At 43.4% G+C, this 72,089-nt stretch overlaps 2 protein-coding genes and 1 long non-coding RNA gene across 4 annotated transcripts; 1 reads left to right on the plus strand and 2 right to left on the minus strand.

The window, feature by feature from the left end:
- Positions 1-26,962: 26,962 nt before the first annotated feature.
- On the minus strand, positions 26,963-42,209 carry LOC117439369 (uncharacterized). 2 transcript variants are annotated; one of them, XM_034075281.2, is made up of 8 exons: positions 41,972-42,209; positions 41,126-41,328; positions 40,916-41,017; positions 40,712-40,807; positions 40,381-40,491; positions 40,166-40,289; positions 27,219-27,279; positions 26,963-27,094 (listed from the first exon to the last, which is right to left on the minus strand). In XM_034075281.2, the coding sequence occupies exons 1-7, from the start codon at positions 41,994-41,996 to the stop codon at positions 27,260-27,262; spliced, it is 681 nt and encodes a 226-aa protein (XP_033931172.1). In that variant the 5' UTR covers positions 41,997-42,209; the 3' UTR covers positions 26,963-27,094; positions 27,219-27,259. The 2 variants fall into 2 exon arrangements, with proteins under 2 accessions (XP_033931172.1, XP_033931171.1); XM_034075280.2 differs by lacking the exons at positions 26,963-27,094; positions 27,219-27,279 and adding an exon at positions 34,670-39,041.
- A 7,325-nt stretch (positions 42,210-49,534) lies between these two features.
- Positions 49,535-50,858, minus strand: LOC117439300 (uncharacterized). The gene is made up of 3 exons (XR_004551140.2): positions 50,809-50,858; positions 50,643-50,729; positions 49,535-50,551 (listed from the first exon to the last, which is right to left on the minus strand). It is a non-coding gene; the product is annotated as an uncharacterized lncRNA (long non-coding RNA).
- Positions 50,859-63,535: 12,677 nt separating this feature from the next.
- Positions 63,536-69,003, plus strand: LOC117439206 (ER lumen protein-retaining receptor 2). Its single transcript, XM_034075003.2, has 5 exons — positions 63,536-64,154; positions 65,986-66,086; positions 66,259-66,417; positions 67,117-67,369; positions 67,838-69,003. The coding sequence occupies exons 1-5, from the start codon at positions 64,064-64,066 to the stop codon at positions 67,870-67,872; spliced, it is 639 nt and encodes a 212-aa protein (XP_033930894.1). The 5' UTR covers positions 63,536-64,063; the 3' UTR covers positions 67,873-69,003.
- The last annotated feature ends 3,086 nt before the right edge of the window (positions 69,004-72,089 follow it).

Consider the following 72,089-nt stretch of genomic DNA (forward strand, 5'->3'; position numbering starts at 1 on the left):
TTCTCATTCTGATTGAGTTTTAAGTGGTGCCCACTGACTGTTTCGGAGTCATCTCTGGAATTCATCGATCTGATTGATTAGCGGAGCAAATTATCAAAATACTACGGAGGGAAGATATTTTCGTTTGGATTACTGGTCTGGGGGAAGCTCACAAGTGTGTGTGTGTGTGAGTGAGTGTGTGTGCGTGTATACGTGTGTGTGTGTGTGTGTGTGTGTGTGTGTGTGTGTGTGTGTATATGTGTGTGTGTTTGTGTAATTTTGCGTTTGTGTGTGTTGTGTTAGTTTCCCGGGGAAAACACTCACGAGAAACACTGGCTGTTGTTATGCCTGCTGTGACGTCAAGTTACTCCATTCTCCGCTTGTAATTATGCCGTTACAAGCTTCAAAAATGTATTTATCGTGTGATTTTGGAAATAAAAGTTTCATATTCTTTAAGCCAAGACTTTTTTTTATTTAAATGTCTTTTAAAAACATCCGAAATAAAAAACTTTAAAAAAAAAAAAATGTATTGGCTCATGATAGGCCCCTGATCTCCGTAGGCGCCTGGGCTTCAGCCCAGGTCAGCCCGTGCATTAAGGCGGCCCTGCCTGTGTGTCTCAACGCCACCGCATAAATGAAATAAAACAAATGTGTTGTGTTAAATCAGCTGTACAATTATCCAAATACTGCATATGGTGTTCTTAGTTTCAAAATGTACAAAAGTGGTGGGGCACAAAAAACGTAGATGTTTATATATAAGCTTCTGCAGTGAGGTTCATGGCTGGTGAGGCACTGGCACTGTCTCTTCAGGTTTACAAATATTATATTTTGACCTAAATCAAAATATAGTATTATTTTCAAAAGCTTTTTTTGTCTGATGCTTCAATTAATTTTAAACGGACAGTTCAACAAAAGGATACCCAAAACATGTAATTGTATCATTTAAATATTGAATTGTTCTCTCTTTGAATGATGTGAGATGACGTATGGTGGGGATGGCAGCTCTATGCCCCTCTGGTCATTATTTTTTTGCCATACACATTAAATAGGACAATACTCTGAGCATGCGCAGTGTAGTTTTTACAGTCACCATTGACTTAAACAGGGAGATGGAGGGGCAGGATCGGGTTTTGTCCCACATGGCTCTAAACAGCTCAATAGGCACACACTGTAGACACTCATTAGAAGAACACAGACTAAAACAGCAATGTGCAGACGAATCAGATGATTAAACATGATCTTAAAATGTATTTTATATATTTTTTAATACATTTTTTGCACTTTTTTGTAATCCATCCATCCATCCATCTTCTTCCGCTTATCCGTGGTCGGGTCGCGGGGGTAGCAGTTCCAGCAGAGAGCCCCAAACGTTCTTTTCCCTGGCGACATCAACCAGCTCTGACTGGGGGGTCCCAAGGCGCTCCCAGGCCAGCGAAGAGATATAATCCCTCCACCTGGTCCTAGGTCTACCCCTTGGTCTCTTCCCAGCTGGACTTGCCTGGAACACCTCCATAGGGAGGCGCCCAGGTGGCATCCTAACTAGGTGCCCGAACCACCTCAACTGGCTTCTTTCGACGCGAAGGAGGAGCGAATCAACTCCGAGTCCCTCCCTGATGACCGAACTTCTCACCTTATCTCTAAGGGAGACACCAGCCACCCGGCGGAGGAAACCCATCTCGGCCGCTTGTATCCGCGATCTCGTTCTTTCGGTCATGACCCATCCTTCATGACCATAGGTGAGGGTAGGAACGAAAATGGCCCGGTAGACAGAGAGCTTTGCCTTCTGGCTCAGCTCCCTTTTCGTCACAACGGTGCGGTAAAGCGACTGCAGTACCGCTCCCGCTGCTCTGATTCTCCGGCCCATCTCACGCTCCATTGTTCCCTCACTCGAGAACAAGCCCCCGAGATACTTGAACTCCTTCACTTGGGGTAAGGACTCATTCCCTACTTGGAGTGGACAGTCCATCGGTTTCCTGCTGAGAACCATGGCCTCAGATTTGGAGGTGCTGATCCTCATCCCAGCCGCTTCACACTCGGTTGCGAACCGATCCAGTGAGTGCTGAAGGTCGCAGACCGATGAAGCCATCAGAACCACATCATCTGCAAAAAGCAGTGGTGCAATCCTTAGTCCACCGAACTGCAGACCCCCTCCCCCACAACTACGCCTCGAAATCCGATCCATGTATATTACAAACAGGATTGGTGACAAAGCGCAGCCCTGGCGGAGGCCAACCCTCACCGGAAATGGGTCCGACTTACTGCCGAGGACCCGGACACAGCTCTCGCTTTGGGAGTACAGAGATTGGATGGCCCTGAGTAGAGACCCCCTCACCCCATACTCCCGCAGCACCTCCCACAGTAACTCCCTGGGAACTCGGTCATACGCCTTCTCCAAGTCTACAAAACACATGTAGACCGGATAAGCGTACTCCCAGGCCCCCTCCAGGATCCTTGCGAGAGTAAAAAGCTGATCCGTCGTTCCACGACCAGGACGGAATCCGCATTGTTCCTCCTCAATCTGAGGTTCGACAATCGGCCTGACCCTCCTTTCGAGTACCTTGGAGTAAACTTTCCCGGGGAGGCTGAGTAGTAGTAATCATTATTTGTAATACTTTCTGCTGACACTAGGTGGGGCTGCCCCTAATGACCAGTCGCCACTGCTCCTGTGTTTTACGAGCGACTTATCAAGTCTTGGCAAACGGCATAAAACACGATTAAACGTGATAGTATATAAAACCATGCTCGTATAGAAATGCAACACGGCGTCAGTTTAGACGTAATTCTGTCCTCCTGCTTACCGCATCATTTATGAGAAAACATTTCATAACATTAACACAACATATTCGAGGTGGTTTTAAATAACATATCCGTATTTATTCATTTCTCCAAGTGATGTTTTTGTGTGCACTGAGGAGTCTCAATCAGGCGTTTGTTAAATCATTTTAAGATTGGCTTTAATCAATGTTTGAAAATGAATACTTCATATATGATAAATGAGAGGTAACATTTTATTTATGGTATTATTTCCACATATTTCTCTCCATTCTTCCTTCTGCCAACGGTGTCGCAGTTTCTCGTCTCTCCCGTTTTTGTGCTTAGTGCGTACCATAGACTGTATGCATACGCATGGGTTAGAGTTTGCGTGGAGGACCGCACCTTTTCCCGTCAAGTTAGTATTTTATAAATCGCAAATATTGCGTAGAAACTGGCGTACGCCATTTTTTGAGCGTATATCGCTTTATAAATGAGGCCCCAGATCATGGCGTAACAACGTAAGGATCGTGGGTGGACCGGAAGAAACAACCATCACTAACACAACTGCCACTATTTCCACTCTGCTTAAAGAGGCTTTTAAGCTGGAGAAAGAGCCACTTCTGGACCGCGCCCACCGCACCCTCCAGCCGAAGCCGAGACCTGGCGAGCACCCCCGCACCATAATTGCCCGACTTCACTACCATGCAGACTGTGCTGATATGTTGCGGAGAGCCAGAGCCCAACAACGGATCAAGATCGGTGACTTTGTCGTCTCCATATTCCAGGCCCGGCTCCAGGATGAAATGACTGAGGGGGCTGTTAAAAAATCCGAGGGGGCGATTTCTTTCTCACAACAACGAAAAATACTGGCAATGTAATGAATTGACACACCAAGCTTTTTTCCTTCTCACTGCTCTACAGTCTCTTTGCTTCTTTATTTTTATTCCGGATTGTCCCCTCTCATTCTGTTCTTTTCCTCTGATCTTTATTAGTAGATAGTACATTATTTGATGGCTGCACTTTGGTTAACAGACTAACATTGATTTCCACAATTTATAAATGGACAGGCTCTGTAATTATAGCATAACCTGTTCTCCTCTATCCCTTAACTCGTCTTCCTATACAGATTTACTTACATCTAGTCAGGATTAAAGAAACATTAATCTGGTTGATTTTTTATTTTCAGGATTGAATGTTCAAATCAAGGCCTAAAACCTGGCATTTCATAAGAAAGTGACTAATATATAAACCAAATGTAATATTGGATCAAACACTACAACAAATGGACAGACACAGATTAAAAATTAAAATAAAGTCCCCTAGTTTGTCTCTAGAGTGTAACTGCCATGAAAAAAACGATTTTAATTTTCCACAATCCGTCACTAGATGTCGCTCATTGTACCAATACGGTTGATATAATACATAACATATTATTATTCTAGTATAAGGGCTCGCTTTGGCAGAAACCTGAGCCATACAGGCAGCCCTAAATAATAACAAGTAACCATCATGTGTGGTGCTATCTGTAGTTGTCTGTCTTATTTTTTGTTGATGTCATATTGTTTTCACAGTGCTGTAAAATGAATTTCCCCCTGGGGACAATAAATCTAATCTAAACTAATTTTATATTCAATCCCACAGGTGGCGATTGAGAACATAAATTCGTAATGTACCTCGTTTAAAGCCCTTTTGTTGTAATACTATGGATTTAGTTGACCCTACTAGCCGAGTTTCTTTAGTCCAATATTTCGCAGGCAGGTACATTGAAGAAGTAGAAGAAGAAGAGGTAGAAGAAGAAGTTACAAGAACTAAAGAAAGTGAAGACATTTACATTTGGGAATATGGCTGGACGAGAGAGTCACATGGAGTACTCACATTGATAAAGTAGTAGATACATGTAAAAAGGTTTTAAATGTTATGAGGTGCTTGGCAGGCACTAAGTGGGGGGCTGATAAAGCTGCTTTGAGGAACGTATACACAGCCTTAATTAGATCAGTCATAGAATACGGACTAATAGTGTATGGTTCAGCTGCATACTCTTCTCTTCACAAATTAGAGTCCAGGCACAAGCACTAAGGATATGCTGTGGGGCAGTCAGATCTACACCAGTGTCGGCACTTCAGGTAGAGGTTGGAGAAATACCGTTAATTGTTCATTACTGGGCAAATCTACAGGGCCATAAAGATACTCACCCTACTAAACAAACTGGAAAAACAAGTTGGGAAAGTAACAAAATTAAAAAAGAAAGTGTTTGTGTTTCGGAATTATGTAAGGAATTCAAAGTTAAAGAATGGAATATTAGTCCGAAGGTGTTGTTATCAGCTGTTCCACCATGGTTGCTGCCTCAACCTGTAGTAGATTTATCCTTATTGAAACGGTTACATTCAATGAAAAACAAAAGCAATGTGCAGGCTTACGTGAACACTGTTCTACGTGAACAATATGGGCAGTTTATACAAATATTTACTGATGGATCCAAAAATCCAGAAAATGGTCAAACTAGTTGTGCATTTTATGTTCCTGAGTTAAAGGTCAAAGTGGGAAAGCGAACGAGTGATCACATTGCAGTATATACAGTAGAGATGTCTATCTCACTAGCACTTCAGTGGGTAGAGGAAACACAGCCAATGTGAGTGGTCATTTGCTCTGACTCCAGCTCTGGAGAGTATAAACAACTTCTCTTCAGAATGCCGTCAGGATATTTTACATGACATTTTACACATCATGTTTAGGTTAGTTCATTTGGGAATTGTTGTTCAATTTGTGTGGGTTCCAGCGCATGTGGGTATTAGAGGGAATGAGGTAGTGGATCAACTGGCAAAATGTGGTTTGAAAGCAAAGCAGATTGATATTATGGTATCATCAGTAGAGCAGAAGTCAAATCTGTTACAAAAGTTGTTATCAAGCAACAATGTCAAAAACTATGGGACAGTAACACCAAAGGAAGACATTTAAACCAGATACAAAGGGAAGTAGGAACGGGAAGCACCTGGGGGAGTAGTAGAAGAGAACAGAGCATTAACAGCAGGATAACATTGGGACACTCTGGATTAAACTCAACAATGCATCTGATTGGAAAACATCCAAATGGCAATTGTGATGGTTGCCAACAACCAGAGACAATACATCATGTATTTTTTAGCTGCCCGGATTATAACAGACAAAGACTCATTCTGAAAACTGCACTTGAACAACATAATATCAAGGACATGGATTTCAAGTCAAGAAATGAAGTCAACAAGCTGATCTTCAAGTTCCTCAAAAACACTGGTCTGAGGACAAGGATTTAATATGAACATTTAATAAATCAACAGTAGGTGGCGATATATGCTCCAAGTGGAAGCGATTCGCCATTAAAGAAAAAAGAAGAAGAAGTAGTAGAAGAAGAAGAAATACGCTAACGCTACAAACAGGCACAACACTGTTACTGTTACATTTGATTTCACCTTGCTCTATTTTTTTTAACGCACGTTCAAAAACAGGAACATTTTCGGGAGTTTCAACCGGGTACCGGCCACCAAAAACGGGGGCTTTGCCCGGAAAACGGGGACGTTTTGGTCACCCATCCCACTGTGTTTACAGCTAAGCACACGCGCTAAGATTAAGACGACAAGCTCACTTGAGGCTTTTTTACACGTTGCTTGACTGCCGGCCCACATATCTGATCCAAACATAGTAACGTGTATTGGGGAAAATAATTATTTAAAGTTATTTAATAATTGTGACATTTATTATACTTTTTGATGGATGAATGATGCTCAAAGTGAGGGGGCAAAGAATACAACTGAGGGGGCAATGCCCCCTTTTGCCCCCTCGTGGCGCCGGGCCCGCCATATTCCCTGACCACACCTCGAGGACAGCCCGTGCCCGTGCTGCCTTCGATGACGTCCGCCGTCAGCTCCGTGAGATACCGGGGATACGTTTTGGTCTGCTTTACCCAGCGCGACTCCGCGTTACCCATGGCGGTACCGAGAGGCAGTTTAATTCACCGGATGACGCTGAGACATTCATTAAGACACTGGTCAAGTAAGGGATCTCTTAACACACCATGATGAACACCTCTGGAACAATTATTTACTCTTTATTTTACTTAAATCCATACACCAGGTTCTCTGTATGTGGAAGTTGATCTGGTTATAAGTGCCTTGCTCTATATCAATCTCAAGTTTGCAGGAGCTTAACCTAAGTTTAACTAAGTTTAGCTTTCACTATTAGGTGACGTCACAAGCTGTTAGCCATAGGAATTTGACTCCTTGTGGAGTTAGCACTGGGTTCTCCATCGTTTGGGGATGGGGTCGATGTAAGTGCTCTGGGATGGGTGGGAGGGGCTGGGATTGTTGGGCTACTGAAACCCATATGCGCTCCACAGACCAGGTCAGGCTTAAAGAGCCTGTGACACGGTTTTCCTCCATCATCCAAACCCATCAATTTGAGTAAATATTGTCCCCTTGAAAACCGTTACTGAACTGATTTTGGATATTTGTAATTTGATAACCATTAATCTGCCCTTCAATGTTGACAATTTTCTGGATCTTCTCGCGGATTCTTCAAGTCCCGCCAAATGATGGGAATTTCCCCGCAATGTTCGAAATTATTGATATTTAACGGAACGGTATCGCTTTTTCTTTTTTAAACTGACGGTTCGAGATTACTAGTAGCCCAATATTTCATTGCACAACAGTTGTTGGGATGGTGTCACAGGCTCTTTAAGTGTCCATGGGTTTCTGAGGTGTTCCATTCAAACTTCAACTCTAAGTCCAGAGGGGTTGCCATTTTAATTGGGAAGTCTGTTAATTTCACATCTTCCATAGCGGAGGACAATGGCAGATATTTAATTATCTCAGGCACGCTGTTTCATGTTCCTGTATTGTTAGCAGTGTTGTGCTAGTTACTGAAAACCAGTAACTAGTTACCATTACTAGTTACTTCATTTCAAAAGTAACTCAGTTACTTTACTGATTACTTACACCAAAAAGTAATGCGTTACTGTGAAAAGTAACGTTTTTGTCACGGTTGAGTGAAGGAAGCAGGACCCAAATGCAGATAACTCTGATAAACCTTTATTTCAAGGATAATGAAACTAACATAGACAAAACAGAACACTCACCGGTGAACTCAGTCACCAACAAAAGACGAACCGACAAAGACAGACAGAAAAACCAGAACTTAAATACACACAAGACTAATCATACAAACAAGACACAGGTGAGGAGGGAGGAGAAAACACGGGGACACCAGGTGAACACAATCGGGTAAATTAGACACACCAGGGAAACTAACGACAGGGAACCACAGACAGATTTAAACAAGACAAAACGCAGACAGAAAACCAAAAATAGATCTAGACAAGACACCATAGAGACAGTTCGTGACAGTTTTAGTTACTTAAAAAAAGGGCTCCCATTATATTAATGCCCTAGCCTTCATTTCAGTACTGTTATTGCATTGGAGAATAATACAATCTGTTGATCAACTTGACATGCATTATATGCAATCTGGATAGCATCGATATTAGCTGGCTTTACATTTTTGTATATTCTTTCTCCAGGTAGTTGGAAAAAGTTTTCTGTTCCATATGCCGTGTGCTGCCCGGACATGCTATCATGCTAACTAGCTCCCTGAAAGCGGGTGACTCCACTGTAGAAATAGCCTACATGTGTTCTACAACATACCGTGCAATGGCTTTATCGACTTTTCCCTGGCTAGCAGTCCCTTGGTTAAAATCCAGCCGCTGTTGCTTAGGTGGAGGTGGAGTGGCGTCGGCTGAGTCTCTGTGGTCTTAGCTACTAGCTTCGTCCCAGCATGTTGTTTTTGCAGATGTTTTAAGAGATTTGAATGACTGGTTTGGGCCGTAGATAGGCTCTTTGACCCGCCAGGACACAACTTACATTTAACTAAAACGTTCTTTTCTTTGTGCTCGACAAAAGTGAAATAGTGAGAATATCTCCAGGTGGAGAAAATAAACTTGAGCTCCGCCGCCGCCATGATAGTCTTGTTAGTAAACAACACAGCCCACAGCCCGTCTCCGCATGTGACACAGGAAGTATCAAAGTACATTTACTCAAGTACTGTACTTAAGTACAGTTCTCATCTCTGTTCGCCTGGCTGTTGACTATATACAAAAACTAACGCAGTAACGGAGTAACGCACCATGTAACTGAGTTACTGAATTTAAAAAGTAATGCGTTAGAGTACTAGTTACTGCCAAAAATAACGGCGTTACAGTAACGCGTTACTTTGTATATTCCTTCTTTTCTCATATGCACAAAGCCTTTTCTCGAATTGATTATTTCTTCATTGATGCCAAACTTATTACCAAAGTGTCGTCAGTTAAATATCACCCGATTGTAATTTCCGACCACGCTCCTCTTTCTCTGGATATTTGGATTTCACCGCAACCACGATACTCAACGCCGTGGAGGTTTAATACTTTGCTGTTGTCAGATGACACATTTAATAAATGTATTGCAACTTCAATTGATGATTTTATTACAAACAATCAAAACGACAATGAACCCATCTCTTGTTCTCTGCTGTGGGAATCATTAAAAGCCTACCTACAGGGCCAAATCATCTCTTATTCTGCGCAGTTAAAGAAAACTTAAAGATATATCGTGCAAGATAAAAAAAATAGATCAGCAATTAGCCATTTGTCTCTCTCCCAATGTACACAAAGATTGAGTTGAATTACAGACAGAATTTGATCTCATAACAACTACTGATGCAGAGCGCCTTCTTTTACGCTCACGTTCAACGTATTATGAGCATGGTGATAAGGCGAGCCGCCTTTTGGCCCACCAATTGCGTCGTCAGGCAGCCTCACGTATAATCCTCCAGATAAAAGATTCATCAGGCATGGTGCATACCGATCCTAGTACCATTAACTCAGTCTTTGGCTCATTCTATTCTTCTCTATACAAGTCTGAATCGCCATCCGACACTTCTGAGATGACAATCTCAATTTCCCTACCATAGGTCCTGGTGTTTCAAAAGAACTTGATTCTCCATTAACCTCAGATGAGATCTCCCTCGCTATAAATAACATGCAAAATAAAAAAGCTCCTGGCCCTGATGGATTCCCAGTAGAATTTTTAAAAAGATTTAAATCTAAATTGGCCCCATTAATACGGTGTATAAGGAATCTCTGCGGAATGGTTCTCTTCCTCCCACTTTGAGACAAGCCTCCATAAGTCTGCTTTTAAAAAAAGACAAAGATCCGGATCTCTGCAGCTCTTATAGGCCACTTTCCTTAATAAATGTGGATGCGAAAATATTTGCTAAGGCTTTGGCACGTCGATTAAAAAATATTCTCCCAACCATAGTTTCTGAAGAACAAACAGGATTTATAAAGGGACGTCAACTATTTTACAATGTCCGCACCCTTTTAAATATTATCTACTCCAAAAACACCGCTACGACCCCTGAAGTAGTGATCTCACTTGATGCAGAAAAAGCATTCGATAGGGTTGAGTGGGACTATTTACTTACTGTACTTAGTAAATTTGGGCTGGGTGATATATTTATTTCATGGATACGCCTTCTCTATACATCCCCACAGGCTAGTATTTCCACTAATGGCGTTCAATCTCCTTATATTACTTTATCCAGAGGAACCCGTCAGGGATGTCCACTATCTCCTTTGCTTTTTGCGATAATTATCGGTCCGATATTAGGAATTATGACGTCATCCCGATAAACCCGATACCAGTATTAATAGCCCCGATAATATACAATATATTTTTTGGGTAAAAACAAAGAAAAAAAATACTGAGATGTGGGTGGATTGGGATGAGGGGCGCTTGTTTTTCACTCGGCTCCTCCCGTTTTGCCAGTACTGTGGTATTAGTGGTTTAGGAAGAGGGGAGTTCTTCACAAATCCAGCGCTCCCTAATACTTCGAACCTGATCAGTCACCTGAAACATCGGCATCGCTACGATGGTGTGTTAAAAGCGTACGAAGACAATAATACAATACAAAGTGTGTGTGTGTGTGTGCGCGTGCAAGCGCGCGTTGGAGCTATGTGCAACTCAAGGCATATGCTCGAACGGGAGCTGCCTGGACGCTGCAATCATGTTGTGCACTATCCGTGCTGAGTGTGCTGACTTCTCCTACAATGTCCCACTGTCTGCTTCCTGCATAAAGTCAAATGCTCGGCGCAGTTGTGGCGAAATGTCGCTCCTCTATTTTCATTTAAACAGCTCCTTATATCCGTTAGTGCAGCTAGCTAGCACCAGATGCTAACAACAACAATGCACGTAAGGTCTCTCTCTCGCTCGCTCGGGCCACACATACACACACCCTCCCGGTCCTCCCGAGGGCCAGTCGGTGCCTGCCGGTGAGCGTGGAAGTGTGGTCTGCCACAAGCGGGCGGCAGGAGCGGGGCTGTCAGCATCAGTTTGTAGGAAAAAAAATACACATGCGTTAATCGCGTTAAAATAATTAGTGGCGTAAATCTTTTTTTATTATCGGTATCGGTCTTGAGAAGCAGGAAGTTATCGGTATCGGTATCGGTTTCAAAAACCCAATATCGTGCATCCCTAATTCTCAGGTTACAAAGTGAATATTTCCAAAAGCGAATGTTATCCTGTTAACGCTCTGGCATCACAATTGAACCAGTCCGATGTCCCCTTCAGATGGAGCCCCTCTGGCTTTAAGTATCTAGGAATCAATGTAACAAGTTGTGCCAGGGACGGGCCCTAGTCTAGTTGGCAGGAACTGGATTAAGAAGCTAGATTTGCAGTGGAGACCGGAAAGCCAGATTCACCATGTCAGGGAAGAGACATTGGAGGAGGTACTTGGGGAATATGAGGAGGTTTTCAAAGAGGAACTAGGGAAATTTAAAGGGCCCCCAGCTAAACTATATGTGGACAAGGAAGCAACCCCCAGGTTTTTTAAAGCTAGACCGGTCCCGTATGCGATGAGAGGAAGGGTTGAGGCCGAACTGGACCGTCTCCTAGCCCAGGAGATAATTGAACCGGTAAAATATGCCGAGTGGGCAGCGCCTGTGGTACCGGTGTTAAAACCAGATGACTCAGTAAGGTTGTGCGGTGATTACAAACTGACTGTAAATCGAGTATCAAAACTGGAGCAGTATCCCATTCCCAGAATTGAGGATTTGTTTGCCAACCTGTCAGGTGGACAGAAGTTCACAAAGCTAGATCTCAGTCATGCATATCACCAAATTCCTTTGGATGAAGAAGCAAAAACATATGTGACCATAAATACACACAAGGGCTTGTTCACGTATAAAGTGTTACCTTTCGGAGTATCATCTAGCCCAGCTATTTTTCAACGGACCATGGAGGGACTGCTACAGGGCATCCCTAGAGTGGCAATATTCTTGGATGACATCCTGCTGACAGGGAAAGACGACAAAGAGCATCTGCAGACTCTTGTCCTTGTGTTGAAACGGCTACAGGAGGCCGGTCTCAGGCTCAAAAGAACCAAGTGTTCGTTCATGAGTGAGGAAGTGATGTTTCTGGGTCATAAGGTGGATGCTACAGGACTGCACCCTGTGCATGAGAAGGTGGAAGCCATCAAGGATGCACCCACACCTTCAAATGTGACAGAGCTCAAAGCATATCTAGGACTGTTAAACTATTATAACAAGTTCCTGCCCAGTCTGTCAACCATCCTTGCTCCAGTGCACAAACTGCTAAAAAAAGACACAAAGTGGCAGTGGGAAGATGCACAACAGACAGTGTTTGAAAAGTCAAAAGACATGATGCAGTCAGCTGAAGTGTTGGTGCATTATGACCCAGAGAAGGACATTGTGCTATCATGTGATGCATCACCATATGGATTAGGTGTTGTGCTCTCACATCGCATGGCAGATGGAACTGAAAGACCCATTGGATTTACATCACGGACATTAAATGCTGCAGAGAAAAACTACTCACAACTTGACAAGGAAGGACTGGCCGTGATTTTTGGAATAAAACGCTTCCACAAGTACATCTATGGACGGAAGTTTACTATAGTGACGGATCACAAGCCCCTGTTGTCACTTTTCAGTGAGATGCGAGCAGTACCCCAAATGGCATCACCGAGGATCCAACGTTGGGCCGTGAGCTTGAGAGCCTATGAATACACCATAGTGTACAAAGAAGGGAAGTACCACAACAATGCAGACGCACTGAGCCGCCTGCCCCTACCAGAGAAACCTGACCTGGGGAGGCCAGAAGAGAGGGTTCTCATGCTGGAGAGTTCTGACATCACACTTGTGACTGCTGACCAAGTGAAAGTATGGACAGACAAGGATCCAGTACTCTCACGGGTGCGGGAATTGGTCAACAGAGGCTGGTCATCAGAATTAAAAGAGATTGAGTTTGGCCCTTATGCAGTGAGGAAACATGAACTCAGTATCCAAAATGGGTGTGTGTTGTGGGGCGCAAGAGTTATTGTGCCAAAGCCAGGCCAAGAAAGTGTTTTGAGACAGCTTCATCAATGCCATCCAGGAGTGTCCAGGATGAAAGCACTGGCTAGGAGCTACGTATGGTGGCCAAAGCTCGACAAGGATGTAGAGGATACTGTCAAGTCCTGTATAACATGTCAAGAGCACCGAAATGTTCCGGCACCAGCTCCGTTACACCCCTGGGATTGACCTGATAAGCCCTGGAGTCGTATTCATGTGGATTATGCTGGGCCATTCATGGGGAAGATGTTTTTTGTGCTCATCGATGCACACTCAAAATGGATGGATGTGGTTCCAGTCAATTCTGCCACTTCAGCCACTACAATTGAGTGCCTGCGTACCAGTTTCAGTAACCATGGACTGCCCGAATTGTTGGTGTCTGATAATGGCACCTGTTTCATCAGCACAGAGTTCGAAGATTTCCTGAAAAGAAATGGTATCCGTCATGTGACCTCGGCACCCTATCACGCCTCCAGTAACGGGTTAGCAGAGAGAGGGGTACAGACATTTAAAAGGATGATGAAAAAATGTCCAGAAGGCACACTGACAGCCAAGGTAGCCAGAGTGTTATTTAGTAAATAAGAGATCATGACAAAAAGGCAAAGGGGCGCTGGTTCAAAACAGGAGACTCAGTGCTGACGAGAAACTTCAGTTTTGGACCCAAGTGGATTCCAGGAATCATAGAGTCAGTGACAGGGCCAGTGTCATATACAGTGATGCTGGGTGATGGGAGAGTAGTCAGGAGACATGTGGACCAGATTCATGCTCACCACCAAAGACCAGAAAAAGACCATGAAAGACAACAGACTGACTCGACTCAGCTAAGTCAGGCAGCCGAAAAAGGAGAGACATGGCAGGACGTTGAGAATGTGGTGCTCAGTGGGGACGAGTTGGAAGAGCCAGCATCTACAGAAGCTGCAGCAGCAGAGAAGGTCCATGGAACTGTGGAAAATACAAGTCCAGGGAAGAGACGGTCAAAAAGAGTGACTAAGTTACCCAGTTACCTTAAAGACTTCCAGCTGGGCTAAGAAGGGAATAGATACTACTGTTGTGAGTCACCAGTTAGGTTTAAAAATTATTTGTTATAATGTTCCTGTTAGATGTATATAACCTGCTTGAGGGGAAGGGGATGTTGTAAGGTCATATCATTGCATGTTAGTTCACCAGTCCACTAGGTGGCACTGTGACCATGAAGTTGTTGCCATTCCATAAGCATAAAAGAGGAACTGGGAGCTATGTTGTTATGCTAAGTATGTGATGAACCGGAGTTGCAGCTCGGCGCTACCAGAAATAAATAAACTCCACTATGCTCACCAGAAGCCTCCTGTGAGTTACTACAAACACTAAGTTCCCTTTTCGCTGCCAATATCTCCCCTTTAATGTCTAAAATCAAGTCAGACCTTCAAAGATGGAAGAGTTTACCTCTGTCGCTTATAGGTAAAATTAACACGGTTAAAATGAACATTCTTCCTACGTACCTATTTCTTTTCCAATGTCTCCCTCTATTCCTACCTAAACAATTTTTTAAGACTCTTGATCAGGTTATTTCTGGCTTTTTATGGAATGGAAAGGCACCCAGAATAAGTAAATCTATTCTTCAAAGATGTAAACTTAACGCTGGACTGTCTCTCCCGAACTTCCAATTATATTATTGGGCTTCAGATACACACGATTTCATTTTGGTCAAAATCAGTGCATCCTCCATGGTGTAGATTTGAGGCACAGTCTTGTGGCTCATCCTCCGCTATGGCACTACTTACCTCTTCCATTCCCACCAACCTCTCTGGACATACAAATAATCCTGTTGTGAGTTCTACTCTTAAAATCTGGTACCAAGTTAGGAGGCATTTTAAGTTTACTTCTGCATCCACTTTAGCTCCTTTATTGGGAAACCATTTATTCCGACCTGCCTTATCTGACCCCACTTTCTCTGTATGGCATGAGAAGGGCCTGAGGACTTTTAGAGAGCTTCATAACAGGGTGTCCGGAAACCCCCTCAAGGCGGCCCCATGCATAGCGTGCCATAAAATGCTGCTTCTTATTTGAAGTTTCGTTGCCTTGCTCCGCTCTGTGGGTGGGGGGGGGGGGGGGGGGGGGGTTTAATCTGCTGGTGGACTACCTGAGAGATATACAGCAGGAGAACACGCCGTCCACCGCGGAGAATAAACAGAAGGGCGACCATGACAACCATGCTCCGGGGTCTTCTTCGCTGCTTTTGGTGTATTTTGTGGTGGCAGCAGCGCCACTTACAGGCCTGGCATATGTACTACATACGTACTACTTTCGCATTTGCATTTTTCTGTATGAGGCCCCTCGTGGGGCCGGGGTCTAAGCCAAACTATATCCGGTCACAGAGATCTGCTATTTTATCTGTGTTGACCTAAGTAAGGTCAACACATATCTACCCTAAATATAGTCTATATTAAGAACGAGAAAAGTCTTAACATATATATTGTTTTTTGTAAACATATGACAAATGTGTGAGGGGGATGACGTCAGAGCATCGTCATATGTGCCGGGCTTGGCCCCGGACAGCCCCAGCCCAATTTAACCCCTGGGTATTTGTGAGGGAGCTCCTATATGGCATTACCCCGCTGAAGCTCATGAAGTTTAATATTTAATATTTCAAAGTTTTGTCAATTGTTTTGTTTATTGGTCAAATACTGGTTTCTAATGGTTTCTGAGGAGTTCTACTGGAATGAAAGAACACAGAAGCAACAAAGCAGCATGCTGCATTAACCCTGACCTTCACAGAGAGGTTGAAGTTCATGTGGAGAGGAGGCTTCAGTATTCTGTCTGCACTCTGTTTAGTTGTGCTATCTTACAATCAATAGTAAATGTGAGATAAAGTGTGTCGCCAAGGTAACCGGTTAGAACTCGAAGTTGCGATGAGGTCTTAAAATGTATGGAAAGGGTCTTAAAAAAGGTCTTAAAAGGTATTAAATTTGACTTCAGGATTCCTGCATATACCCTGTATAAGGATAATACCTTTCGTAGTTTTACTGATATATCAAGGGAATTTGAACTCCCAACATCTCAACTTTTTCGTTATTTCCAAATTAGACACTACCAAATCCCTGTTTCCATCCTTTCCCTCTCTACCCCCTAATCAAATATGGGATGAGTTTCTTTGTTCCGATCCCCTTCAAAAGTGTCTTATTTCAAAAATATATAACAAAGTGCTGACCGATGACAGCTCACACACCGCTAAAATCAAAGCTGCCTGGGAGGCTGAGCTAGGTGTGAGCTTGGGTGATCACTGGTGGGACACTGCTCTTAACAGGATTCATACGAGTTCATCCTGTGCTCGTCTCACTCTCATACAGTTCAAGGTGCTGTACAGGGTTCATTTCTCAAAGGCACGATTGTCACAAATATATCCCACTGTTATTGACATCTGTGACAAATGTCAAGCCTCTCCCTGCAACCTATCCCATATGTTCTTCTCTTGCCCATTAGTGTTTTCCTTTTGGCAGAAGTTTTTTGAGGATATCTCAAAAATACTCACTCACTGTGAAAGTCTGTCCCCATATTGCCATATTTGGGTGCCCAAAAGATTACAACAGATACAACTCGGGGCAATTAGATATTCTGGCATTTACTTCGTTATTGGCAAGACGACTTCTTCTTCACTGGAAATCCAAAAAAGCTCCTTCCAATGGCGCAGCGATGTCAAGTCTTTTCTAAAATTGGAGAAAATTAAGTATTCATTAAGAGGCAGAACCTCTATGTTTTACACTAAGTGGCAACCGTTCCTAACCTTCTTCCAATCTCTCGCATATTTGGCTACTGATTGATGGACACCCCCCCCCCCCTTCCTCTTTATTATGTATTTATGTTAATTTGTTGTCTTTGTATTGTTTTAGTATTGTTATTTAGATTTTATTATTATTATTGCTATTATTATCTTGTTTAGTTCTGTTAGTCGGTACACTTCTCCCTTATATTTGGCTATCTGGTCTGTTGAGTTATGAAGGTGGCTTAAATACTGTATGCCTTCAAGATAAAATTAACCATGTATGGCTTGTCAATTGATGCACACTAGTAGAGACTAAATGGTTACTAGTAACTTTGAACTGTGGTCCCTGTCAATGTACCAAATGTCTTTTTTATGTGTCTTCAATAAAAATATATATAAAAAAAAAAAGTAAGCAAAATAAAGTCTGCCAACTCGCGCGGAGTAAATTGCACAGACAGCAGTTAGTAAGATTGATTTCAGCAGTCACTTGTCTGGAAATACCAAAGACTAGAAACGGTTTTGAAGGTTTTGTCACGTAGTGATCGTCTTCTCAATAGAACATATTTGATAATAATAATAATATATCAATTTTATATAGCGCTTTTCTGAACCCAAAGACGCTTTACATTTGGGAGGGAGGGTAGACAAACAAAACAAAAACAAAGACAGAACCAAAAAGAAACAAAACACAACAGAAAAGCAGTCAGGAGGAAGTTGATTGAGAGGGGGGGGGGGCTTATGGATAGAGAGTTGAAGAGGTGGGTTTTGAGGCGGGACTGGAACAGGGTGAGGGACTCACCCTGTTCCAGTCCCGCCTGATAATGTCTTCTGGCCAATCAGAATCAAGATAACGGCGTGGTGTTGTTGCAGGAAGTCCAGACGGAGAATACTTTTGCTGTAGTACATCCTTTATATATACAGTCTATGAGTACATCTCTATATACATCGATACAACATTACGTGTTGATAGAAATAAAGAATCGATGTCGATCCCCTCAGACCCCCCTGCAGGTGTTGGGTTTTCAGCATGTCAACTCTTTCACCTGTGGAGAAATTGCAGGATTGGCTCCAGGTCGCCCTTTTTATTTACTACAAGACAAATGTGCCTTTTTATTTCATACAGTTCAATTTGGATTGAGACAGGGAAATAATCTAAACCTCACGCGTGGCGTTTCACTGTCAAGGGGAGCGTGTATGTAATTACATTGCAAATACTGACTTGAGCCCCACCATGGGTTAGCCCTACCATAGATTACCCAACAAAAACAAAACTCTGGAGCCGCCACTGATTATGTTTATTGTTGTTATTTGTAGGGCTTTGTCCTAATATTTATTTTTGTTTTAAACTATGTTGAAAGATTAGTTTAATATCATTTTTTTTATTTTGCTATGAAATTCTGAATGAAATTCTGAATGAAATTCTGAATGAAAGGCTGCTCGCGAGTCGTGTGGATTTTTGAGTGAGATGCGGCACAGCAGCCTGTTAGTTTACTCTTGCATCAGGCTCAGACAACATTCAATGTTGCCATGAATGACAGTATATTTTGGATGACGTCCAAGATCTCCTCTACGACCAGCAAGAGGATCCATGTCCTCATCGCTGAGCAGGTGCTGGTTTCAAGGTACGGTGACCCTCTCTGGCTCCTCCTGAGCATCCTCTCCTGCATCAGCTCTACCCTCTCTCTCTGGCTCCTCCTGAGCATCCTCTCCTGCATCAGCTCTACTCTCTCTCTCTGGCTCCTCCTGAGCATCCTCTCCTGCATCAGCTCTACCCTCTCTCTCTGGCTCCTCCTGAACATCCTCTCCTGCATCAGCTCTACCCTCTCTCTCTGGCTCCTCCTGAGCATCCTCTCCTGCATCAGCTCTACCCTCTCTCTCTGGCTCCTCCTGAGCATCCTCTACTCTGCATCAGCTCTACTCTCTCTCTCTGACTCCTCCTGAGCATCCTCTCCTGCATCAGCTCTACTCTCTCTCTCTGACTCCTCCTGAGCATCCTCTCCTGCATCAGCTCTACTCTCTCTCTCTCTGGCTCCTCCTGAGCAACATCTCCTGCATCAGCTCTACCCTCTCTGTCTGGCTCCTCCTGAGCATCCTCTACTCTGCATCAGCTCTACTCTCTCTCTCTCTGACTCCTCCTGAGCATCCTCTCCTGCATCAGCTCTACTCTCTCTCTCTGACTCCCCCTGAGCATCCTCTCCTGCATCAGCTCTACCCTCTCTATCTGGCTCCTCCTGAGCATCCTCTCCTGCATCAGCTCTACCCTCTCTCTCTGGCTCCTCCTGAGCATCCTCTCCTGCATCAGCTCTACTCTCTCTCTCTGGCTACTCCTGAGCAACATCTCCTGCATCAGCTCTACCCTCTCTGCCTGGCTCCTCCTGAGCATCCTCTACTCTGCATCAGCTCTACTCTCTCTCTCTCTGACTCCTCCTGAGCATCCTCTCCTGCATCAGCTCTACTCTCTCTCTCTCTGACTCCTCCTGAGCATCCTCTCCTGCATCAGCTCTACCCTCTCTCTCTGGCTCCTCCTGAGCATCCTCTCCTGCATCAGCTCTACCCTCTCTCTCTGGCTCCTCCTGAGCATCCTCTCCTGCATCAGCTCTACCCTCTCTGTCTCTGGCTCCTCCTGAGCATCCTCTACTCCGCATCAGCTCTACTCTCTCTCTCTGGCTCCTCCTGAGCATCCTCTCCTGCATCAGCTCTACTCTCTCTCTCTGGCTCCTCCTGAGCAACATCTCCTGCATCAGCTCTACCCTCTCTGTCTGGATCCTCCTGAGCATCCTCTACTCTGCATCAGCTCTACTCTCTCTCTCTGACTCCTCCTGAGCATCCTCTCCTGCATCAGCTCTACCCTCTCTGTCTGGCTCCTCCTGAGCCTCCTCTCCTGCATCAGCTCTACTCTCTCTCTCTGACTCCTCCTGAGCATCCTCTCCTGCATCAGCTCTACCCTCTCTGTTTGGCTCCTCCTGAGCCTCCTCTCCTGCATCAGCTCTACTCTCTCTCTCTCTCTTGCTCCTCCTGAGCATCCTCTCCTGCATCAGCTCTACCCTCTCTGTCTGGCTCCTCCTGAGCATCCTCTCCTGCATCAGCTCTACCCTCTCTCTCTGGCTCCTCCTGAGCATCTCCTTGTCCTCCACCAAAGAGGCTCTGCATGGCAGAAGTGGTCTGGCCCTGCCGTTCCAGGCAACCTTGGACAAAAAGTTGTATGGGACTTTGGTGTCTTTCGGTCCTCAACCCATGATTGTGCCACTGCTCCAAAAACCCCGTAGGTCATGGTTTATGCGTGGGAGATAGACATAATACAGGGCCCACATGTGCATTTCATTGTCTATGTCTATTATGCCTTCACTCTCCAGGAAGTTGAAGAGGTCGTAATAGACATTGCTCACACCTCGCCACAGGTCACCCCAGAGCCGTTCTATTCTCTGGTTGTTGGTGCTTCTTCCACGGAGAGCACTGCCTCTGTGAGAGCATCTGAAGATGCTCATCAATAGGCAGACAGAGTTGTTTTCGTCCCCATGGTCGGTTCTGACCCTCGAGGGCATGTTTATTCAATTAAATGTCAAACTGTATCACAAAATCCTCTCATAAGCTAAGGGTCTGACAGGCTTGTGGTGGGGGAGGGGTAGAACATGAACAAAATTGAAAAAAGGTGTGTGGCGCTCCGAGACTTTGAGAGTGTGTTGCTTAACTTGTGTGGAACCCGCGTGCAAAATGTGGGGACCTTGCGACCTTCGACAAGGTCAAAATCGAGGTCAGAGGTCAAATGTGCATGTCGACAGTACCCTCGACGGTGCAAAGGAATGTCCGACGGCTTTGAGCTTGGTCTTGTTGGATCCGGCTCGGAAAGTACATGCAGATTGATGCCTCTGGTCCAACTAAATGTCAAAGGTTACGCCTTAAAATGTAACAAAACCTTCCCTTAAGGCCTTTTGAGATGCAACTGCATGAGTTGCAAGGACTTTGGAAAGGGCTAAAGAGATACTTTTTCACAGGGCATTGTTTTTGCCTTAATGATGGACAAAAAACAAGAATAGACGTGAATAGGGGGACACAATCATGTTTGGACCTCATACTTGTGACGGATAGTTTAGTTAAATCGTGTGAATGGTATGTAAAAAGTGACTGTACCATAGGAAGTGATCATTACCCAGTAACATCACACTTGTAAATGGATGGAGAAGATGATAGTGTATAGACTATCACATGTATTAGAACAAAGAGGGTTACTGAGTGGAACGAGTGGTGTCATAAATGTTGTATTTAATATGTTAATATATTGTTTAATGTTACACTTCACACAAGTCACGACTGTTTGCAGTTAATGTCGTTGCCGTGTGTAACGTTAGTTTATATAATGTGCAGCGCTTCAAACAGTGTGCCGCGTTAAAGGCATTTTATAATGTTATAATTTGTTTGCAGTTCATAAAGTCACCACTAGGTATTGTTATCTTTAAGTCCGCCGTTCTTAGCCTCACTTCCGGTTTAGCGTTAGAGAAGCGGAATGGTCTGAGAGAAGAAGAAGAAGACCACAGACGACAGACACATGGCAGCAATTTTCCCTCTGCTTCATTCATTTATCCTGTTCAACAGGTTAGTAGTGTGTACACAGATTATGTCATATTTCGATCTAAGAAGTGTCTTTGAAACTGTTTTATCTGTAGTGAACTTTAATGTCATTCTGTGAGCTACGCCACTAGCGTGTGGCTAATGGATAATGGCGCCCGCTAGCTTCTTTAACACAGACTGTTGCTGGATAATGTAGCTCTACTATGTGTATGAGTCCCGTGCACTAGTCTGGTTTACATTTCAAGTTTATTCTGTTTGTATAAATATGTGAAATGCTGGTCTGAGGTCATAATTGTTCATATTATTTAAAAGCTAAAGCGCTAATGCTATGCTAATATTGTGCCTGTACAACAGCCATGTTAAAGTGAGTACAGTCGGGTTGTGTGTGTTATCTGTTATCACTGTATTATATACTGTAAATGAAAAAGGCTTTAATCCCTCATGAAAGTCATAATATGGCATGTGGATTTATGTCCATTTTTTAATAGAAAACGAAATATGTCAGACATAGTTATTTTGATTGGCTAAATGTATTTTTACATTCTCAGTTAGCTTCAGACCTCACTGAGGAGAAGTATTGAGGTAGAACGCTGGTGAAGCCATTTCCTTATATTCTGTTTGCACAGATAATAAAGCTGGTTGGCAAGAAGGAAGTCATATTCATTCGACCACACAACACAACGCAGAGATACATAAATAGAGAAAACGGATATAATTTGTAAGTGTATTTATTAATGGGTTTAATAAATTCTGGCTAGGACAACCACACAAACGGCAGCAACTTTCCCTCTGCTTCATTCTTTTCTCCTGTTCAACAGGCTTATTATCTGATTACCAGCTCTGCACAGCAGACTTGTAGCACTAGCAGCAGTGGAGATGGAGCATCAGAACCTGGAGAATACAGCAACAAGGATCCATTTGAAGATAGGTAAATGTAAATATTACAGTAATAGTGTACTTTCATTGTGTGGGTTTAGTTAAATAGTTTGTAAGAGAGAGAGAGACTCCTGTCCCACCTCCCCACCGGGGCTCAAAATTAACTATTTTCCTCAGTGTCCCACAACTGTCCCGAATTCTACTTTGTATTGTCCCGGATATAACCAGCAGTGTCCCAAAATTATATTTGTATCGTCGCCCCCCCAATTATGCAGAATACATATAATTTGATACTTTTTTGTCACTTAATCATCACACCATAGACTCTGGTCCACCATGTAAGTTTAAAATACTTATTATTTTAAACATATGAATATTAGTCTGATCTGTTGCCTCTCCTAGAGTAGAAGGGAAGAGAGTTGTTTTAAGACATGTTTTTCTATTGTTTCTCAATATCCAGACTAATTTATCATTGTCATGTCAACATTGAAGAATTCTGATTTGTATTTTTCAATTCAATATGGTATGGCTGTATGGTCTCTGTATTTTATGATCGGAACCCTCTATCTGGCAATACAAGTGGTATGAATGACAATAAAAAAACAGAAGTTCCATAATACAGTTTAATAAATGTATCTGTTTTCAGTTCTAATTACAAGTTATCCTCACAAGTCGTCAGTAGTACTATAGGAATATAAATTGATCTTCTATCTTCATTCATGAATGTCAATCATCTTGCTCTCACTCACTCACTCACTCACCCCCCCCCCCCCCCCAGGCACAAACACAACTGGAACATTACTCTCTCTAACATGACACATTATTGTCATAACAGAGTTGATTGACAAACTAAAATTACCTTGCGACCCCCTTTCTAATCGTCACCCAATCTGACTGACGTTCTTGACCAAAAAAAAGTAAAACACTAAAAAAAGATGAAAAGCTAAATGATTAGCTAAATGCCTTACGTTTTTGCAGCTAAAGATTCTAGCCTGCTCACTGACTGGCTGACAAAGAAACCTGGTGCAGACAAAAAACCAACATAATGTAATCATAGAAGAATATTTCCCAGATTTGTCAGTTTTTTGTGCCTCAGCAAGACTCCACATAAGCCGGAAAGAGCAGTCTGTCCTGGATGAGCTGGAAATATACAGACTAAAAAGAATTGTTACAAAAGTGAGGAAGCAAATGGGCAGCGTTGATTTTAAAAACCTCGATGTCTGTGTTTAAGTTATTTGTTTTTATTTTTGCTTTTAACATCTCACTCGAAATGGATACTTTTAGAGTGGGAAGTTTAAATGTAAATGGGCCAGAGAGGAAAGAAAGAGGGCTTTAATATTTCAGACTGCAAAAATAAAACATATCGATGTCCTCTTTTTACAAGAGACGCACAGCGACGTTTTTAATGAGACGGACTGGAGAAAGGAGTGGGAGGGGGAAGTCATTTTAAGCCACAACACCTCTCTCAGAAAATGCATCTTTGGATCGCAACCATGAGCCGCATCCAGCTTCCCAGCATGCTCTGAGGCAGCTGGTCCACTCCCACGGCCTGGTGGATGTATGGAGAAGGATGCACACAGACAACAGGCAGTACACCTGGTCCCACATCAGAGAGAATAGAATCTCATCAGCTAGACTAGATCGTTTTTATTGTTTTAAGCATCATTTTAATATTTTTAAAATGTGCAGCATATCACCTGCTGGTTTTACGGATCACTCTTTGCTTTTATGTAATGTTTTTATTAGAAATGTTTTACCCAGAAGTGCATATTGGCATTTTAACTCGGTTTTAACATTTGATAAACATTTTAAAGAGGCCCTTATTTATTTCTGGAGTGTTTTTAGGCAGAGGAAGGGAGATTTTAGCAGTCTTAGGCAGTGGTGGGACCATGGTAAGACTGAGATAAGATTGCTCTGCCAACAGCACACCCTCATTGTCACACAAGACATCATTAGATCTATGAAAGACCTGGAGAGTGATATCGTGGAACTAGAAACAATAAGTGAAACCACAGGAGATCGAGGATATATTGAAATCCTCAAAGAGAAAAAAATGGCTTTAGCCAACCTGCTGGACGTTAAAGTTCAGGGTGCACTAGTCAGGTCCCGGTTCCTCAACACCAATGAGATGGATGCTCCCACTAGCTTCTTCCTCGGCCTGGAGAAAAAGAATGGGCAGAGGCGAGTGATCCACTCACTGCTGTCAGACACAGGGCAGGAAATAACAGAGCCAAGCCAGATCAGGAGGCGAGCTGTGAGCTTTTATTCCACCCTCTACACAAGCGAGTATGAGGAGGGGGAAACTCTGTCCGAGGGGTTCTGCAACGAACTACCTCAGGTCTCCGAGGAGACCAACTCACAGCTCGAAGGGCCGTTAACGATCCAGGAGCTGCAGACTGCCCTGCAAGGCATGCAGGGACGGCGGGCTCCTGGTATCGATGGCCTCTCCGGAGAGTTTTATAAAGCCTACTGGGACGTCTTGTCACATGACCTTTTAGACGTTTTTAATGAAAGTCTGGCCTCTGGCTCGATGCCGATGTCCTGCAGGAGAGCGGTGATCACGCTGCTACCAAAAAAAGGAAACCTGCAGGACATCAAAAACTGGCGCCCTGTGTCTCTGCTGTGTGTGGATTACAAACTTCTGTCCAAGGCTTTGGCCACCAGGCTGGGGAGGGCTGTGGAGCAGGTCCTCTACCGGGACCAGACCTACTGTGTGCCCGGCAGGTCCATGGTGGACAATGTACACCTAATTCGAGATGTTTTGGAGGTCTCCAGCTCATTGGGCATTAATACTGGCCTGATTTCTCTAGATCAGGAAAAGGCTTTCGACCGCTTTGAGCACAGCTTCCTCTGGAAAGTAATGGAGAAGTTTGGGTTCAGCGCTGGTTTCATAGCCAAGATCAAGGTGTTGTACAATAAGATTGAGAGTGTGCTGAAGTTCAACGGTGGGCTGTGTGCTCCGTTTAGAGTGTGTAGAGGGGTGCGGCAGGGCTGTGCTCTGTCTGGCATGCTCTATGCACTCTCCCTAGAACCCCTTCTCAACAAAATACGCTCCAAACTGCAAGGGCTGTTTTTACCTGGTTTTAGTGGAAGCATGTTTTTATGCGGATGACATCATTGTTTTTATTAGAGACCAAAAAGAGACAGACATTTTAGTTAACATCGTGAGGGATTTTAGTTCAGCATCGGCAGCGAAGGTGAATTGGAAGAAAAGTGAGGCCCTCGCTGTCGGTGAGTGGAGTGGCGGTCTCCCAGTTCTTCCCCTGAACATGATATGGAAGAAAGATGGGCTAAAGTACCTGGGTGTGTTCCTGGGTAATAAAAGTATAGTCCTGAGGAACTGGGAGGACGTCATAGGAAAGATAGAGGGAAAGCTGTCCAAGTGGAAGTGGCTGCTCCCTCAGATGTCTTTTAAAGGTAGAGTGTTGGTTTTAAACAACCTTGTGGCATCCCAACTGTGGCACCGTCTTACCTGTGTGGACCCTCCCTCGGGCTTACTAGCCCAAATACAAAAGAAGTTGGTGGATTTCTTTTGGGAGGGTCTACACTGGGTGCTGTTTTTATCTAGAGAGGAGGGGGGACAGGGCCTTATCCACCTGGCCAGCACCATATAGACAGAAGAGTTACGACAACGGAAGTCCAACAACGGTTATCGTCACGTGGTTCCTGTAGACGAGGATCGTTCCCCGGAAGTTCATGGCAGGCAATGTGAATGCATTGATAACAGGAGATAGAACTACGATTTTTGGTAATTATTAGTGAATAAAGGTTTTGATTTGCAATATTTATACAACAAATCGATATGTGTATGTATTTACATCAATATGTTTTAAAAAATAAAATAGAATTTGCTAATATTAAGTGATAATATTAGGATTAGTGTGAACAACTAGTTTACATGTTAGGCTAACAGTGCCTTGGTTAAAGAGCCTGTTCTGTTTATTTATAGCTTTGAATTCTTTCAAACCAATATTATCTTCTTAAACTTGTATGGTAGTCAGGAGCATCACTTTCTAATGTTTATTGATATATTTAAAGGGGGGGATCTAAAGTAATGCTTTAAAATTCAGATTAGATTATTTTCTACCTTCTTAAATTCATGGTAGTTTCAGTAATCCCATGGTAACTGAGGACACAATGACTAATGTCATCTTTATGGCTTTCAGAAAGGACAGGAGACCGACAGGTGACTATCAAAGGACTAGCAGCAGCAGCAGCAGCATGATGATGATGATGATGATGATGATGATGATGATGTTAAATGTATTGTTTTAGGAACATCCATTGCAAATACATGGAATTCAATAAACATTGAATAGCATATCATGCAGTTTGTCTGTGCCTTTTCCTCCGTGTTGTCCTGGTTTGCTGTGCTGCCTCCTATTCGCCACCATGGTTTGCTGTGCTGCCTCCTAGTCGCCACCATGGTTTGCTGTGCTGCCTGGGGATGCTCAAATCGCTCCGAGAAAGGAGTACGAATGTACGGCTTCCCCACTGACACAGAGCGGAGGAAAAAATGGCTGGCTCAAGTCAGCAGGAGCAATTTCACGACCAACAGCAACAAAATATGTGAGGTAATTATATACAAACACTGCATTTGCACTTTTTCACAAAACGAAAACCACACCATTGGGAAAGCTTAATGTTTTGTTTAATACAAAAAAACAGGGAAAGGCTTAAAAAACACATAGTTGAGACTCAGGGTGCAGGGTGAGGGTCTCAGTGCAGGTATTCAGGCTCCATTGAATCCCCCTCTGGTTCTTGTGCTGAAAGAGGGAGTAACAGACAGGAGAAAGGGTTATACACACCTATATAGCACACCTATTGGATGGGAAATTGCCTTGGGGAGATAAGGTGTTTACTTATATAAAACAGTAGTATTAAACTTACCTTGTGTTTTCACTCTCACTTAAGTCCCTCTCCCTTTGCCATCAATCCAGAATCAGCTGAGCTGCAACATTATACAGATGGGTAATAATCAACATAATCACAAAGACACAATATGGCTCTGCTAAAAACACTCACGCTTACAAAGTTATATTTATCTAATATTTAACTCCCTCCACCCCCGAATACAATCCCGTTTAGAAGCCCCTCTTCTCTAATTCAACAACGTTGGATGAAATGACATTAAGAGAACGGAATTTACAATTAAAAGGCTGTTCAACGTGTGTTGCTAACTTGCTAGCTTAATCTGTTATCTGTAAATCTACTAATTTAGGGATAATCCACTGACATCCTTTAATACACATGTTCATTTGAATCAGATGTACTGATAATATCCGCAATATAAATCTTTAAACTTCTTCTTAGCTTTAAAAGTCCGTCACGAACGGTGTATTATGCTGCAACTCCACAGCTCTGCCAGCCTTGGCGCTAACTTCCGGGGAACGATTGAGAGGCTCCACGATCCGCCATTGCTGTAAAAAAGTGGTCCATTGGAGTGAACGGAGATGTCGTAACTCTTCTATTAAATGGCTCTGCACCTGGCCAGCCGAACAGCCACTTTTAGGATACAGTTTTTACAGAGGTATCTGACTGGCCCGGCTGATTTGGTGTGGAGAGATGTGAGCAGCTGCATTCTCCGACGCGTGAGTAACCTGGGGCTGGATGCTGCTCTGTTTTTAACTGATTTAAACATTTTAAAGTTAAGTGGGCTACCTCCTTTTTATCAGGGTGTTTTTAAATCTTGGGCCCTTTTTAACCATAAAAGGTGTTCAAACACTGACTCTCTGTACTGGTTGTTGAGGGAGCCTCTCATTCACAGAGCCAGGTTGGACGTCAGCAGCAGCGAAACACCCGGCCTGACGGTGGCGCTGTGCCGATCCAAGACCCTGTGCCTTCAGCAGCTGGTGGATGCAGTGGGGCCGGAGCTGAGCGATGCCCGGGCCTTGGGCTCTCTGCTGGGTCTGCACTCTGTCCGGGTGGCCGAGAGGATCCTGCAACTATGGAGCCAGATCCTCTCCCCTGATGACAAAAAACTTTTAAGGAGCTATGGACAGGGAAGAGCCAAGCCGGACCCAGCAGACCCTTTCCCGGAGATCTACCTGAGCCCAGGGCTCGGAGAACTGACCGGCCCCCTGCTCAAGGTTGACAAAAAAACTATATACATGAACATTGTAAAGACGACCAACAAAAATGCACTGAAGGACAGGGCCTCCACTGTGTGGAGCACCAGACTGGGTGCAGGAAGCGGACCAGGCCCACAGTGGAGGATTTTATACAAACCTCCCATAAAAAAACGTACTGCCGACCTCCAGTGGAGAATTTTACACGGTGCCATCGCCTGTAATTCTTTTATCTCCATTATTAATCCTGCTGTTTTTAACAAGTGTCCATTTTGTGGTTTTAGAGAGACTGTTTTCCATGTTTTCACAGAGTGCAAGAGACTCACGGGTTTCTTCTCTCTTTTAACATTGGTTTTTAGTCTTTTTAGTATAGCTTTTACCGAGAGTGTTTTTATCATGGGGGCTCCATATAAAAAGACGAACAAGGAAAAGTGGCAGCTCCTGAATTACCTCTCTGGCGAAGCAAAAATGGCCATTTATTTAAGTAGGAAAAACAGGGTTGAAAATAAGAAAGGGGAAGAGGCAAAAGCGATCTGGCTGTGTAACATCAGAGCCAGACTCTGGCTGGAGCATCGTTTTTATAAACATATTGGAGACTTGGATGCTTTTAAAAAACGTTGGTGTTATAATGATATTGTGTGTTCTGTGGTGAATGAGGATTTGCACTTTGCACAAGTTTTTAAGACATAGGTTTTAATGTATTATTTTAAGTGATTCGTTCATTTTATTGCACAATGAAGCACTTTATTGATCGAATGTATAATTGATCGTATGTAAATAAAGTGTTTTTGCAAAAGTCTTTTTCTTCTTCTTCTTCTTCTTCTTCTTCTTCTTCTTCTTCTTCTTCTTCTTCTTCTTCTTCTTCTTCTTCTTCTTCTTCTTCTTCTTCTTCTTCTTCTTCGGCCCATTCCCAAACCGCCCCCTACACCCTACCCCTCCGTTTGCGCGTTCACGCGGAGGGTCCGCCATATCGAGGGCTGTTCCAAAGCAACGAGTGTGGAGGGGGAGTGGGCTATCAAGCCCTCAAACAGCGAGTCTGCAGCGGTGCTGACTTGAGACCGGTCTCTCCCTGACCGGAGTCACGCTGTGTGTGTCCGTCAGGAAACACGCTGTTTACAAGTAGTTCCAGCAAACATCCACTGATAAATTGCGATGTTAACAACCTCATGATGACCTCATATGTTTTTAACTTAGGATCATACCTGTGTTTAGTCTAGAAAAAGGTAAATGTGTGCATTTTATTATACAGTTGTGTATATTTACAGACCGTTGCAAAAACTAAGAAGCTTATAAACATCAGGTTTAAAACTAAAAGAGCTTTGAAACACAATGAAAGATGTTTGGAGTTTTATTTGAGTTATTAATTTAAACTTTTTGTCTAAGAGATGCTGATTTGAAACCGTTGTTACATACAGTTACGGCATTTCCTGTTTCTGCCGGAGAGAGGGGAGGCCGTCCCAAAGCTTGCTGCTGTATTTACTCCCTCCATCTGACAGGAGGGAGCCTCGTTGAGCTGCGAGTGTGGCTCCAGACGGAGTTCACTCCATCACGGAGGGGTAGGGTCGAGGGAGTGGTTTGGGATTGGGCCTTCGTGTCCTTCAAATCCCCACAATGCTTTGCGCACGGACCAATTTCACCAAATCTGTGGCGGAAAATGTAAGGCGGGGCCTCTCATATGACGCACACCTGCACACTTGCTAGCCTGTTCCACTCTTCGTTTTCCGATTGCCAGGAAGGATTCTTGCCTAGCTTCTGAAGGAAGTGCTACCAAGCAAGCATCCTCGCGATTGAGAAGCGGCCCGTTTCTTCAACGCTAAACCGGAAGTGGCGATACCGTAAACCGGAAGTGAGGCTAAGAACGGCGAACTTAAAGATAACAATACAATGGGGGGCTGTGGCTCAGTGGATAGTGTGCTGGACTTCGAATCAGGTGATAGCAAGTTCGAATCCCACTGCAGTCAGCATGTAGTTGTGTCCCTGGGCAAGACACTTCACCCTCAAATTAAGGTGGTGGCCTGTCTCCTGCGTTAATGTTTCACGGCAAAGAAATGGGAGTGTATCAGCCTCAGATGTATTAGTGTTGCTCCAGCTGAAAACTATATCCAACCATATCAAATTAATATGTTCTGAGACTTATTCAGAAATGTATACAAAGGTTCATCACAAACACTGCAGCATTTTCTGCTTCTATTTCATTGCATGCTTCAGAATAGTATTATATATTGATATATAGTGCTTGTGAAGGAAGAGTATACACATATATAACATATATATATATATGAAAACAAGAGGGACATAATATCACAAAACAATTAATGATGATGATTATTTCAGCCATATGTATAACAGTGTTAATATATATAAAGTAGGGCTGTCAAACGATTAACATGTTTAATCAGATTAATCACAGCTTAAAAATTAATTAATCATGATTAATCACCATTCGAACTATGTCCAAAATATGCCATTTATTTATGTATATTGTTGTGGGAATGGAAAGATAAATGAAAGAAGGCGGATATATCCATTTAACATACAGTATCTATGTTTATTATAACATTTTTTCTGCGTGTCAAAATGAAAGACAACCCACACACCTATCAATCATCAAACCGTAGGGTCTTAATTCATTACGTGTTGATTTCTATCAGGGGGAGTACTTCAGGAAAGTCGACAGAGAGGGGGGGCGGCGGCGGCTAGTGGAGTACTTCGACCACAGAGTGTGAACGTTGTGATCAGCTGTTTTAGCGCAGTTCTCCAGTGAAGGGGGGATCTCCCTCCGCAGCCGGTTGGCGTAGTTTTGGCACAGTTCCGTTGTACAGACCGACGTTAACAGCAGCCCTGTCTGTGCACACGGAGACCGACTCTGTCGTCCGGTGATCTAACCGCCTTCTGGAAAAGCTTCACAAGTACCAAATGCGCTTTGTGACACAAGTGACGGTACGCATTTCAGATTACGCACATAACCTGCGTACCAGTTATGTGCACCCCTGTACCAGAGCCATATTATTACTATTATATGGCTCTGCCCTGTACTACAGTAAAAGTATTCTCCGTCGGGACTTCCTGCAACAACACCACGCCGTTATCAAAGATGTTCTATTGAGAAGACGATCACTACGTGACAAAAGTTTTCAAAACCGTGGCTACTGAAATCAATCTTACTAACTGCTGTCTGTGCAATTTACTCCGCGAGTTGGCAGACTTTATTTTGCTTACTTTAACATCATTTTTCTTGGTATGGGTGTAGCCTACCCCAGCCATACCCCAGCGCTGCCACTGGTGGCATGTATGGGGCGGGCCATTCTGCACATGCGTTAAATGCGTTAAATATTTTAACGCAATTAATTCAAAAAATTAATTACCGCCGTTAACGCGATAATTTTGACAGCACTAATATAAAGTAATAATAATAATAATTCCCTGCAAAAGCACTAATAACAATAAAATAATGGCAAAAATAGCTTACATAATAGATATATAGTAAAAATCAATCATTGTCATGTGAAGCAAGGAGTGGCTGGACCCAAATGCAGAGACTGGAGACAGCAGAAAACTTAACAAAAATGTATATTTAACAGGCAGAACAGGAACTCAAGTAACAACAATCAACACGGAAAAACAGAACTTCATGACATAGACAAACAAGGAACCGACAAGAACAGGACAGAAAACCAGGACTTGTATACAAACAGGGTGACGAGGGGATGAAGTGCAAGTGGACACACAACACAGTGTGTAGCTATGATGGAGATGTTTTCAGTTTAGCTGAATGTATGCCATGGCACACATGTATGACATACATCCCCGGTCTTAGAACACCAAATGTATAACTTTAAAATAAATAAACGAACCTGAAAATGTGATAAATTCCCAATGATGCATTATATTTTCACGAGAGTTTTACATGATCCGTTGCTAGGTTTTAGATTATCAGTAGGTAAAAGTGGTATCACAATTAGTCAGTCGGAATATTTTATTACATTATGCCCAGGTACTCACAAGAACATATCCTAGATGTCTGAGAACATCCAGAGATTACATTATAAACTTAATTTTAGCCTCTTCTCCTCATTGGAGTCAAGAATTACTGTCAAGCTCACCAAGAAACAGCATCGCGTATGAAGACTGAATGAAAATGGATAGATACATGTTGAAAAGCATTGTAATTAGTAAAAGAAACAAGAGCATTTTTTAAACTTCATGCAGATATTAATAGCATTTCAAGCTGTGCATGTTCTGAGGCAGCAATGCATATGTGCATTTATCTATAACTTTGTAATTGTTGCTTTCCTAAAGTATGTGCTTATGTACCGTGGCACTAATGAACAATGTTAAACTCAGGGATATGTTTTGTAATATATCAATGTCAACACATTATGTTTTCTTTAAAAAAACATTTAGTATCTATTATTGAATTTCCCCATGAGGTCTGGACTGTTATTTGTCGAAAACACATCCCAATGGATGACTATATAAAGCCCAGTCACCGTGGCAACGTGCAGGCCACAAGCGAGGCTAGTAACTGCACAACATCAATGACAGTGACCATTGTTTAAACAAAGTAATTTATTTAAGGAAAATTATATACACTGCACACTAGAGAAATGTGCAATGTAGTAGTTTAAAAAAAGGCAATTAGTGTGAGTTCAAAGGGCAAAGAACAGCCTGTGGAGGAGCCGCTGTGAAACATGTGTCCGTGACAAATTCAGACAACATTCAATGTTGCCATGAATGACAGTATATTTTGGATGATGTCCAAGATCTCCTCTACGACCAGCAAGAGGATCAAACTGCGGTGAGTTGCTCCATGTCCTCATCGCTTAGCAGGTGCTGGTTTCGAGGTACGGTGACTCTCTCTGGCCTGTCCAATGCAACTGTCCTGCATCAGCTCTACACTCTCTTTCTGGCTCCTGCTGAGCATCTCCTTGTCCTCCACCAAAGAGGCTCTGCATGGCAGAAGTGGTCTGGCCCTGCCGTTCCAGGCAACCTTGGACAAAAAGTTGTATGGGACTCTGGTGTCTTTCGGTCCTCAACCCATGATTGTTCCACTGCTCCAAAAACCCCGTAGGTCATGGTTTATGCGCGGGAGATAGACATAATGCAGGGCCCACATGTGCATGTCATTGTCTATGTCTATTATGCCTTGACTCTCCAGGAAGTTGAAGAGGTCGTAATAGATATTGCTCACACCTCGCCACAGGTCACCCCAGAGCCGTTCTATTCTCTGGTTGTGAGTGCTTCTTCCACGGAGAGCACTGCCTCTGTGAGAGCCTCTGAAGATGTTCATCATTAGGCAGACAGAGTTGTTTTCACCCACCCCTTGGTCGGTTCTGACCCTCGAGGGCACACCATACTTGGCCACCACGTCCATGAAGCTCGCCATCACGGTAGTGCTCATGTTGTTGTCTGAGGCCCGGAGGAAGGCGACCAGGCGGCTATACCCATCAATACCCCCATGAATGACAATCACACTTATTAATTTATTAATCTGTTTAATAAATTCTGGCTAGGACAACCACACAAACGGCAGCAACTTTCCCTCTGCTTCATTCTTTTCTCCTGTTCAACAGGATTATTATCTGATTACCAGCTCTGCACAGCAGACTTGTAGCACTAGCAGCAGTGGAGATGGAGCATCAGAACCTGGAGAATACAGCAACAACAACAAGGATCCATTTGAAGATAGGTAAATGTAAATATTACAGTGTTAGTGTACTTTCATTGTGTGGGTGTAACATAGTTAAATAGGTTGTAAGAGAGAGAGAGAGAGAGAGAGAGAGAGAGAGAGAGAGAGAGAGACTCCTGTCCCACCTCCCCATTTTATTTTGAGTTGTGCATTGTTATTTGTGCTTGAGAAACATTCCACTTGAACTTTATATTTGAATGAACTTAGTAATTATTGTCCTATATTTCTTTCCGATTTCACAGCTGCCTGGGCCTAGCAGCAAGAACCTCCATCTGTGCCTGCACCCAGGTCAAGATCTACCGTGGCTCAAGGGCCTTCACCAGAGCCATCACCACCAAGGACCAGAGGACCAGCATCACTACAGCAGCCTCCACCTCCATCTGTGCCTGCCACAAGATTAAGATACACCTCAGTACAAAGGCCTCCACCACAGCCATCACGATCAACCCAGCCAGCAAAGAAGTCTCGCCTAGCACACCTCCCTCCCTCCCGCCGACACAGCCACCAGCAGCCCATGCACCCCCAACACAGCAGCCAGACCCACTGTCTTGGAAGACAGACAAAGACCATGGCACTGCTCCCCCTGCCTTTACATTTATAATGAATAGTTGGTTGAGAAAGTTCTGATATTGTCATTAAAAACCTGGAAAAGTCATGGAATGCAATATTTTTCCCAAAGTTTTGGAAAAGTCATGGAAATATAACTAAAGTTGCATCAAATATAATTTATATGTAATCTAATCGCCGAAATAGTAATACTATAATGATACTAAATACTGTATCGTATAATGAAACGTAAAATGGCAACTGTGGCAGTATTTAGCTGGTGAGAGATGTTTACAATCACGATAAAACACGCAGCTACTATTTGATATAAAGATGCCAGGGAAGTGCAGTTTCAACAATGTATGGCTTTTAAAGGATAAGTACCAATTGTGGTTATCAAAAGACATTGACCCAAGATGTGCTAAATGCAAACTGTGTTGTAACATATTCGATATTTCGAATATGGGCGAGGCAGCGCATGCTAGCCACATGAAAGAGAGTCTTTTTTTTATCCTGGAAAAGTCATTGAAAATCATTGGTGAAAAAGTGTATGAACCCTGTATTGTACATATTGAGATTTTACAGATAGAACTATTTTACTCCAAATTCTAATTTACACATTTTCATTGTAGACATGAACAACACATGTATATAGCCCTATAGTGTAATTCATATATTTCACTACTTTTGTGAACCAAAAACGTTGGTAAAGCAAATCTGAAACACTTGTGTGTTTTCACAAGAGTTTTTATGTTTTCCAAAAATCTGATTTCTAAGCTAAGTATCTCATAAGACAGTGGCTCTAAGGTGAGTGACATTGCATTTCTAGCAAGACCAGAGACTGAACATTTGGATATGTTACATCATGCCATGTTATAAGAAGTACTTTTAAAAGGTGATTTAAGGAGACATAAATACCCTTCACTTCAGTAAGATAAGGTAAGGCGATTTTATTTTAAAAGACAATGAAGGCAGGTTATATTGGTTGATATATTTATTATATTGAAAGCCAAATTAATACATAGTCCCCTGAATCTGGAATAATGTACAATTTACAGCCTCACAATGTCAGGAACTTTTCATCGACAGATTGCTTTGCTCTTCACTGATTGGTTACTGACACTTTGAACTTAAACGGACCTCCCCATTTATTCGCGCGTAGTTTGGCGACGGGTGGGGTATATCATGTGTTTCTGCTGTATTTATTCTGAAATGTCTTTTATTTTGTAAAGCACTTTGAATTGTCGTGTGCTGAAAGGTGCTATATAAATAAACTTGCCTTGCCTTGCGTTCTATCACCATTTATATACCAGAAATGTTGGTCTGACGTTGAACAGGATTTAAAAAGGGAAAACAATATAACTTCCAAATAAATAATTTGTTTTCTTTTTTAAAGGTGATAGAATAGAAAAATGTTTTAATTGTGGACAATTCTGTAAGATTTCCTTTAACAAACATTATGAAGATGAAGAAAATAAAAAAACAAATGAGTATTTCACACATTTTATTTGAAATATTACTTTTTGTTCTTTTTTATTTTCCTTTCTTTTTGTACTTAGTCCGTTTATCATTGTATTCCTGGTATCAACGGTTGTCGTGTGTATATTGTATGATGTGACGCTCGTATTTTCTTAAATAAATAAAAAATAAATCTTATGTTGGTCTGACTTATACTACATTTGGTAGCCTTTATTGAACCAGGTGAAGCCCCTTGAGATCAAAAGATCTCTTCTTCAGGGTGCCCTGCAGGACATTAGTTACACATGTAACATAAAAACAACAGAACAACAATAAGGATGACATACAACATAATGTACAGTTTACAAACTCTATGTACAGTGACAGGTACCATGAGTATCAGACAGCAGGGCACCCAGCCGAGTTTTAAAATGATGCAGGGGAACCAAAGTGCTCAGTTTCAAACAGGTTTGCAGACTGTTCCAAGTTAGTGGAGCTGCACATCTAAAAGCTTTCTTCCCTAAGACAGTCCTAGCACTTGGCACATTTAATAAAACATCATGAGATCTCAGGCAATACGTACTTTCAATTGGTCGAGAGATCAGAGAGCAGATATAAAAAGGTAGTTTACCCAACATGGCTTTATAAATGAACAAGTACCAGTGACTGAGCCTCCGTACAGTTAGTGAAGGCAGACCTGCCTCGGCGTACAGGGTACAGTGATGAGTGAGTGCTTTACAGTTAGTAACACATCTCAGAGCGCTGTGATACGCAGCATCTAACTGTTCCAGGCATGGGCAGGTGCATTCATACAGACCAGATCCCCAGAGTCCAGCACAGGTACATGGCAGGACAGGCTGGGGCTAGTCAGGTATCATGCTCATTTCAGAAGATATCTCTGCAACATAATGTATACATGTTTTTGATGTAATGTTAACACTGTACCCATTCACATTCTGTTAATAATGTAAGGTTGTTTTAAAATGTTTGTAACTACAATTCTGCATACCCTACACATTGTACCTTTAACAAAGCTTTCCTACCATGCAGGTCAATGCGTTACAAATGTATGCACCAGCTTTTTGTGTCTCTGCATGCTGTAGTGCTTGGGGAAAGCCTTGCCACAGATATGACAAACAAATGGCTTCTCTCCCGAGTGTGTTTTAGCATGAGTATTGAGAAAGCACTTCCTTATGAAGCCCTTTCCACATGTGTCACATGTGTAAGGTCTCTCTGTGGTGTGATGAATGAGAACATGCTTCTTCACTTCAGGAGTTGACCTGAAGTACTTGTCACATTCAGGCACTGTGCATTTGAATGGTCTCTCTCCCGTATGGATTAATTTATGTCTGGCGATCGTTGAGGAGGAGACCATCTTTCCACAGTACGGGCACGGATGACGGAACAATTCATTAAAGTGTTTGGTCCTCTGGTGTTTTTTCAGGGCTCCTTTCTCTTTAAAAGATTTCTCACACTCGGGGCAAGAGTATTTCTTCTCATTTCGAGACTCGCTGTGTATCAAGTTGAGGTGACGCAGCAGGTTAGACTTCTGGGAGAAGGTCTTCCCGCACTCTGCACAAAGGTAGGGTTTCTCTCTTGTGTGCACTCTCTGATGGGAAGTGAGATCTCCGTCTGTCTTGTATCTCAAGCCGCACTGAGCGCACTGGAACGGAAGATGACCCGTATGTTTCCACTCATGTGTGATTAAGACACGCAGCTTAGATACAACCTTCGGACAATAGCTGCATTTAAAAGGCCGGCTGATTTGATGGATGTTTTCACAGTGCCTGGACAAGGGCTTAAACAGAGTGAAGGTCTGCTCACAGCGGTTACACTGGAAAGGGGTGTGAGAAGCCTTGTGCCTTGCCAATGTCGCTGCGTCTCGTAACACCTTCCGACACACACTGCAGTAGAGCTCATTGTGGGTGTGTTTGTGCCTATTCAGGGACACTTTGTACCTGAAGGCCTCTTCACATCCGTCACATTTGTAAAGATTCATGACTTCTTCTGGCTTCTGCAGATCAAACTGTTGCTGACCGTACTCAAAGCAGGTTCTATTGAAATGCTGCCTGAAGGATGAGTAGAGCTTGAACCGGCTGTCGCATTGGGGGCAGGCGTATTCCCCCAGAGGAAAGTGGCTCTTCATGTGGGCTCTCAGGCTTGTATTCACAAGATCCTGGCAGATAAAACACTGGACTTCCCGAGTCTTTTTGGTAATGCTGGCTTTGATGTCAGAGGTGCCCTGGTTTTTGCTGGTAGACAATATATTTTTAGCACCCATGAAGGAAGTGTCCTCATTTGAGCAGCTGGACAAAGAATCCCCGTCAATAGGACGACTAACAGGAGTCCCAAATGAAGACCCTTCACCAGAGTAGTTAGACCATGACCCAGTCTCACTAACACTGCTGCTAGGAGTCTTAAGGCCCAAGTCCTGATCAGAGTAGTAAGACCATGAGTCATCGTCACTGCAATGATTGATAGGAGCCATATATAACGAGTTGCTGAGAATGCCTGCCTCCATGTTGTCAGAGGGTTTTGTTTTCCTCGAAGCTGATTTGTAGGCAGGGGGTCGCTTCTCTCCGGTTCCTCTCACAGGCCGAGACTGCATAGGCATGTCCAGTCTCTTAAGCAGGACACTGCATCGTTTAAGAAGTAGAGGACCATCCTTCACTTGACTTTGAAGGAGGCCTACAGTTTCTTCATGTCTTGTAAAATGTCCCAAAAGCACCTCTGTCTCATTGTCCCCCAAAGTCCAGCTAGATTCATCAACCTGTAGCTCCCTTGTCCGGTCTTCTGTGGTTGCGTTTATTTCTCTCTGTGTGGTATGGGACACTGTTGAATCTGATAACGTCACACTATCCAAGATGTCGGCTTGTGGTTCGTCTGTCTCACTTCGTTGTGGAGCGGGAATTTCCAGAACTGAAATAACTCTGGCGTCTTCCAAGGAAATATCTGAAAAGATTGTATTTTGCAAAAAAACACTTAATTTAAACACTCACTGTTGACAATTATCATTCATGAATCAATGAGTACAGTATGCTGAATTAATTAGTTACGAGCCAATAGAGAAAGTACGTGTCGACAGGAAGTGAATCATCAGAGCAGAACGAGGACTCTGTGAAGCTGCAGCAATTCTTTTGCTTGTTGCATCTTGTTTGCTCACTGAGGGGCAGCATCACACACTGAGGGGGGGCATCACACACTGAGGGGGGGCAGCATCACACACTGAGGGGCAGCATCACACACTGAGGGGCAGCAGCACACACTGAGGGGCAGCATCACACACTGAGGGGGGGCATCACACACTGAGGGGGGGCAGCATCACACACTGAGGGGCAGCATCACTCACTGAGGGGCAGCAGCACACACTGAGGGGGGGCATCACACACTGAGGGGCAGCATCACACACTGAGGGGCAGCATCACACACTGAGGGGGGGCATCACACACTGAGGGGGGCAGCATCACACACTGAGGGGCAGCATCACACACTGAGGGGCAGCATCACTCACTGAGGGGCAGCATCACACACTGAGGGGCAGCAGCACACACTGAGGGGCAGCATCACACACTGAGGGGGGGCATCACACACTGAGGGGGGGCAGCATCACACACTGAGGGGCAGCATCACTCACTGAGGGGCAGCAGCACACACTGAGGGGGGGCATCACACACTGAGGGGCAGCATCACACACTGAGGGGCAGCATCACACACTGAGGGGGGGCATCACACACTGAGGGGGGCAGCATCACACACTGAGGGGCAGCATCACACACTGAGGGGCAGCATCACTCACTGAGGGGCAGCAGCACCGTATGCAGCGCTCAGCCCATTCACAGACGCTCACAGAACAGCACTGTGTTCATTTATATGGAATGTTTATATGAATGAATATGATTTTGTATCTTTGTTCGCTCGGGTTTGGTCGTTACGAGTTTCTGAGAGAAATACCACCTTTAGGCAAGGCAAGTATCTACTCTATACATATTGAATTCAGTTTTCCCAAAAGCACGAGGAGATCAAATTCAAAGGTCAACCAAACTAAAGCCATGTGTTATAACATAGTAAAGGCTTGCCGTTGTGATCCAGAAGGCTGAGGTCTGTGTGGTGCTGCAGCAGCGTGTGCAGCCCCTCACACTGCGACACAGAATCCATACATTCCCCCAACACCGAGGACACATCGCCAAACGTGGAGGCAACCTGAAGAAAGTGAACAAGAAGCAATGATGAAAGCATGAACATATACAACATGTGCATGTACTGTAACACTGCATGTCTATTCCTAATGTACCTGTTGGAAAGTGAGAAGAGGAAGAACCTGTTCCAGTCTGGACAGAAACGTCCACATCAGGGTTTCAAGTATGTCATCGTATGTGGGGCCAAACTGTTCAGGCAAAACTTTCTGAAATAAATGACATTATTTTATCTATTTTTTGTGGAAACTATATGAATACCACAATGACTGAGAAGCTAAACTATTTCAAGACACACAATGTAGTCTGATATCAATATAGAGAGACACAGAGTTTACAATCATTCAGTATACATGACAGAGAACACTAAGTACACTGCTATAATCCCATTGCTGCCATTCAAGCAGAGGTCATCCAACAGGCACTGACCCGGTAGAAGTGTTCTCTTTCATCAGCATTCTTCAGCAAGCTCTTAATCAGATCCACAAATGTTGCATGTGGCTCTACCGTATTGGCTGCACCAGCCTGCAAAACACAGCATTAGCAGTTTTACATTGTCGTGTATGGTTAAGGTAAAACAGTGTTATCTCATTTTTTACAAAGTAATCCAAAGTCGCAACACTTCAAACTCACATCCATTGGCCATGCGTCCATGAGCATCTGCACTCTGTCCAGGTGCGGCTGAACCAGCTCCAAGTCAGCAGTGGCTTCAAAGTGACAGAGCCCCAGGACGAGCTGGAACCACACCAGTGTTTCAGAACAGTGGAACAACAGCTGGCCAAATCTTTTAATGCATTTCTTTGTGCATAACTATTCTTATTAAAAAGAGAAACCCAGTTTCACCTGCGCTCTGAGGCCCAGCAGGAGTTGGGTTCTTTGGTGGGTGCTGAGTAGCTCCGGAATAATGTCTGTAACCATGGAAACAAACTCTTCCAGCATCCCATAATCTGCCACAGTTTTGTGCTGTAGTGTTTGCCAGATGGCCGCTGATAGCAGCCTGACTGGTGGGACGAGGAGTCGCAGGGTGGAGAGTGGCAGGGGGGGGGCTGGAGGGAACATCACACGCTGAGGTCATTGCTAAAGAACTGAGAGAACTCCGGCTCAGACTGCGCCTCGGCCATACATGTAGTCATGTTGCAGCTTCTGAACACACATGGCTGAAAGCACTTTTTGTCAGTCACTTCAGATTAAAGCATCAGCTAAATAAACAGAACTTCATGAAACCGAAAATCACATTGCCATGGATTATTTAAATATAATATTAGAAGTAAATGTTAAAAGACAGAAAGAGAGATATGCAGGCCCTCCCTCCCTGCAGCAGTCAGACATCACGGCCCCCTGTAGACCCCTGCACATTTAACAACACAGATACAAACACCTCTGTGGTGCGATATCACTTCGTTATTATTATTACTGGCTCTATCTCTTGGTTAGACTATTCAACTACTTCTGTAAATAACTATGCAATATGTAATTCCACTTTTCCTACTGTCACCTGGCTACAACCATACTCTTTTGCTGTCCCTCTGTGGGAGGAATAAAGATATGCTGATTAAGTAAATATTAAAATATAATTTAGGAAATCTGGCTGTTAATAAAACGGTACAGTGAGTGAAGCCAGGTTTAAGTCAGCGTTAGTTGAACTGTAGTGTTTGCCAAGGAAGTAACGTTACTTAAATAGTTACTCACAGCCCTCTGAGACAGGACCCTCCATCCGGGTCACACAGAGCTGAGAAACCGCTGATCGGAGTCTTCTTCTCCTCCTCCTTCTTCTTCTTCTTCTTCTTCTTCTTCTTCTTCTTCTTCTTCTTCTTCTTCTTCTTCTTCTTCTTCTTCTTCTTCTTCTTCTTCTTCTTCTTCTTCTTCTCCTCCTTCTTCTTCTTCTTCTTCTTCTTCTCCTCCTTCTTCTTCTTCTTCTTCTTCTCCTCCTTCTTCTTCTTCTTCTTCGAGGTTTAGGAATAGCGCAATACCGCCACCTTCTGGACTGGAGTTTGGATCAGTCGGTTGGCAGATTAAGAAAAAAACAGTAAATTGTCTCTAGAATTCTGGTTGTCCTTAAGAACTTTTTTGACCTAATTTCTTCTCGTATCTTTCTTGAATGAGTGTTGAAAACATCGCCCTTTTTCATTATGCCCCATAATCAGCCAATAGTGGTCATGAGATATTAGACATAATGTATCATAATGAAAAGGAGTAGGGCTGATCCCCCTCCATCATCCTCCTCATACCTAGACCATATTGCTGTTCCCATCTTAACTTGAACATATCTATCAAATAAAAGGTTAATGCTGTCTCTACCTCAGCCAACACTGCCATGCCGGAGTCTACTCCCAAACAAATGAGTGAATGACACATTGTATTGTAAATGACTTCCTGGGCAGCACGCTCACAGACCAAATGAACACACTGTTAGCAGGGCAGCCCTTTGGCATGTGATACCCTTAACCTGAGATTGCTGCAATATAATCCTATACATAGTTGTTCTCTTGGTAAAAGGCTCTGAATACTGACAGACGTGTGTGGGAAAAGAAATCTAAGTGTTAGATAACAGTGTAGCGGTGGTGAACAAATGACTTCCTAATTCCACTCTGGAGGAGAAGGTGTCATCACACACGTGTTTTAGATCTCTGACTTTAAATATGTGTTTGATAATCCGTGTTTTACATCATACATCTTGCAGAAAATGGTTTGTCCGACATGTTTTTAACTTCAAAATGTTAATTACTGACTTTCATTTTAAAAACCTAAGCAAAGGAATCAATACATGAGAAACCCAACTCATTCTGAAACAATGTCATGTATCATTCTTATTTTAATAACAGGAGTGAACATTTTCCCAATTCATCTTGATATCTCACATTTGCCCTGGCTCTTAAGCAAGCAGATTTATACACAGCAGTAAGATGCTGTTACTAACATATTAAAATGATATCCATTAAATCTGTTTTTGATTCAAATTAATAATGAAATAACATTTTCTAATGATTATTTCTGGAATATGTTCTACACATAATTATTTATTTCGTACTGCCGTACGGAGATAACGTAAAAAAATAGTGACAAATACAGAAGCCTACATGTTGCATGATCTGCAAATAAAGAGAAAGAGATTTATAAATATCAATCCCAATTGAATTGGTTTGCAGGGTTAGAGAGTAGCTCAAACTCCTTTGTTAAATGTCTGCTCATGAAAGTCAGCGTTGGTTCCGTACACCAGCGTGCGGTCGTGGCTGGGATCGGACGACAGAATGAAAGCCATGGTCAAATCAAAGACTAAACGTATTTCATTAGGAAAGAGATATAACAACTGTTGTAATCAGAACACAGGCTTAGCTTGTTTATAGATTACACATGTAGCACCGTCCTATACTCATACATAATCCAGATTCACTGTTTTAATAATGTGCATGTCAGGATGCATGTGAACACTGACCAATTGGAAAACAAAGGTGTCGTGCTGCTTTAAGATGAGAAGAAGCTCCCTGAGCTCTGCTACAGGATAGATGAGCCGCTGGGTCAGTGTATGTTTTGGTCATTGGATTTTATTTTCACAAATGGATCAAAAACATCATGGTCAAAAATGGATTTACTAAACGGGATGATTTTCATTTTCTACTTCTCAAAACAAAAAATAAAATCACTAGAAAACAGAAACAAAACAAAAAAACCCTGTTTTTTCATATTCTTTTTTTTTCTTCAGATTTTTCATTTTATTACATCACAGTACAAACAACAGACACACAGTACAAACAATATATGAACGGTTGCCACTTTGAGACACATTTTTCATTGGAGCCCCTTAAGGAATACTTAATTTTTTCAAGCTTAAGAAAGAACATCACATCTGTTAGCCAGGCAGAAATAGAGGGACTTCCAGTTGAGGAGAATCCTGCGACGGGCCAAGAGGGTTGTGAAAGAGACAATATCTGCTTCTTGAGGACACATCTGCAGGGACACCAAAGATGGCTACTAAGGGGCATGGCTTCAGGGTGGTCTCGAGAACATCTGAGAGGGTTTTGCAGATTGATTGCCAGTAAGTTTTCACTTTGGGACAGTGGGCAAACATATGACTAAGGTCACAGGGGGATAGATGGCATCCGTCACATGTGTCATTTACATTGGGGTATATTTTGTTTTGCCGGGATTTGGAAAAGTGTGATCTATGTAAAACTTTAAACTGTATGAGCCCAAGGCGAGCACATGAGGTGGAAGTTCGCACTCTGTCAATTGCCCTATCCCACCAGTCTTCGGGTAGTTCCAAGTTCAATTCCTGCCGCCAAGCCATTTTAGTTTTGCTCATAGAGTATGTATCTAGTGACATAATATGCGAGTAGATTTTGGAGATAGACCCCCTCTCTCCTGGCATTCATTTCAAGAGGTCATCCCAGGATTGTTTGGGAGGAAGAGTGGGGAAGTTAGGAAAATGGGAGGAGACAAAATGCCTGACCTGAAAATAGCGAAAAAGATGGGACGCTGGTAAAGAGAATCTAGAAGCCAGGGTCTGGAAGCTAGGGAAAGTGTCATTTACAAAAAGGTCTTGGAATGACCTTATGCCTTTCCTTTTCCAGAGAGAGGAACACCGTCCATTAAAGATGGGGGGAGAGATGGTTCATATCGACTGGACCCTGAAGGGATGCAGAGGAAAAGTTAAAGTGCTTGCGAAATTGGTACCAAATCTTCAGTGTAGAAATGACTATGGGATTACTAGTAAAGCGAGAGAGGCTTGACTGGGGAGAAGAGCAGATAAGAGCAGGTAGCGAGGTCGAGGGGAGGGAGTGAGCCTCCAGGTGGCGCCACGGCACATCTGGAGCACACAGCCAGAATGGTAGTTTTTGAACGTTTGCTGCGCAAGAAGTTAGGCAGCGCAAGACCTCCACTTAGTTTGCACTGTTGAAGTAGGGACCGACTGACCCTGGGCACCTTACCTGCCCAGATGAATGTAGTGACAGCTTGGTTAACAGATTTAAAAAAGGATTTAGGTAAATAAAGTGGGATTGTCTGAACAAATAGACATGTTGGTAAGCTATTCATTGTGACAGCATGTATCCTTCCAGCATGTATCCTTCCTCTCTTGCGAGAGAGGAAGTTAGCCCACCTCTGGAAATCTGATTTCATTTGAACGAGGAGGGGAGCCAAGTTTGCAGAGAACAAGGCGGACAATGAGCGAGTTACTTTTACTCCAAGACAGGTGAAACCAGAGGGCTTATTTTAAAGGCCAGATCGGATTGTAGGAGCTGTGTGCATTGGGAAGCATCTTTTGAAGATTGGGGTGCCCGAAAAAATAAATAAAAATGTTTTAACAACATGTTTATTTATTGACTTTTCATTCCTGTATCATTTTGCACAAAGATGTTTGTCAGAGCACTTCATCCTTCTGGGATTTCATGAAGAACAGCTCCATCACCTGTGTGTATGGGAACACCTCTGGTGCTGGTCCATTAACTGCCAGTGTTTCCCACAGATCTGAAATATACTTGGGGGGGTGGTAGCGGGGGGGGGGGGGGGGGGGTGAGGTGACGTGCAACAACATGAACCTTTCTGTTGGTCGCTTGTTAGCAGACCCTTCACGCGATGGCAGAGCGAACAGGTACAGGCAGGGCCCATAATGATAGCCCTATAGTTTAAATCTACTACCCACACATGAACATATGGAAATGGGTTACTATTTAAAAAAATAAATGTATTTATAAATGTATTTAGGAACCTATCCATGTGATTTTTAGTGGGGGTCGACCTCAAATCCTCTATGGGGGTCCAGGGGCATGCCCCCCCCCCCGGTAAGATTTTATTTTTTATTTTGGAGTTAAATGCATCAATCTGCTGCATTTTGAGGGGAAAGTAAAGAGATTAGATCTATGGAAACACCTATATTAAACAGAACTGTATACATTTCAATAATCATAAAATCATGGCCATAACCAATAACATACCATTTCCAATATGAAAAAAACACTGAAACTTGTTTATTAATTTATTTTTGGTTCATTTATAGTTGTGAGTGTGTCTGTGCTCCTGAATCAGCCTCTCCTGTCTCCCTCCTCTCCCCCTACTCCTCTTTGAGGCAGCAGCAAAGACTAGTTTTCTCTCAACAAGTTTTAAAAGTGTATCTTACCTTTTTTCACCTAGTTAACTTTTTATTTATTTATTCATGCATATTTTACTAATCACATTACATTTCATTTAGCTGACGCTTTTATCCAAAGCGACTTATAATGTCCGATTACAGGGACATTCTCCCTGGAGTAACTGAGGGCTAAGTGCCTTACTCAAGGGCACACTAGTGGTGGTGTTCCTGGCGGGATTTGAACTCACAGCCTTCCGATCTTCAGCCCACCTCAAAGACCAATCACTACCCTCTCAAATGGAAATATGTGTTTACATAAATGGTGACCACACCGTTTGAGACCCACTGAGAACTTAGACTAAGTTAACTATCTAAACACCCTTTACCTCACCTGAGCTGAGGTTATCCCGAGCTTGAATGACACAGAGACCAATCAAGGGCTTTGATTTATGATCTGTATGACAGTGGCCATGTCGGCAGGCCACATCATGTGGACAGCCAGTCACCCTGTGTGAGGCAGGCCACTTAACAGGCCAGAAGGAGGCGAGATCAGTGCAAGGGAGCGAGGGATCATTGTCCACAAGTTAATCGATTTTTTATTAAATAATAATAAAAAAAAACTAAATGGGTCGTGAAATATACTTGGGCGGCCGTTAATATACCTGGGTGGCCCGCCCAAGTATAGTCTATGTGTGGTAAACCCTGATTGGTGCACACACTAGCTTGGGGAGAAGAGTTCAAAAGGCGAATCCAAGAGCATAATGTGTTCCCAAATCCAAATGTCTTAAGGACGGAGAATACGTATCCCCATTCTACCCGATCAAATGTCTTCTCGGCATCAAGAGAGACGACCACCTCAGGAAGGGTGGAGGGTTGCTGAGAGTCAATGATGTTGAAAAATGTACGTATATTCGAAAATGAGTATCTCCCCTGTATAAAGCCCGTTTGTTCCTCAGAAATGACTTCTGGTGTGACTACCTCCAGCCGTCGTGCAAGGACCTTAGCCAGTATCTTGACATCAGCATTAAAGGAATGGTATGCTCATGACACTCATTTTTAAAAAATTATCATCCGATAAAACAGACCAGTCTCTGCCAGTCTCTCTCTTTTTTTTTTTAATCCGATGACATCAGTGATTTTAAACTGATTATATACCGAAATAACATCAACACTGTGGGCGCCGCCATTTCCCGGACGTGACGTAATCCATGCGTTTGGTTTTCGAAGACACGTTGATCTCCATGTTATTTACTGTAGTTTCTCTATTCAAATATGCCTCACTGTATCGCGAAATATTGCCATAATTCGGATAGGAACAATCCACGGAATGCTCGGTTCCATCTGTTGCCAAAAGGTAAGCATAAGAAGTACATTCGGAGGCAGTGGCTAGCGAAATGTGGCCGGCCCGAACCGAGAGATTTACAGGCTCATGTATGCAGCGAACATTTCACATTTCCGGACGACTACTCTGAGAGTATGATCAAACATAACATGGGATTTAAAGAACAACCATTACTCAATGGAGATGCAGTACCATCGGTCTTTCTGGTGTCATCACCGACCAGGACACCAGTTCGGCCAGTAGAGAAATCGCCCTCTGCAAGTGTGAAGCGACGGAGGAGCAGAAGTAGTGCTCGGAGTAAGAATAAGGTATGTTATAGCGCATTTCCATTGCAGCGGCTAGCCCCGTTTTAACGTCCAGGCCAGGACAGTTTTTGGTGGCCTTTCCATATAGCGTAGTACCGGCTAGTGTGTATTTCCCCCCAGTTTTTCCGGCTCCATAAAATCGTGATTCTATGGCCAGGGACAACGAAGCTGAGTATGCTAAACTAGAGAGGGAATCGCTAGCAAGGGTGGTACTACATGCATACATATAGTATCTTATATAATCTTCCCATTATACACACATGCATTTCCAAACATTTGGACTACCTATGTTGCAAATGTATTATCTCTTCAATTTACACACGGCATCTATTGCACGTCTGTCCGTCCTGGGAGAGGGATCCCTCCTCTGTTGCTCTCCCTGAGGTTTCTCCCATGTTCCCTTTAAACTGGGGGTTTTCTTCGGAAGTTTTTCCTTGTACGATGTGAGGGTCTTAGGATAGAGGGTGTCGTATTGTCATACTGATATGTATGGCTAAATTTCCCCATCCAATCTCTTCACATTGGTCAAAACTTGTTCCTCTGCTGACGAGTTCGAACTGAAATACTCCGTGTGTTGACAAAGTGAACGCATGGATGACGTCACGACCATCACGTGACTACTGAAAATGGCAAACATGGCAGCGGCCAGACGGAATATACAGGTCTTGATAAAAAAGAGCTATAAAATCATTATTTACCGGGGAATATCGCTGATTTCTTCAGGGTATGGTTTAAACATAACGTTTCACTAAATACTGAAGTTTTGATTAATTATCTAATGAGTGGACGATTCCTTTAAGGAGACTGAGCGGCCTATAAGAGCTACACAGAGTCGCGTCCTTATCCTTTTTTAAGAGGAGAGCTATTGAAGCCTGTGTCAAGGTGGGTGGAAGTGAGCCGTTACCAAGCGATTCATTGTACATGGCTAAAAGCAGAGGGGCCAACTTGGCATCACATGTTTTCAAGAACTCAGGAGGGAACCCGTCAGGTCCTGGGGCCTTACCGCTCTGCATTGACCTGGTGGATTGCATAACCTCATCAAGAGTGAGAGGGGACTCAAGGTCATCCGCAACCTCAGGTGGAACTGAGGGAATCATCCATTCTTATTGGTGGTGTCTGATGGCATCTCCGACGTATACAAGGTAAAGTAAAAACTTTTAAAGGCATCATTAATCTGTGCTGGGTCAGAGGTCAAGTTGTTAGAGGAGTCTAGAATTGTAGGAATTAATCGGGAGGCTGCTTTGCGTTTTAATTGGTGCACGAGCAAACGCCATGTTCATAGTATGTTCCCCTTGAGTGCAGTAACGCTCTGCGTCTTAAGTATGTGGCGGCACGTGGGGGGTGTTTGTTGGAAATCCTATTCAACTAAAAGCCAGACAACGCCACCTTGGGAATTGCACCCAAGGAAATAATTATTCCAAGTACCAACAAGGCACTCAGGTTTGTGATACTGAGGGGCAGGAGACGTGGTTCCAATTTATCAAATGTTTTATTTCTGGCATTAAAATATCATTAAAAACACCATAAGATCATTATACACACTGAAAATAAAGGGGGGGGGACTCTTAATTCAGGGATGCTGAGGCTTACCAGTGGATGGAGGTGACGATGGGTGAGAGGGATCCCAATAAAGTCAATTAAGGCACCCGTGATCACTACACACTCACACGAAGGAACACAAATCAGGGGGGAGCACAGCACGACACACAAAGGGGGAGCCACTGTTAGTCTACTACAAATAAACATGACGTTTATCTTCTGTTAACTTGATTTATTCCATCAACGTACATAACACCAATACAGAGCCATTAACGAACAGTGGACCTCATGCTCCAGGTCTCACACAGACTCACTGCGCATGCGTTACACAGCCTCAAGAGAGCAACCTAGACTACCGTATATCCTGTAGTATAGGCGCAAAGACATTACATGTTAACAGCCACCACCGGGGACACCAGCACCACACCTTTGGCTCTCAGCAACTAAGAGGGGCAAACAAGAAACAATTACTGGGATAAACAGTAAACACAAATGAATACACAGACCAACACATAAGATAAGTATAAGACAATAAAAAGTCAAGAATACTACAAAATACTGATTTCAAGTAACTGATAAACAAAACAAATGTAAAGCAACAGGGTCGAAAACTAAACCAAAGAAACAAAAATCAACCTAACAGTCTACTTAATCTTGAATTAAATAAACAAAACAAACTTAACTCAATGAAATAACTAATCACGAACAGAGATTAATCGAACAGTCCGCGATAACAATGTTTAAAATATGGCCCTGTAATGAAGAGCAAAGGCACAGTGATTCCAAGAGGCTGGTACAGACAATGTAGGCCAAGAGCAACACCCGCCAGACAGTAGTGTAGCGGTGAAGCACAGTAGGGCAGGCAAGCCGGCTGTGCAGACAGACACAGCCGTGAGGGCAGACCAGCCGTCCAGGCAACAGGCAGGCAGGCAAGACACTCGTAAACTTAGAGCAGTCGTGGATGCAACACAGACGTGGAGGCAAAACAGCAGTCCTTTATCACGCTTCCAGCGCAGAGCCTAGCAGACATTAAGTTTAAGGTGATGTTACGATAACAATACTAGGTTAAGAACATTCAGGAAGAATGATACTAGCAGAAGGTCTACCTACCGATCAGGCCAAGTTCAGACAAACACACAGCAGGAGAGCTTCATTTACAGCGGCAGCAGACATGGGCTGCAGGATCCCTGCAAGGGTCTACAACCAGCGATACATTTAGTATTTAGGCTAATTGTCATGCTAGGTGTACAACAAACGGCAGCCACTGCAAACTCACCGGTGCCAGCGGAGAAAGCACGTCAGCGGAACCCGGAAGTGGCCTTCGTGCCAAAGAGCAAGAGGGAGCAAGAGCGACACTGACCCCTCTTTATAAAGGTTGCCCCGTGTGGTGATAGGGCTGAACAATCTATCCTGCTACAAGTAGATAGAAGATTGAATCCCGAATGGAGATTCAGGCGCTGTTTATAAAGATCTGGGGACGGGGTCGAAGCATATTGGCCGTCTAACTCAAGTATCGCCTTAGAGAGCTCGTCCAGTCTAGCTCTACGGGTCCTGTTAAAATAAGAGGAATAAGAGATTATTTGCGCTCTGAGGTAGGCCTTGAGCGACTCCCATAAGAGAGAGTGGGAGGTGGAGCTTGTCTTGTTAGAAAACAGAAAGTCATCGATGGCAGTGGAGATTGTACTGCAAAACTTGGCATCAGAGAGCAGGAGTGAATTGAGGTGTACGAGGTTGAGTAGACAGAGATATGTCCAGAGTTAAAGGACCATGGTCAGAGATGATGATTGGTAAATATTCTGAAGAGATAACCTTGGGCAGCAATTTATGGTCAATGAAAAAATAGTCAATGCGAGAAAAAGAATGATGTACATGAGAGAAAAAGGAGTAATCACGAGACTGAGGATTATTATATCTCTAGGGGTCGGCAAGGCCATTCAGAGACATAAAGTCAGAAAATGACCTTGCCATAGTGGACGGAGAGAACGTGGTGGGAGAAGAGCGGTCTAAGGATGGGTCAGCACAGTTTAAGTCCCCTCCCAGTATTAAAGGGTGGGTGTTAAGACATGGGATTTTGCTCAGCAAGCCGTTAGAGAATGCAGCATTATCAAAATTGGGAGCATATACATTCACCAATACAACAGGAGTTTGCCAAACCATACCATTAATAATGAAATATCTCCCATTTCTGTCAGAAATAATGTTAGTGGTGGAAAAATGTATCCTCTTATTTATGAGGATTGAAACACCTCTGGCTTTGGGGTCAAAATCTGAGTGGAAGACCTGACTATAATGTTGATTTTTTTTTTAGCCTATGGTGGTCTTTGATGCGCAAGTGTGTCTCCTGTAAAAAAACGACATCTGCATTTAACTTTCTGAGGTGAGAAAATTCTTGACCTTTTTACAGGGCTGTTCATAGCCCTTACATTCCAGGACAAGAATTGTGTGGAGTTAGGTCTATCTGGAGTCACACCATTATCCGCCATCTATCCCATACAAACTGGAAAGTGCAGTGGCCCAGGCAATTGCAAAGTGGAGAGAAAAAAAAAAAAAAAACACAAACAAAGAAAAAAACAAAAAACAATAAATGCAAATATACAAACATACCCTCAACAGACAATACAACAACTCGCCCAGGTCCCCATCCCCAAACGATGGAGACGGCAGGCAAGAAAACCTTGCGGTTTCCGGTGCGGAGGCGAAAAGCTCCTACTATCTATAGTACTCCTAACACATAACTGCGTTTATGCTAAAACAATGTCCGACACCGTAATCTTCTCTGGTCCCCTCCCCAATCTGATCAATGATGACATGTATAGCCGCATGTCATCATTTCAGCGCTGGTTGTCTTGGTGGTGCCCAGCAAACAATGTGGGCTTCGTAAATAATTGGACAGCCTTCTGGGGAAAACCTGGTCTGATTAAGAGAGACGGCATTCAGCCTACTTTGGAAGGTGCAGATCTCATTTCGGCAAACATTTCAGGGCTTTGTGGACTTAATCCATGACAAACTGGAGTTGAGACCAGGAGGCGGAGTCGCAGTCTTACACACTTCTCTGCGCTCTCTCCTAGGCAGTCATCCAGAGGAATCCCGAACCCAATAAAATACCCAATAAAATACCCAATATTAGCGATGTGTGTGTGTCTGCCCAAGGACAATTTAAGGTAAAACCTAATAGAGGTGTCATACATAATAACCTAAATGTAACAACTACTACAGTGCAACAAAACAGGAAGATTAAATGTGGTCTCTTAAACATAAGATCTCTAGCATCTAAAGCAATATTGGTAAATGATTTAATATCAGATTATAATATTGATATATGCTGTCTCACTGAAACTTGGTTGAGACATGAAGAATATGTCAGCATAAATGAGGCCACTCCACCCAGCCATATCAACACTCATATTGCTCGAGGCACGGGCTGAGGAGGTGGAGTTGCAGCCATCTTTGACTCAAGTTTACTTATCAATACTAAACCAAAATTAAATTATACCTCCTTTGAAAGTCTCGTTTTTAGTCTTACGCATCCGACCTGGAAAACTTTGCAGCCAATCGTAATTTGTTACAGTGTACCGTGCACCAGGTCCTTATTCAGAATTCTTATCAGAATTCTCTGAGTTTTTATCAACTTTGGTTCTTAAAACAGATAAAGTAATTATCGTAGGTGACTTTAATATTCATGTTGACGATGATAAAAATAGCCTTACTGTTTTAACTCTATATTAGATTCTGTTGGTTTCTGTCAGAGTGTAAATAAACCAACCCACTGCTATAATCACTCAACCTTGTTCTGACTTATGGTATTGAAATTGAGCAACTATTAGTCGAACCGCATAATCCTGCTTTATCCGACCATTTCTTAGTAACTTTTGAAGTACTATTACGAGACTACAAAGCATTAGTCAAAAGCTCCTGCAGCAGAAACCTATCTGTTAGTGCTATAGCCACATTTAAGGAAGAGATTCCACCAATACTTAACTCGATAGCATGTCTGCATATAGGGGAAGAAACTTATACAAAATGTACACCACCCCAAATTGATCATGTTGTTGATAGTGCTACAGATGCGCTGCGAATAAAATTAGACTCTGTTGCTCCTTTGAAAAAGAAGAAAATAAAACATAGATTAGCTCCATGGCATAATGCCGAAAGCTACTGCTCGATTGAGCCTTCTATTCCCATAGCACTCAGTAGTAATGATTTTATGTGCTTTTTTAACGATAAAATTGTTACTCTTAGAAACAAAATCAATGACCTCTTGCCTTAGACCAGTATCGTGTTATCAACAGCTCCCGGAAACGTAAGTTCTAATATTAAACACTAGATAGTAAATTAGAATGCTTTTCAGCCATAAACCTTGAACAATTACATTCAATGATTCTCTCTTCTAAACCATCAACGTGCATGTTAGACCCAATTCCAACTAAGCTGTTGAAGGAAGTGTTTCCATTAATTAGCACTTCTTTATTAAATATTATGAATATGTCTTTATTATCAGGCTATGTTCCACAATCATTCAAAGTAGCAGTGATAAAACCGCTTCTTAAAAAGCACAACCTCGATCCAGAGGTTTTAGCCAACTATAGACCTATTTCTAATCTTCTAATCGTCCTCTCAAAGATTCTTGAGAAAGCGGTCGCAAAAAAGCTGTGTGATTAATTAAAAAACAATGATTTATTTGAAGATTTTCAGTCTGGCTTTAGAACACATCATAGCACAGAGACAGCTCTGGTTAAAGTCACAAATGACATTCTAATAGCCTCAGACAAGGGACTTGTCTCTATTCTTGTCTTGCTCGATCTCAGTGCTGCATTTGATACTATCGACCATGATATCCTATTGCAAAGACTAGAGCACTTAGTTGTCATACAGGGAACTGCTTTAGGCTGGTTTAGGTCCTATCTATCTGAACGCTCTCAGTTTGTACGTGTTAACGATGAATCTTCCACGCAAACCAAAGTTAGCCATGGAGTGCCACAGGGCTCAGTGCTCGGACCTATTTTGTTCACATTATACATGCTTCCGTTAGGCAATATTATAAGGAATCACTCTGTAAACTTTCATTGTTATGCGGATGATACTCAACTATATTTATCAATCAAGCCTGATGAAATTAATCATCTAAATAAAATTCAAGACTGCCTCAAGGACCTAAAAACGTGGATGACCTTAAACTTTTTGATGTTAAACACGACCAAAACTGAAGTTATTGTACTTGTACCCGATGAATCTACGAAACAAATTATCTAAAGATATACTAACTATGGAGGGCATTCATTTGGCCTCCAGTGAGACTGTAAGGAATATTGGTGTTATATTTGATCAGGATTGATCCTTTAACGCACACATAAAATCAATTTCAAGGACCGCCTACTTCCATCTACGTAACATTGCAAAAATCAGGCATATCTTGCCTCAAAACGATGCAGAGAAACTAGTCCATGCATTTGCTACAAAGCCCTTAATGGGCAGGCACCATCTTACCTTAAAGAACTCATTATACCCTACTGTCCTACTAGGGCATTGCGTTCCAAGAATGCAGGGTTGTTGGTTGTTCTTAGAGTCTCTAAAAGTACAATGGGAGCCAGAGCCTTTTCTTATCAAGCTCCACATTTGTGGAATCAGCTTCCAGTTTGTGTTCGGGCGGCAGACACCCTATCCGTTTTTAAGAGTGTGCTTAAGACTTCTTCCCTCTCTCTGTCTATACCTGTGTACTCTCATGTTCCGATTAACCCAGCTTCCCCAAATCTCTTTCTTTTTGGTGTCTATATACGCCGGGATCCGGAGTCATGGATGATCCTGCGTTCCTGTGCCCTGGATCTCGAGTCGTGGCTGTGGTCCTGGATCATCGGTCCTGGATGGATATCCTCGTGGATTCATCTTCCTATTATACACACATGCATTTCCAAACATTTGGACTACCTATGTTGCAAATGTATTATCTTTTCAATTTACACACGGCATCTATTGCACGTCTGTCCGTCCTGGGAGAGGGATCCCTCCTCTGTTGCTCTCCCTGAGGTTTCTCCAATTTTTCCCTTTAAACTGTGGGTTTTCTCCGGAAGTTTTTCCTTGTACGATGTGAGGGTCTAAGGACAGAGGGTGTCGTATTGTCATACTGATATTCTGTACAAACTGTGAAGTCCACTGAGACAAATTTAACATTTGTGATATTGGGCTATATAAATAAACATTGATTGATGATTGATAACTGGTAGCTCTGCAGCTTGTTTACATAATCTAACTAGAGTATGGAAAACACATAAGCATATAACAAAAAGTGAGCCCATTTGAAAGATGGCTAATAAGAATTGCAGTAAAACACGTCTCAATCAGACCTTTAAGCACGTGAGTATAGACCCAGTTAAACATAATATTCCAAAACATCTCCCTCAAAGTGAACTTAGAAAAAAACAGCTTAGCAAAGCAGGAGACAGCTCTGAAAAAATGCTTCAATAATACTTAAGTTAACTTAAAGAAATGAAAAATGAAATTGATTCAAATAGGCTGAGAATTAAACGTTAAACGACAAATTAAAGTTGAATTGTATATATATACATATACATATACATATGCCTACGCGGGGAAAGGATAAGTACACCAACCTATATCAACAGCCAGCCCAGGCCATGTATCTTAAATGTTTATAGATTATCCGTCGGGTGTCGCCTTCGGCCGTGCCTCGGGAGCCCCGAAGTGACGCCTGGCATAATCCAGTGCAGCTTTACGGCCCGTCCACACAGCGGCGTGCGTTGAAGCTTCCAACGCTTCTGCCCATTCACTTTGAATGGGGTGACGTCACTTTTAGCCGAACTGCATCGTGGGAAGCGACGCGGAGCGTTGCTGGCGTGGCTCGCTGCAAAAGTTGAGCAATGTTCAACTTTTGATGCCTCGGCAGAAGCGTCAGCCAATCGAATTATATGCCAGTCCAAGCTCTATCCAATCAAACCGCTGCTTGTGTGTCAGGGGCGGGAGATTCCTGTGATTGGTTGTTGGTCGAGTGTCAGACACGCCCGCCGGCAAGCGTCAACGCACGCCGCTGTGTGGACGGGCCGTTAGGGTCGGTGAAAGAGTGCTGCTGACCCCCGTGAGCGACGATGAGTCTGGCTGGATAGAGAAGCCTGTACCTGACGTCCGGTTTGTTACGCAGGATTTCCCTTGCCGGAGTAAATTCCCTCCTGCGATTTACCACAATCGGTGGATAATCAGGAAATAGCTGGATTCACTTGCCTTGGTATATCAGGTTTCCAGAATGTCCTCCACCACGGCATGATAATAGTGAAGCCTCAGGATGAATGGGCGAGGCGGTTGTCCGTCGGAGGGACGCTGTCGGAGAGATCGGTGGCAGCGGTCGATCAGCGGCTTCTGATCCAGGGATAAGAGGTCGTGAGTAGCTGCGAAATAAACTCTCTGGGACGTGTGCCTTCCTTCCCTTCAGGGACTCCAATCATGCGGATGTTGTTCCTCCTGCTACGTCCCTCCAGGTCCTCACATGTATCCGACAGTTTAGCAGTCTCGGCCGTCAAGCGAGCCACCTCGGTTTGCAGCCGGGCGATGTCATCTGAGTGTTGAGTTAAGGCACCTTCAACTTCCTTGATGGCCTCCGTGTGTGCTAGCATAGTAGCTTTGATTCCCGCCAATGCTGTCTGCGTGCCGCCTTTCATAATGGAGAATTCCTTTTTTAGGTTCTCAGTGACAGTCTCAATCCGGGAATCAATCGTGGCGCAAATTTCTTTTTTGTTTTCATTTTGCATGTTATCTTTGTCATTTCTCTGTGGGACAAATTGATTAGCCTGAGGGTCGAGTTGCCTTGTACTCTGAGCCTTGTTCCTTTCCAGATAAGAGTTCATTCCATCTCTTTTGGAGCTAGTTTCCAGAACATTGATTTTGGCATTAGTTGCAGCTAGTTCGGTCTCCAGAGCAAACTGTTCCTTTTCTTTGTTCCTCCTCCTTTGCTTCCAACTGACGTTTCATTTTTAAAGCCTTAATGCGCTCCACAATTACCGCTTCATCAGCCTCTGCTTTTAGCCTGGCAGATGCGGTGGAGGATGTTTTAGAGTGTGTTTTGTGTTGCCTTTCCTTTGGACCTGAAATGTTAGAGGCACTGTCCTCCGGATTGATATCATCAATAACAGCACTTTGTTTAGTTTTAGTCTCAACATCAGTTTCAACATCAACATTGCTAAATCCTTATTTTCCACTTCATTGTCAACATTTTCATTTGATTCCACATGAGGGTGCCCAGCAGCAGACAACCAGTCCTTTACAGACTCAGTGAAATTACAAAATGTCATCATTGTTGCATTGAAATATTTATTTTGCCTTTTGACCTCCTCCTCGGGCAAATCCATATCTATGAAAGACTCATGCATGCCCTTAGCGTCCTCATAACACTTGATGAAGTTGCACAAATGAGCTAGCACAGACTTCACATTGTCAGTAGATTTCATCCAGACACGTATTGGTTCAATGTATTTCTTGGCCTGCTTGATTTTTGCCGATCTCTTTTCTTGGCACGTTTCTATGTAAAACGCCTTTTGGGGTAAACTCGAGGCCCCGTTTTACAGAGGGCTCGGGCGGAGCAACATTCTCCACACTTGAAACATCTGAATCAACCACAGGCATTGTCTCGTTTGTCTCAACCAGCTGCTCCATATTGTCTGATTGAGTTCACACAGGCAATTATATTGACACTTCACGTCGGAGATTTATGAATAAATGTCTTTTCAAGTCCAACAACTCCCAATATTCATCAACATGTAGCGAAACAGTCATTCAGTCACTCCAAATAAGTTTGCTTTTTTCCAATAAAGCCGACAGATTAGCCTTCACATCAATGTTATGTTGTTGTGGAGTAGGTTTGTGCGGCGTCCATTTAAGCCGTGGGTGGTCCTCTGTTCTCCGATCGTGTCTTTAACAGGCAATTCAAAGTTTCACAAAGTCAATGAGCCAATGTCTCAGATCTCCAGATCAAACGCTGATGCGCCGGCGTCCATGTTCCTTTGTCCTTTGATCAGCATGATCATCTCCGTTTGAGCGTGGTGGTGATTCCAGTCCAAACGTCCATGCAGTGCAACAAATTTAGTGTCCGCTTCAATAAGGAAGGTTTTTTACTTTATGTAGTGGCTATTTGTCAACAACACCAGAGTTTCAAAAGGCCACTGAGGCACCAGGCACAGTGGACCTTACGCAGATCAGGAGCCGGTAATTAATCCATTGTCCAGACAAGGCATCGACGTTTTCGTGGTATTTATTAGTTTCAGCTTGCGGGAACAATACAGCAAATATACAGGTGTTTAAATGTTTGCTGAACTCAGCCCTGACACTGGTAAAAAAAAAACATATACCTTCCCGGTGCCCACTGACTGCTGCTGTGCCCTGATTGCCTTAAATAAACCCAGCTGTGTGCCCAAATTGACCCATCACATTCAAAATAAAAGCATTTTAGCTGGAACACAACTTAACTTAAATAATATGGCTGTAAATCAATTAATTCTACAAAACAAAAAATAACAATAAATACATTAAATAAATGTGAAAAATACTGAATAGCTTCTAAAGTGATGCTCCTGACTACCATAGTTAAGAAGTTTAAGAAGATAATATTGGTTTTAAAGAATTCAAAGCTATAAATAAACAGCAACAGGCTCTTTAACATCTGTGGTCCATTCTTCTGGATGTGTTTCATTGTGATGATAGTGAGTCAATCTGTTTGTTGGAAAGACAGTAGTTGAGTGATTACTGATAGAACATTATTAAAAGAGATAATTTAAAGTGTTGTTACTTTAAAGTGTTGTTACTGACCTTTTTCTCTTTTATTTTATTTCCCTCACCTGTAACTGCTGAGACCCTGATGAACACATTGGACTGACCTGCTCTGGCAACCTGATTTCCACTGTACGTAATAGTATTTGGTTATGGTATATTATTTATATACATCAAAGGCACAATGCACCCCCCAGAGACACACATGTATTGAGTGTGATATTTTGCATAGGTCAAGTGAAATCATCTTTACATCCTAGAAAACTGTAGGAGGGGCAACTTGTTTTGAAATTGAATTTTTAATATCCGATAATAAAGTTGATCTGTTTTCTTTATTCTTCTCTCTTCTCAGCTCCATCCATCACCGTGCTCTGTTCCTGCAGGTCCTGCTTGCTAATCAATGCTCATATGTTTTTACACAATTACAAATAAAGTCAATGTATTGTATGACATGAAGTTGTGCTTCATTCGGAGTCAATAATACATTCATTCTGCCTTCAACTGCACAATGATTGTGGACTGCACCGACATCCATGTAGCTGCCCCCCCAGTAAGATGAACCAAGCAAAGAGGGTCACCATCATGCCCAAGGACATCCAGCTGCATCCGCGAGAGAGGGCTTAGACTGACCTGAGACCAGCACACCCAAACACAACGGCTCTTTTAAGAGCCACCTACAGTTTCAAAGAGTTGCAATCCTACGTTATTATAATTATTAAACTGGTTCATGTATCACTTAGTTTACTGAACCGTGATGAATGAAAGAAATTAGTGAGGTAGTGGTTTACTGAAGTTACAAAGACATTAATATATGAGTAACAGGTCAGTGTAAACACAAGCTTCTGTCAATTATGGATCACTCAAACTATTTATATAAAAATATGTAATAAAGTTCTAAAACAAGTATTTGGTATATTCCTTGATAGCTTTTGGAGAAGGTTGTTTTTAAGTTTACTAAAATCTATCGTTTCAACTGTTTCACTTTATAAAAAGGAACAGGTGAGTAGAGCATCATTGAGTTTCTTATTGTCAGTAAATTATCCAAATGAAATGTTTATCATTATTTTATTCAACCCTAAACAAATTGATTGTACCTTTTTAATAATGACCTTACATGGTCGGCAAAGTTAAATTAACTTCAGAAAATCAAATCTGTTCTGAGAAAAAACTAATAAATGTTTAAAGATAGGAACAGTCCGTAGAGATTTAAAGGCGTAGTTGTAGTTCAGTCCAACGTTTCATTTGGATTCATTTCTCTAACAGTCAACTATTTTCATAAAGAATATATATATTTTTCAAAGTCAACTTTATTGTCAATCTTACTCAGTTTGTGTTTATAGACAGAGAGATCAAAAAGACTTTTAAATCAAATAAAATTATACAATTTACAGATATGTATACAAATATATATATATATATATCCTATATAATGATGGTGGACACTTCACCTCCAGCAGGGCAGATGGCTGCACAAGTCCATCGGGGGATGCTCCCAAAACACCGACTCACTCACAAAGAGACCAGACTCGAACACTGTCTCCTGATAGTCCTGCACAAAAGCCTTCACCCCTTCGGCTTCGTTTACAACCGCCCAGTTGACAGCCATGACTCCGTCCAAGTTGTACCCCCCGAGCACCCTCTTCATGAGGGACGCGCATGGAGTGGATGAAAGTCCCGACCGCAGCACAGCACCAAACTTGCTGGCTGTCAACCTGCCCCGCCTGTGTAACTGCCAGAGGATTTGTCCGCTGTCCTCCGGTGGCTGTCTGGATGGCAGCTTGCTGGTCTCTGCTCAGTCGCATTGAGGCAAGAATTGCCTCAAGCCCCCGACCCCCATGCTCCTTCACCAGCTCCGGCACGGTGACAATGGCCTGATGTTGAGGCCGCGGCTCTGGCTCAGGTGACAAAAGCCATGCCATGCCACACTGTGCGCCCCTCAGTGCAGACCTGAACCAGTCTACATCCTGAGTGGCGATGTCTCTGGCCAGTGGGTTGTATGTCTCCTCTCACTGTTGGTAAAGTTGAGACACCGGCTGGACTACTTTGGAAGTGCCAGGCTTCCTCCACTGGCACTCAACATCTGTGGAGCTGATCTGCCACATGGCACATATTGCCAATTCTGCAGCGTGGCTGCATTTGTACATCCCCCGTGCACAATCACAGACAGCGCTCTGCATCGCACCATCGTCTCCCATGCAGATCTGTACAAATAAAGTAAGTACCATGTTTGTTAGCATACTATAATAGATTGAATGAGCAATAATACAAGGATGGTCCGGATCTGGGGGTGGGAGGGGTTATTTTTCCATAGTTTTGTCTGATTGTTGTTATTGTTTGTTTTTTCTGGTATTTTTTGTAATGTGTGTTGTACTGGTTGTGATTGTACATTGTATTTTTCTAAATGTGTATGAATACATTTTTGAAAAACATTTGATCAACAATAAAAAAGGATTTGGTCAGGATCTAGACTCAGTGTGTAGTTTATTAATTAATCAATGCTCTCTACATTAGGAAAACACATACCAGTGTACCAGAGGGAGTCACACACAGCTGTGCCTAGATAACCAAACAAATTGACAAGATACCAAAACCCTTGAATCTACACACAGCAAATAAACTCAAATGACACAACGAGATGTAAAAGGAGATCACACATACAGTATAGACTATACTGTATAGTCGATATAAAACTGGCCGCTTCAATCTGAAGAGCAACTAAAACAAAACACGGGAGTTTACCTTGTTCTTGTGAACACTAATGTTATCCACAGCATACACAGAGATCACAAAGTTCTTAAGGAGAAAACTAGTTACTGAAACAAAACACGTTAGTGTACCTTGTTAGCTAATGTTAGCTAGCTGACATTAACGTTACACATTGCACTCATATTACTCACCAACATCTTGTAAAGCCGGTCCCGCTGCTCTTACAGAACCGACTAACTCCCCTTTCGTGTATGTACAGCTCTCAACGTGTCCAGACTTGTAGTGATGTTCACCTCGTTTTATACTTGTATTCTCATTCTGAAAGAAACAGGTGAAATTTGCTAACGTGACGGCCGTCTTTGTGATGGTGACGCGTATTGTGCGAGACAGAGACCTGTAGTTCACTCAGCGGTTTCAAACAAAAAAATTTGTAACTTCACAGTTTTACGACACATTTTTATTTTTTTGACTTGCAAAATATTCTTTTAAATTGACAAACATCATATGTGTCATTCGTGGCACAATTCAAACGGGATCAAAAGATAACCTTTCTCTCTCCATTGACTTCAATGTATAATTTTACGCTTCCGGGGTCCCATGGAGGCTCCCGGAAAGGGAGGGACTTCGCCTCTCTATATGGCGCTGGTTTTGTTCAGCCGGATAATCTCCACATATCTACCCTACTTTTATAATTTTCGAATCATCTAATGGCCAGAAGCAAAATGCTAACGTTATGCTATAAACGAACTAGAGACCATGAACCTTTAGAATAATTACCTTTAGAAGTACACCAAAACATAACTGCTAACAAACAATGTAAATGCTGTGTTGGAAAAAAAGTTAATGTAAGAACATGTTGAGTTAAATACTTTTGGCACTGTAGGCCTATATACAAAGCTTGGAAAAATGCCTATTGTGGCTGTCATACTTGCATACAGTGGCAACTAATAGTATTGTGAAGAAATGTCATGACAACTATCTACAGAAAGTTACTGCACGCTGATTGTTGTGGTCCTATTTAGGACAAAACGTTCAGAGCTGTCCTTGTTCCAGTCCGCCCCTGATTGATTAGTGCTTTAACTCGTAAATTACCCCCAATGTTAAAGCTTGTTGATGATATGTGAGATTGTAAATGGTCATGCATTCTAAAGTGTTCACTGTATTGTTTTCCTTCAACAGATACCAAAGCAAGATCTAAGAGCACTTTTAAGAGCCTTTTTCAATTTCTTCTCTTCTCTCTCCTCAGAGCTATATTCCCTACATTTCTTCCTGTCTTCTCCCCATTTTTACCATCTGGTAAAGGACCACTTTGTTGTTCAGATATATCACATATTTGTAACTAAATGATACATTAATTGAAACAAAACACGGTATAAACTGAGGAGTGACTCTCGTGAGTTTCATGTATTTTCTTTACTCCGCTGGCAAACTGCTCTCATGTCAAGAAGCATCAGTGCATGCACTGCATCGTCCAATCAGTGAGCGATACACAGTAAGGGGGCGGGGTGAGTATCTGAGAATTTCGCTCCTCCATTATCGCTCCTCGATCCTCCGGCAGAAATAAGCGCCATGGGACGCTACTCAAGACGACGCAGACAAATCAACTTCCGGTGATACCGAGGACCGACGAGCGACGAAATGAAAATAATCGACCTGAGAAGCAGCCCGAGGACCGAGAAGCGAGGAAATGAAAAATAAGTAGCCTAACTTAACCCTACAGACCACAGACGCAAGGAAAAATACACAGGTGAAGGACGCAGGGATGCAAGTTATGCGACTTGGAATGCAGCTAATGTATGCAAATGATTCATCCTGTTCTTCTGATTGGCTAAGCGCACCAACGTTTCTCGTGTCGGATTGGCTGCTGTTGTCTCGGACACCTCCCCAGGCCACGTCGCACATTGCTCGCCATTTTCCCATCTTCTGAAGCCAGAATCTGTTTATTCTGCTGTCACGGTGTCATTCAACGCTGTCAGCTCCTAAATTAATCGTGACCGGAGACTAACTGAACTATTTAAAGAGTTCTCAATCGGTTTTCCTCTGCTGGAGCTGCCATAAACATGAACGTTTTCAGGCTAACCGGCGATCTCTCCCACCTAGCAGCCATCATCATCCTGCTGCTAAAAATATGGAAAACCAGGTCTTGTGCCGGTAAGTCGTCATGTACCCTCTCTCACAGTGTGTCCGGTGTGTCTGTAGTGTGTGTGCAGCCACAGTTGTGAGGGCTGTGGAGCTTGTCCTGTGATGTTGGTAGGAGCCACAGCCAGTCCTTAGCTAACCAACGTTAGCCAGCTGGCAGCTCCCCCTGACGTCAGCCAGCAGACAGACATTAACTCGACTGGTTGTAAGGGAGTCGTAATAAAAGCTAAAGTCAAGAAGAAGCAGCAGCTGTGGCGTCCAGCTAGCATCAGATGTGTAGCTAGCCTGGACCCGCAGCGGGCCCCAACAACCTGAGGGAGAGAGGGACAGGGGACCAGAGGGCCACATGCAGCGGGTCTTAGTTTGGCCTTTCAGTTGGACCAAACTTTGCTAGCTTGATGTCTCGGCCCCGGTCACTGCCGGCCGGTGTGTCCGCTCAGTGTGTCCCCCCTCAGTGTGTCAGCACCCAGCACCAGACTGACAGCTGCCGCGTGAGAGGGGACACGGGCAGGGGACACGGGCAGGGGGAAAGATCGTGCTACAGGTTGTTATCAGGAGGACACTTGGCAGTGTTCTTCCAAAGACCAAAGGTGAGGCTGCATCAGTGATACAGACGGTCACCTGAGTGATGTCCTTACAGCCTGAGAGGAGATGTTACAGAGTGAGGGCTTTATGGCCTTATGAACAGTGGCTACAGTTTAGTTATAGCAATCTCAAGTCCCAGGCTCCTCCAACCATACAACATACATATACAAGACATACACCAATAAAATAGAGCAAGAACAAACAGAGTAGAAATAAACTAGTGCAATATAATGTTGTGCAGGTAATATGTGTTTCATGTTGGAACAGAAAGACACTGGATGAAACCAGCTGTGTAAATAGTGTATAACAACTGTAGCTACTAGCTACCTATACTGTAGCGACTGCTTCCCAGTCTGACAGGGACCTGGGAAGCAGAGGCTGTAGGTACTAACTGCTTATTAATAGTGTGTAACAGTGTAACTTCCTAATATAACATGCTCCTGAACTAAAGTAGCTACCATTACGTGCCAGAGAACCAGGATAATAAACTCACTTTTTCCAAGCAAATGTTACGTTTTATTTTTTAAGATGTAGTTATCTTAGTCTTTGATATTTAATATGTACTGTCTGTATAGAGGCTGGCTGCAGGAAGGGCCCGTCGTATTGTGAACACATGAGAAGCTGGTCCCAGTCACACGTTGCTGGTTCGCTTTGGAACCTGATCAGCACCATAGTGTTTGATCTGGTTCACTTTGGGACCTGATCAGCACCATAGTGTTTGATCTGGTTCACTTTGGGACCTGATCAGCACCATAGTGTTTGTTCTGGTTCACTTTGGGACCTGATCAGCACCATAGTGTTTGATCTGGTTCACTTTGGGACCTGATCAGCACCATAGTGTTTGATCTGGTTCACTTTGGGACCTGATCAGCACCATAGTGTTTGTTCTGGTTCACTTTGGGACCTGATCAGCACCATAGTGTTTGATCTGGTTCACTTTGGGACCTGATCAGCACCATAGTGTTTGATCTGGTTCACTTTGGGACCTGATCAGCACCATAGTGTTTGATCTGGTTCACTTTGGGACCTGATCAGCACCACAGTGTTTGATCTGGTTCACTTTGGGACCTGATCAGCACCATAGTGTTGGGATGAAGATGTTGCTAATGGTGTGTTAGTCCCTGAAGTGTAAGCACTCCACTAAGCTTACTGTGGGTATTTACCGGGCTGAGCTACTGGCTTCCTTCAAACAGAAAGCAGTCACATGTGAAGGGTTCTGGGGCGTCAGAATGTTTGATGCCCTCTGCTGTGTCCTCAGGTATTTCTGGGAAGAGTCAGGTTCTGTTTGCCCTGGTGTTCACCAGCCGCTACCTGGACCTCCTCACCTCCTTCATCTCTCTCTACAACACCACCATGAAGGTGAGACACTCACTCTTACATCCTGTTCAACTAAGTACAGTGTTCAGGCCTTACTAGGCCACACCTGTGTTTGCCAAAGGAACACCTGTCGTGTCTCTACTTGAGTGTGTGACGGGTCGGTACACACTGAGCAAGTGAGTACTCTCCTCTCATGCTCCCGTCTGTCTTCCAGGTCATCTACATCGGCTGTGCCTACGCCACTGTGTACCTGATTTACATGAAGTTCAAGGCCACCTATGATGGGAACCATGACACATTCAGAGTGGAGTTCCTGGTGGTCCCTGTTGGTGGCCTGGCCTTCCTAGTGAATCACGACTTCTCCCCTCTAGAGGTAAGATACCCCCCCCCCCCATACATGTCATCTTTCCTGCAACAGGTCATCTGGGTCTCAGGCACACACATGTGCTTCTCCCATGTCTGTGAATATACATTGATCTGTCTTTGCTTTCTCACTCACTCACTCACTCACTCACTCACTCTCGCTCACTCACTCACTCTCTCACTCTCTCTCTCGCTCACTCACTCACTCAAGGGCATAGAAAAGATAGTATAAACATGACATGTTAAGCACACACACACACACACACACACACACACACACACACACACACACACACACACACACACACACACACACACACACACACACACACACACACACACACACACACACACACACACACACACACACACACACACACACACACACACACACACACACAGCTTCTGACGGCCAGGAACCATTTCTATTGGCTTGGAGCTCCAAGAGACGCTGATGCAACACCACGGCTCAGTGCTCAAGGTTTCTCGCACTGAGATCTGCATGTTCAAATTAAAATACAAAGTACACTTTGCAGTCCAGAGCGTACCTAAAGCTTTGTGTAGTTGAACTTAATTTACTACTATAGTTATTGTTGCTAGGATTCTTAGAAGCTACAGGAGAAGTATGCACATGTATTTGAAGCTGGTGGTTTACCTCGGACGTCTGTGCACCATTCTGTCCCACACACACTGTCTCTGCCCGGCTCAGATCCTCTGGACGTTCTCCATCTACCTGGAGTCGGTGGCCATCCTGCCTCAGCTGTTCATGATCAGCAAGACGGGGGAGGCCGAGACCATCACCACCCACTACCTGTTCTTCCTGGGCCTGTACAGGGCGCTGTACCTCATCAACTGGATATGGAGGTTCTACTTTGAGGGCTTTTTCGACATGATCGCCATTGTTGCCGGGGTGGTGCAAACCATCCTCTACTGCGACTTCTTCTATCTTTATGTAACAAAAGGTGAGTGCATGTAGTCTGGGACAGAGTCAGTGGTACTTAACTGTGAATCAACTAAAGCTCTTTGTACTGTGGGGCTATCCAGCTAATTGGAGAGTGACCAAGTGAAATGTCATCATGGTGAAACCTATGCACACCCCTGGACTATCTGGTCGGCATGATAACGTGTAATGAATGTAATGAGTGTAGAACTAGATGGCGTTGATACATGTAATTGAATGCATTTCACAGCAGCACTACGTCTCAGAAACAATGTCAGGTTAGAGAAGCTAACGTGTTAAACCTGATCTGGAGAGGAGATGATTATTACATGTTGGAATAATGGCGTGCTCACTTGTTCTATGAAGATAGAAAGCCAGAGGAAGAAGGCTCAAGTCCTTCCTCAGCTGCACGCTGCTGCGGGGATGAGTCTGGGCCGAGCGTCCTTCGTGCTGAAGCTGCAGTAACACTGTGTCCATGCTCTTGTTTCAGTGCTGAAAGGGAAGAAGCTGAGTCTGCCAGCTTAGGTGCCAAAGACGAGTGTTTAGGCAGACGGACAGAGGGGAGGATATGAGGGGAGGACGGGTGGTAGTGGACACCCCTGACCCCCCCCCCCCCACCACCACGGCTTCCTCCTCTCCCCTCCTGCCAGTGCAAGATGCCTGAGACAGAGAGCGGATGGGCTGCTGGCTGCACCCTCTCCAGAGTCAGTGGATCAGAACTCCTGCAGAGGCTGGTCCATGGCCTTCAGATTTCTGTTTGACGCACCTTGCCTTAACTTTTTTATTACTCTGTATAAAGAACGGAAACAAACTGGAGACGTTTTCTACAGGAAAATGTGTTCTCTGAAGATTTGCCACATACTGAAGATGTATAATTGCCTATCATTTGGCAGTGTATGATATTGAAGCAGACTTTTTGTGGTGGGATATTACTGACTCAAGCGTTTGTCATAGTATTTGCAATCAAAATAAATGTGCATTGTTTTTCCCGAATCAGTTTGAGGAGGATTTGTAGAATCCTCATAACTTTGCTGGTCAAATGACTCTTGTTTAGCTCTTCTGTTTTTAGTCACTATGCATTCCCATGTATAAAGAATATCCGTTTTAGTGTCCCTTGGTAGAAAGTACATCGACACGCAGATACCATCATTTAACATTCCTTTCCAAAAGAAGGGTTCTTTGGCAAGGCCCTAAAGGGACTGATGTAAGTGGTTTCTGTGTGAAACAAGTAAAGGGTTGAAAAGACACCAATGAACTTCTGTCACTGTAAACGTCTTTCTTCATCGAAGGTCCTTTTGCTTCCCAGCAGGCTCAGCGTGTCTCACCTGTGAGTACACACCATGGAGCTCATGGGCTCCTTCCGTGAGTTCAGGTCATGTGCTCAATGGGAACTCACAACCGGATTGAAAGTCTTTAATTGTCCTTTCGAGAGCAGATATATTTATGATTTGTTTCTTGGTTCAATATGAACAGTCTGTCGCTGTGCTGCATTGGAGCAGAGCACACTCCCACACCATCACTGTTACGCTGAATCTGAAAGACTCCAGACCTACCTGCTTCTATTTGATTTTATATGCACCATTCCAAGTTTGCTTTTCATTTCTAACCAGAGCTTCTGCATGATCTTGCCACCACAAATAAATGATTGATGGGAAACATTTGTCTCAGTGCTATGGTTACAAATATGTCCCACCTCATTGACTATTGCAGCCCTAACCTGCCTGGACCCTCCATGCAGAGTTAGCACATGTCTAAAGAGATGCAAAAGAACCAGAGATAGAGAGCCCTTTCTTTCAGCACACACATTCTTGCATTACACACACTGCTGCATTACACACACTGCACCTGGTTCAGGTTAGGGTTATGCTAGCAGCGGGGTCATTGGATTTTCTTTTCACAAATGGATATTCAAAAACAAAAAACGACTGGATATGTGATTTTCGTTTTAAAATTGAAATACAAGGCGTTTTTCTTTATCATGGTGAAAAAGGGATTTACTAAACTCAAAAAACGGGATGATATTCATTTTCTACTTCTCAAAACAAATCACTAGAAAACAGAAACAAAAAAACGGTCAATCCGTGTATCTACGGTCCATTTGTTTTCACAACGAAAACAGCCAAGACCAATATTGAGCCCAGAAAATGAACGTTATTAAGGGCTGTAAATATAATAGGCCTGTATCTAAAATGGACAACATTGTTAGGAGATTTCAACTATGCAGCGATTCTGCACTGCGGTCACTCAGCCGTCTCTCGAGTTTATTTATTATTTTTTCTGCCAATAGTTCTTTGTGAGATTGACACTGTTGGACTCAGTAGGCTAGTATTGAAACTACTCCCACATTAAGTAGGGGAGAGTGGGGTAAGTTGAGCCATTTTTTAGTTGTGCTGTCCTCTAAGCAAGGAGAAATGACAGTAAAAATGAAAACACACACCTATAATTCAGGATGTCTCATATCAATGGCAATGATACAAATTAATATTTGATCAAGGGCAGTGAAAATATTACTTTTTTTAAAAAAAAGGCTTGTGGCTCAACTTGCCCCAGTGTAGGGGTAAGTTGATCCAGGTCAGGGGGTAAATTGAACCACTGTTCAAACCTGGGCATACCTACAACAAATCTTAAAGGTAACTCTAAACAATAAACAACAAACCAAATACAAGCTTTTCAAATATTTTTAACATACATTTCGATTGAATTGAATTTTAACATGTTAAAAGGAAAAGTAATCATACAAATGCTGATACAATTTCATACATCTTACCAATCAAACACAGGGTAAATTCAACTTTAAATGTAGCCTATAATAATAATACATTTATTTTGGGGGGCGCCTTTCATAACACCCAAGGACACCTTACAGGGGTACAATTTACATTTACAATTTTACCTTACAAATTCAATCTATAGGTTACTTACGTAACCCCAGTCCTCAGAGTAACATGAAGTGAGATGTCTCACTATGGGATGCGCCTCATCGCGGAGCAAACAGAAGCATCAATCTCATTACGCCAATCCTGATTGGCTGGTGATCTTGACGTCAGCGTCAGGGGAAATCACCCCCTATAAGTAGCTTGCGCCACGACGCATGCGTCATTCAAAATAAGCACCTCTTCTCGCTTCACCATAGCAAGGAGGGCCGTCTGGTGAGACATCTCACTTCATGTTACTCTGAAAACTGGGGTTACGTAAGTAACCTATAGTTCTCATTCATAACACTCCGTTCGATTTCTCACTATGGGATATTGTAGCTCCCGTATTGCCAGACGAGCTTATCTCGAAGATCACCGATCAACCAGAATTTAACAGGTGGAGTCCCGACTCAACAAGGTGCCCAGCACTGCTCGGGCCACGCTTGGAGCGGAGACGTCCAGTCTGTAAAAGCGGACAAAAGTGAGTGGCGAAGACCAGCTTGCCGCTGCACAGATATCCTGGATGGAAACACCCTTGAACAAAGCCCAGGATGTAGCCAGGCCCCGAGTCGAGTGAGCCCGCAGACCCAAAGGTGCTTGCAGATTCTGACTCGTATAGGCCAAAGCAATCGCCTCCACGATCCAGTGGGATAGTCGTTGCTTAGTAACAGGCTTACCCTTGTGAGGTTTAGCCCAGGACACAAAGAGTTGGTCATTAAGACGAAGCTCCTTTGATCTGTCCATATATGTGTGCAAAGCCCGGACTGGACACAACAGATCCTGCTGCTGCTCCCCGGAGGAAACCAGCTGCGGAGGAAATGCCTCAATGTCAATCGGGGTACACGAACCAACCACCTTTGGTTTAAAGGCAGGGTTGGGCTTCAACAACACTCTCGTTTGCCCTGGGGCGAACTGAGTGCATGAGGGATGTACAGACAGTGCATGGATATCACTGACCCGTTTAGCGGATGCCAGGGCCAGTAACAGCACTGTCTTGAGTGACAGATGTTTCATGTCAGCTCCTTCCAGGGGTTCAAATGGGGTCATTCTGAGCCCATTTAAAAGCACTGCCAGGTCCCATAAGGGCACCAGCGACCTGGAGACAGGGAGGAGCCTGCGAGCTCCCTTCATAAAACGGCAAACCAAAGGATGTTGGCTAGCCGTCTTACCCTCAAAGCCCACATGGCATGCAGCAATAGCAGCCAGGTACACCTTGATCGTGGAGAAAGCTCTGTGTTTATCGATCAAGTCCTGTAGAGATGATAAAATCACCCCAACAGGACATTGAAAAGAGATGTGTCCTTCTTGAAGGCACCACTCCTCAAACACCCTTCACTTACAGTCGTAAAGAGACCTGGTGGAGGAAGCTCTCACACTCTGAATAGTGTTTATCACCTTCTGAGGGAGTCCCACTGTATTCAGATTGTACCACTCACGGGTCAGGCCCATAGTGCCCCGCGCTCTGGGCGGGGGTGAAGGATCGCCCTCCCCGCCTGAGACAATCTGTCCCTGCGTGGTGGGGGCTGCCACGGCTGCCCGCACAACAGCTGATATATCCCCGCCAGCCCGTATATTGCGGGCTAGGGTGGAAACATCAGAGTACGTGTGTGGCGTTGCTCTTTCACTCTGGCCGGAGTTAAGGGGAACAGAACGAGTGCGTCCCCGCCTAACGGTGCGTTTAAATCGTGCATTAAAGAGAACAGCTGTCATTGAGCATTTTCTCCCCTTGCGAACAGATTTAACGCGGCTCCGCCGTAACGCACCCACAGCGGACTCCCGATCCTTGGATGAGGAGTCCAGTCTGCATAGAGTGGTGCACCTTTTGAC

This window comes from Pseudochaenichthys georgianus, chromosome 23 (assembly GCF_902827115.2).
Source record: "Pseudochaenichthys georgianus chromosome 23, fPseGeo1.2, whole genome shotgun sequence".
Lineage (NCBI taxonomy): Eukaryota > Metazoa > Chordata > Actinopteri > Perciformes > Channichthyidae > Pseudochaenichthys > Pseudochaenichthys georgianus.

What these genes read in the sequence shown, in the direction of transcription:
- LOC117439369 (XM_034075280.2), bottom strand. Translation starts at nt 41,996, where the DNA reads ATGGAGGGTCCTGTCTCAGAGGGCT. An exon ending in TGCTGGGCCTCAGAGCGCAG is followed by an intron (nt 41,018 to 41,125) that starts GTGAAACTGGGT and finishes GTGTGGTTCCAG; the next exon opens with CTCGTCCTGGGGCTCTGTCA. An exon ending in CAGCCTTCTGGATCACAACG is followed by an intron (nt 39,042 to 40,165) that starts GCAAGCCTTTAC and finishes CAATCTTTTCAG; the next exon opens with ATATTTCCTTGGAAGACGCC.
- LOC117439206 (XM_034075003.2), top strand. Translation starts at nt 64,064, where the DNA reads ATGAACGTTTTCAGGCTAACCGGCGATCTCTCCCACCTAGCAGCCATC. An exon ending in GAAAACCAGGTCTTGTGCCG is followed by an intron (nt 64,155 to 65,985) that starts GTAAGTCGTCAT and finishes CTGTGTCCTCAG; the next exon opens with GTATTTCTGGGAAGAGTCAG. An exon ending in ACGACTTCTCCCCTCTAGAG is followed by an intron (nt 66,418 to 67,116) that starts GTAAGATACCCC and finishes TGCCCGGCTCAG; the next exon opens with ATCCTCTGGACGTTCTCCAT.